This window comes from Bubalus kerabau, chromosome 13 (assembly GCF_029407905.1).
Source record: "Bubalus kerabau isolate K-KA32 ecotype Philippines breed swamp buffalo chromosome 13, PCC_UOA_SB_1v2, whole genome shotgun sequence".
Taxonomy (NCBI): domain Eukaryota; kingdom Metazoa; phylum Chordata; class Mammalia; order Artiodactyla; family Bovidae; genus Bubalus; species Bubalus kerabau.
This window is the reverse complement of record NC_073636.1, coordinates 57,939,027-58,007,263: the sequence shown is the minus strand read 5'-3', so window position 1 is coordinate 58,007,263 and position 68,237 is coordinate 57,939,027. Positions and strand designations below refer to the sequence as shown.

General features: G+C 48.7%; 5 protein-coding genes across 13 annotated transcripts; 2 read left to right on the top strand and 3 right to left on the bottom strand.

Annotated features, from left to right (window-relative positions):
* Window positions 1-3,167: 3,167 nt before the first annotated feature.
* Window positions 3,168-14,037, top strand: NELFCD (negative elongation factor complex member C/D). Its single transcript, XM_055544579.1, has 15 exons — window positions 3,168-3,320; window positions 6,479-6,591; window positions 6,815-6,924; window positions 8,299-8,408; window positions 8,786-8,893; window positions 9,388-9,540; window positions 9,749-9,879; window positions 10,507-10,672; window positions 10,958-11,092; window positions 11,499-11,638; window positions 12,290-12,404; window positions 12,729-12,824; window positions 12,898-13,038; window positions 13,295-13,424; window positions 13,513-14,037. Exons 1-15 carry the CDS (start codon window positions 3,234-3,236, stop codon window positions 13,545-13,547), a joined length of 1,770 nt encoding a protein of 589 aa, XP_055400554.1. The 5' UTR covers window positions 3,168-3,233; the 3' UTR covers window positions 13,548-14,037.
* A 1-nt stretch (window position 14,038) lies between these two features.
* CTSZ (cathepsin Z) lies at window positions 14,039-23,618 on the bottom strand. Its single transcript, XM_055544580.1, has 6 exons — window positions 23,361-23,618; window positions 22,734-22,897; window positions 18,460-18,639; window positions 16,553-16,703; window positions 15,814-15,976; window positions 14,039-14,594 (listed from the first exon to the last, which is right to left on the bottom strand). Exons 1-6 carry the CDS (start codon window positions 23,504-23,506, stop codon window positions 14,484-14,486), a joined length of 915 nt encoding a protein of 304 aa, XP_055400555.1. The 5' UTR covers window positions 23,507-23,618; the 3' UTR covers window positions 14,039-14,483.
* Window positions 23,619-34,225: 10,607 nt separating this feature from the next.
* Window positions 34,226-39,300, top strand: TUBB1 (tubulin beta 1 class VI). Of its 4 annotated transcripts, XM_055543186.1 has the most exons (5): window positions 34,226-34,282; window positions 37,101-37,209; window positions 37,871-37,981; window positions 38,118-38,209; window positions 38,816-39,300. In XM_055543186.1, the coding sequence occupies exons 1-5, from the start codon at window positions 34,226-34,228 to the stop codon at window positions 39,191-39,193; spliced, it is 747 nt and encodes a 248-aa protein (XP_055399161.1). In that variant the 3' UTR covers window positions 39,194-39,300. The 4 variants fall into 4 exon arrangements, with proteins under 4 accessions (XP_055399161.1, XP_055399158.1, XP_055399160.1 ...); XM_055543183.1 differs by having other exon boundaries at window positions 38,118-39,300; XM_055543185.1 differs by lacking the exon at window positions 37,101-37,209 and having other exon boundaries at window positions 34,226-34,259; window positions 38,118-39,300.
* A 4,158-nt stretch (window positions 39,301-43,458) lies between these two features.
* ATP5F1E (ATP synthase F1 subunit epsilon) lies at window positions 43,459-47,037 on the bottom strand. The gene is made up of 3 exons (XM_055544578.1): window positions 46,875-47,037; window positions 45,049-45,175; window positions 43,459-43,617 (listed from the first exon to the last, which is right to left on the bottom strand). The coding sequence occupies exons 1-2, from the start codon at window positions 46,904-46,906 to the stop codon at window positions 45,052-45,054; spliced, it is 156 nt and encodes a 51-aa protein (XP_055400553.1). The 5' UTR covers window positions 46,907-47,037; the 3' UTR covers window positions 43,459-43,617; window positions 45,049-45,051.
* Window positions 47,038-48,389: 1,352 nt separating this feature from the next.
* Window positions 48,390-57,459, bottom strand: PRELID3B (PRELI domain containing 3B). 6 transcript variants are annotated; one of them, XM_055544575.1, is made up of 9 exons: window positions 57,228-57,459; window positions 56,837-56,905; window positions 53,361-53,484; window positions 53,086-53,254; window positions 51,879-51,968; window positions 51,264-51,334; window positions 51,049-51,151; window positions 50,129-50,252; window positions 48,390-49,561 (listed from the first exon to the last, which is right to left on the bottom strand). In XM_055544575.1, exons 3-9 carry the CDS (start codon window positions 53,372-53,374, stop codon window positions 49,530-49,532), a joined length of 603 nt encoding a protein of 200 aa, XP_055400550.1. In that variant the 5' UTR covers window positions 53,375-53,484; window positions 56,837-56,905; window positions 57,228-57,459; the 3' UTR covers window positions 48,390-49,529. The 6 variants fall into 6 exon arrangements, 5 of the variants coding, with proteins under 5 accessions (XP_055400550.1, XP_055400549.1, XP_055400552.1 ...); XM_055544574.1 differs by lacking the exon at window positions 56,837-56,905; XM_055544577.1 differs by lacking the exons at window positions 53,361-53,484; window positions 56,837-56,905 and having other exon boundaries at window positions 53,086-53,280.
* Between the last annotated feature and the right edge of the window lie 10,778 nt (window positions 57,460-68,237).

Sequence of the window (68,237 nt, the reverse complement as noted above, 5' to 3'; positions counted from 1 at the left end):
TTGCCTGCTTTCAACTCAGGTACTATTAAAAAAAAAGTACAACAGGAGAAGTAGTGGGAGTTTAACAGCCATCTATTCTTTGTGACATTTTCAGAAAGCAAATGAAAATAATCCCTGAAACAAGCCAACCGCAGGGACACTCGTTAACTTGATATACTTTAATCTTGTGAATAGAAGCTGGAGCCGAGTCACTGAATCAAGAACTGCATACTCCCAGCTCTGGATGCCTGCAAGACATCCAGAGTGTTCCGACTGCACCTCCAATCAGCACGACCCAATCTGAACTCAGTATTGGACTTGTGAGGGTCCCCTGCAAAACCTGTCCAAACCCTGGACTCCCTACCTCTGTGGTGCTCCATGCCTGGCACAAGGCTGCAGATCTCAGCAGCATCTTCCTGGGCAGGCTCCTCGGCCATTTCCAAAGCTGCCGCAACCTCAGGACTTAACCCTGTGCTATATAGTAGGTCCTTGTCGTTTATCTATTTTTTATATATCGTTGTTGTTCGGCCACTAAGTCATGTCCAACTCTTTGTGACCTCATGGACTGCAGCATGCCAGGCTTCCCTGTCCATCACCAACTCCTGGAGCTTGCTCAAACTCACGTCCATCAAGTCGGTGATGCCATCCAACATCTCATCTTCTGTCACCCCCTTCTCCTTTTGCCCTCAATCTTTCCCAGCATCAGGGTCTTTTCTAATGAGTCAGTTCTTTGCATCAGGTGGCTGAAGTATTGGAGCTTCATATTGGAGCTATATATTTTATATATAGTAATGTGTAATTTGAATGCAGAGTTCCAAAGAATAGCAAGGAGAGATAAGAAAGACTTCCTCAGTGATCAGTGCAAAGAAATAGAGGAAAACAATAGAATGGAAAAGACTAGAGATCTCTTCAAGAAAATTAGAGATATCAAGGGAACATTTCATGTAAAGATGGGCTCAATAAAGGACAGAAATGGTATGGACCTAACAGAAGCAGAAGATATTAAGAAGAAGTGGCAAGAATACACAGAAGAACTGTACAAAAAAGGTCTTCACAACCCAGATAATCACAATGCTGTGATCACTCACCTAGAGCCAGACATCCTGGAATGTGAGGTCAAGTGGGTCTTAGGAAGCATCACTACGAACAAAGCTAGTGGAGGTGATGGAATTCCAGTTGAGCTATTTCAAATCCTAAAAGATGATGCTGTGAAAGTGCTGCACTCAATATGCCAGCAAATTTGGAAGACTCAGCAGTGGCCACAGGACTGGAAAATATCTATTTTCATTCCAATCCCAAAGAAAGGCAATGCCAAAGAATGTTAAAACTACCACACAATTTCACTCATCTCACATGCTAGCCAAGTAATGCTCAAAATTCTCCAAGCCAGGCTTCAACAATATGTGAACCGTGAACTTCCAGATGTTCAAGCTGGTTTTAGAAAAGGCAGAGGAACCAGAGATCAAATTGCCAACATCCGCTGGATCATTGAAAAAGCAAGAGAGTTCCAGAAAAACATCTATTTCTGCTTTATTGCTATGCCAAAGACTTTGACTGTGTGGATCACAACAAATAGTGGAAAATTCTGAAAGAGATGGGAATACCAGACCACCTGACCTTCCTCTTGAGAAATCTGTATGCAGGTCAGGAAGCAACAGTTAGAACTGAACATGGAACAACAGACTGGTTCCAAATAAGGGAAGGTGTACGTCAAGGCTGTATATTGTCACCCTGCTTATTTAACTTATATGCAGAGTACATCATGAGAAATGGTGGGCTGGAGGAAGCACAAGCTGGAATCAAGATTACTGGAAGAAACATCAATAACCTCAGATATTCAGATGACACCAGCCTTATGGCAGAAAGTGAAGAACTGAAGAGCCTCTTGATGAAAGTGAAAGAGGAGAGTGAAAAAGTTGGCTTAAAGCTCAACATTCAGAAAACTAGGATCATGGCATCTGATTCCATCACTTCACGGCAAATAGATGGGGAAACAATGGAAACAGTGACAGACTTTATTTTGGGGGGCTCCAAAATCACTGCAGATGGTGACTTCAGCCATGAAATTAAAAGACGCTTTCTCCTTGAAAGAAAAGCTATGACCAACCTAGACAGTATATTAAAAAGCAGAGATATTACTTTGCCAACAAAGGTCCATCTAGTCAAGGCAATGGGTTTTCCAGTAGTCATGTATGGATGTGAGAGTCGGACTATAAAGAAAGCTGAGTGCCAAAGAAGTGATGCTTTTGAACTGTGGTGTTGGAGAAGACTTTTGAGAGTCCCTTGGACTGCAAGGAGATCCAACCAGTCCATCCTAAAGGAGATCAGTCCTTGGGGTTCATTGGAAGGACTGATGTTGAAGCTGAAACTCCAATTCTTTGGCCAACTGATGCAAAGAGCTGACGCATTGGAAAAGACCCTGATACCCACCACTCTGCTGTGGGTGTGTGACTTGCAGCAAACTAATCAGATCGTTTTCCAAAGGCTCTTCAGCTTCACTCATCGGAAAAGAGCCTGATGCTGGGAAAGATTGAAGGCGGGAGGAGAAGGGGATGACGAAGGATGAGATGGTTGGATGGCATCACCGACTCGATGGACATGAGTTTGAGCAAACTCCAGGAGTTGGTGATGTACAGGGAAGCCTGGTGTGCTGGAGTCCATGGGGTTGCAGAGTCGGACATGACCGAGCGACTGAACTGAACGGAACTGAATGTGTATATGTTAATCCCAAACTCCTGATTTGTTCCCTCCCTTTCCCCATGTTTGTTTTTTATGTCTGCGAGTCTATAACTGCTTTGTAAGTAAGTCCATTTGTATCATTATTTTAGATTCCACATATAAGTGATATCATAAACCATTGTTGCCCTTCTCTTGAGCCCAGGAGTCACGTGAAGAAAGTGATGCTCAGAGGACCAAAAGTCCTGGTGAGAAAGACATGGGACCAGAAACCAGGCCCTGTGTGAATCTAGTTTGAAACTTCTACCTATCTAGAGCCAACTTCCCGGGGGCCAGCCAGGTTGCCTTGGGAGATCAACTCCAGCGGTTCCCTCTGCAACTTATAGGTCGCCCTCTGCACCCCGCCCCTTCGCTCCGACCTCGCCCCTCCACCTGGCCCCGCCTCTCCGCCGAGATCCTGCGCTTCCCTCCTGGGGACGAGGCGCGCGTCCGCAGGGGGCGGGGCCTCGGGGCTGCGCGTGCGCTCGCCGGTCCACCGTGCGCATGCTCAGTGTTCTCGCGCGCGCTCGCGAGAGAGGATGGCGGGGGCCGCGCCGGGCGCCATCATGGACGAGGACTACTTCGGGAACGCGGCCGAGTGGGGCGACGAGGCGGAAGGCGGCCAGGTGAGGGGGGGCACCGGGCACCCCCGACGAGGAATGTTGGTCCCCGACGCCGGCTGGCCGCCCCTGCCCCCGCCGCGTGATCCAAGCACAGCCCGCCCCGCCCCCTCCCGCCGCGCGCTTCGCCCTGCCTCGAGCCCGCCCCTCTTGTTGCCGCCGCGGGGACCCACCGCGCCGCCTCCGGGGCGGGGGCGCGGGTCGATGACCTGGTCCCCGCAGGGACAGGCACGGGCGCCGCCCCCCAGTCGTCACCCGAGCTGACCCTCCGACCACCGTGGGGCGGCCTCGGAGGCGGGTCCTGGGAATTCTTAGCCCCCCGGGCGGGGCGCACACAAGCTCCAAAGAGAAGGATGGGACTCAGACAGTTTAAAAAGTAGTCATACTTAAAAAAAAAAAATCCAACTCAGCATCAGGAGTGGGGAAAAGTGCAACTTTGGACTTTGTCACACGTGCTTTACTGTTTGTAAACCACACTCTCGGCGTTCTGGCTGATTCAGTCAGTCCTTGGCCTAAGTAATGACAGAAGGATTGCCCATCCTTGACCTTCAGAAGTTTGCTGTGGATGGTGAGGGGGCGGTCACAAGCTTCTCTTCTGAAGTCAGGGCTGCAGGTCCCAAACTGGGCGCTGTCGCTCGGCCAGGGGACCCCAACCTGATTCTGATCCGAAGACCCTCCCGAAGTGATGTTTGAATCCCAGCTTCTCAGGCCTCTCCCTTGGGGGCTGGAAAGCAGTTGGTTTAGAGGGCAGGAGGCGAGGAACCTGCCTTTTATTTATCTGTTTATTTAGTATTTCTTGGAGTATAGTTGCCTCCATGGTGGGTCAGCGGTAAAGAATCTGCCTTCAATGCAGGAGATGCAGATTGGATCCCTGGGTCTAGAATTCCCTGGAGGGGTATGGCTACCCAGTCCAGTATTCTTGCTTGGGTAATCCCATGAACAGAGGAGCCTGGGGACTACAGTCCATAGGGTCACAAAGAGTCAGACACAACTGAAGTGACTTTTAATGCAGGGGGTCTAGTTTTTTTAGTGTTGTGTTAGTTTCTAGGGTGAAACCTACCTTTTGAACAGGAGTCAAGGTTAGGTGTGTGTGGGACAATCGAAGTTATGTTTTAAAGGAAAAAAGCCTGCAGCGGCATGTACTCCCTTGAAAGAGGCAGGTGGGGCACAGGAAGACATCGAAGCCAGGGTGCAGGGGTGCAAAGGTGGGCACTGTTTTCCAGGACCTGAAAGGAGGCCTGTGTGCTTAGATGTCTGATGGAAGCAGTGGGTTCTAAAGGGCCTTTGAGAGCTGCTGAAAAGCATGACTTGTTCAAGAGTTGGAGCAGGGAGTGACACTCCAAGATTCAAGTGTTGGCTCATTCCATGGTGTTGGAGGCTTAGAATGGAAGGATAGAGTCAGATTTAGCTAACCTAAAATCTGGGCTGGTCAGATGATTTCATGCATTTTCTCATTCCACGGACAAAATACTGAATTGGGTATTACTCTGCTCATTTTGTAAATGAAGAAAGTGAGACAGGAGGACCTGGTCCTGCCCATAGTCAGGAAAGTAATACATGAAGGAAGGGGATCTCACCTACATCTTTTGTCTCCATTACCACTCTAGCAGATGCTGGACCACCGAGGTGATCCAGAAGAGAGACATGTAGGGTATCAGTCAGTTCAGTGGTGGGTGGTTCAAGCATTTGTTCAAAATGCCCTAGTATTTGTCACATTAAGGCTTCCAGTCATAGTGATACACCTGGGGCATGTCTGAGGGCTGTCTAGTCAGTGCCCTCATTTTATAAACTGAGGGCTTATGCTGTTTTGAATAGCAGAGCCAAGCCTAGACCCCACAGATGGGCTGACGGCGGGGTCTGGGGTGAGAAGGGACATGCACTGGTTTTGGGTCTCAAACTTTTACTCGGATGCCCACTTCACCACTAACTAGGCTGGTAGCCCCAGCCAACTCCCCACCCCCAACCCGTGACGCTTAATCTGTGAGACAGAGGAGACTGACCAGACAATCGTAAAGGCTTCTCTGAGAACATATTAGGCTCTGTTACATGTTCCTGCCAAACCCTAAAACACAGTTCTCCGTTGAAAGAGGCAGGTGGGGCCCAAGAAGATATTGAAGCCAGGGTGCAGGGGTGCAAAGGTGGGCACTGTTTTCGAGGACCTGAAAGGAGGCCTGTGTGCTTAGGTGTCTGGTGGAAGCCTCCCCAAAGTGAGGGGAGGCTTACTTTGGGGAACTTGAAGCACGATCCTGATCTGGCCCCGCTAGGCTCCCATGATGGAGGGTGGACTAGATGTTCATTTCACGTTCAGTCTAACCATGACTGTGGAGGAGGGAGAGAAAGCCAGCCAGTTTGCTGATCCCTGGCCCATCTCTTACCGCAGTGCGTAAGGGTCAGTTGCACTGATGTTGGTCTCTCCTACTAGTTTGTAAACTCCTTCAGCAGAAAAAAACTCTCCGTTGTCTTTCATTTTCTTAATTTTCCTAGTGACAAGTACAGTGCTCAGTATAGAGTGAATGTTCAAAGAGCATCTGCTTGTTGGTATAACAGTGTTAAAGCTGGACAGACCTTGGGGTCTTTGAGTCCATCGCCTCCACATCCTCATCCTGCTTTGCCCTTAGATTCAGTGACTGGCCTAAAGTAACTTCTGTGCAGAATGGGGACTAGAGTCCAAACAGCAAATGGATGGCTTGTGTCTTCAAGAACTGCTTCATCAGTTTTTGCTGGGAAGCTTTCTGTGGTACGTAAGAGAGAGTAATAGTGGAGACAGTAATTGTAGCTGAAATATGCTGATTTCTAACTGAATGTCAGGTACTAGGCATAGCTTTTCCAGAAATCAGCTTGTGGGATCTCACAGCAGCCCAGTGGGAAAGGGCGCTGCTCTTACCTTTGTTCAGGAAAAGAGAAACAGGTACTGGATGAGGTGTCCTCTATGAGATGCAGTAACTTCTGTGACCCCTGTGCACGTTACGCAAGCGTGGAGTCATGCTGCAGGCCCACTTGGTTATGATTCTCAATTCCGTTCTCTTGGTCACTTGTTACTTGAAAGTCAAATGAAATGATAAATGTGGAATGCTTGATGTGGACAGCGTTACATGGGCTTAAGGTGAAATTTCAGGGTGTCTGTGGTAATGAAAAAATAACCTGGCTCTTTCTGCCAACCACAGGAGGATGACTATGGAGAGGGAGAAGATGACGCCGAGGTCCAGCAGGAGTGCCTACATAAGTTTTCTACCCGGGATTATATAATGGAGCCCTCCATCTTTAACACTCTGAAGAGGTACGTGAGAAAGTCTGGCTGCGTTGGGAGGAGAAAGCTGCATAAGAGACCCAGAGATGACATGTAAAGTCAGAGGGACATGATGCATGAGTGGAGGGCTTCCAGGGGCCCCCACTTTAAAAGCATGAACAACCCATCTTCCTCCTCCCTCCCCTCTGTGGCTGTCTGTCCGCATGCCCTCTGCGTCCATTCGAGTGCCACAGCTTGTCTGTCACTTTTCTAGGTATTTTCAGGCAGGAGGATCTCCAGAAAACGTTATCCAGCTCCTGTCAGAGAACTACACGGCTGTGGCACAGACTGTCAACCTGCTGGCCGAGTGGCTCATCCAGACAGGTGCTTTGTGGGGGGCCTAGGGCCTGCCTGTTCCCCGCCCCCATCTTTCCAATTGGATCAGTTTTTTTTTAACTTTATTTTATATTGGAGTATAGTTGATTAACAATGTTCTCTTGTTTTCAGGTGTACAGTAGATTCAGTTATACCTATACATGTATCTTTTCTTTTTCAAATTTTTTCCCATTTAGGTTGTTACATAATATTGAGCAGAGTTCCCTGTGCTGTACAGTAGGTCCTTGTTGGTTATCCATTTTAAATATAACAGTGTGTACATGTTGATCCCAAACTCCCTAACTGTTCCTTCTCCCACCCTTCCCATTCTCTCAAGTCTGTGAGTCTGCTTTGTAAATAAATTCATTTGTATCATTTATTTTTTGATTCCCCATATAAGCTATATCATATGATACTTGTCTTTCTCTGACTTAGTTCGCTCAGTAGACAAGTGTCTAGGTCCATCCATGTTGCTGCAAATATGGATCATTATAATGCTGATAAATTGGAAAGCTTTTGTTTGTTTTTCTGGTTTTAAGACATCTGTAAGTAAGAGGGACTTCCCTGGTGGTCCAGTGGCTAAGATTCCATGCTCCCAGTGCAGAGGACCTGGGTTCAATCCTTGGTCCAGGAACTAGATCCCACATGCCTCAACAAAAGATGTCATGTGTTACAACTAAGACTCGGTGCAACAAATAAATAAATAAAGACTTCTCTAAGTAAGAATTGAACTTCTTACCCATTTTCATTTGCTTGATTCAGTAATTGAGGTTTACAGAGAGCTTGTGAATGTAATTCTCATTGAGCTGTTTCTTGCCATGTTGGAGAATTAGAGGGTGTATGTTCAGTGTGCCATTTTTAAGAAGTCTGTTATAGCGAGCAGTGGATGATGGGTAATTGAGGACCAGGTATGATTATGGCTTTTAGCTAATACGATCAAAGTAGGGCCTTACTGGAAATCGGCTCCTTTGAGTAGGGATGACATTGTGGGGTAAGTGCTGCCCAGAAGCAAGTCGACTTGCTGCTGTCATGGTGACCACACAGGAGTGCCTCTTGGCCGGCATCTGTTCTGCAGTGGGGGCTGTTCTTCTGTCATCCTCCCTATTTTGGCAATCTGTCCTTGTTCCCTGCAAGCCTCAGAAGACGTCACCGTGCTTTACACGTAAACAGGCACCCGTGTCTGTTTCGCCCTGGTCTCCTTTTGGGGTCTTACCAGTATGTTAAATATGTGTAATATTAATTTTAATAAGAAACTCCAAATCCTAAATGGTTAAAAGCAGTTTTGTAATACATGATTTGCACATGGACTTTTGATCTACTTTCTCTGAAGTAACGAACTGAGAAGTAGCCATTTTCTATCTCGTTGCTTTCATTCTCTTCCAGGTGTTGAGCCAGTGCAGGTTCAGGAAACTGTGGAAAATCACCTGAAGAGTTTACTGATCAAACATTTCGACCCCCGCAAAGCAGACTCTATCTTTACTGAAGAAGGAGAGGTGAGGAACGTCCCCCCTTTACCCCGGCTCCTGGCGCACGTTGCTGGCTCCGCATGCCCACCGGCACCTGGCATTGCCAGTCATGAGAAAGCTGGGGGCTGCAGTCAGGCTGGGAGGCCCAGCTTCTGAATCGCCTGCTAAATGCCCCTGTTTGGGGTGCGAGAGGCTGGAGCGTCTAAAAATTGGGGTGGAGGTGGGAGGGCATCCCCTGGCTCTACCACTCGGCCCCATATGACCTCACCAGCCCTGGGCCTGCTTCCTCCTGCACAGGACACCACAGCTGAAGCCAGGAGCCCAGGGACTCCTCTGTGATTGTTGGCACAATGTAATCTTAAGCCAGAGCAAGGCCTCTTACCTTGCTGTTTGTTTGTTGTCAGACCCCTGCTTGGCTTGAACAAATGATTGCACACACCACCTGGAGAGACCTTTTTTACAAGCTGGCTGAAGCCCACCCAGACTGTTTGATGCTTAACTTCACTGTTAAGGTAGGAAGGATCCTGGAGTCAGAGAAAAGATAAAAGTACTTATGAATGAGGGTTACTTTGAGTTGGTTGGTTGGTGGTCTGTTCCCTCTGAAAAGGTCCTATGTGCTTTTTTGGTAAAGATCTTCATCGTTTCACTTTAGTAAGTCTTGTTAAATGTTGAGAAAGAAAAGCACAGAATGTGTATATTTTGGGGTCGACGTGGACTATGTTTTAGGGTTTGGCAGGAATGTGTTACAGAGCCCAATGTGTTCTGAGAGGAGCCTTTACAAATGTCGGGTCAGTCTCCTCTGTCTCACAGATTAAGTGTCACGGGTTGGGGGTGGAGAGTTGGCTGGGGCTACCAGCCTAGTTAGTGGTGAAGTGGGCACCTGAGTAAAAGTTTGAGACCCAAAACCAGTGCATGTCCCTTCTCACCCCAGACCCCGCCATCAGCCACCTTCCTGTGGACCTGTGACCATGGCTCATGTGTTTGGCTTCTTCTTTCCGTGTTGTAGCTTATTTCTGACGCAGGATACCAAGGGGAGATCACCAGTGTGTCCACAGCCTGCCAGCAGCTGGAGGTGTTTTCTAGAGTGCTCCGTACTTCTCTAGCTACCATTTTGGATGGAGGAGAAGAAAACCTTGAAAAAAATCTCCCCGAGTTTGCAGTAAGTTCTTTACTTTATGTGGCTCAGATTAGAAGTAGGCCATTTGGGGTCATGTGTTTTCAAAAGCAAAATGCTCTTTACTCTGGAGAATGTCTGGGTCAGACGTCACCTCCCCAGAAGGTGCTGAACTGTTGGCATCTGACTCCCATCTGCCTTTGCTGTTGCTGTGGTCACAAAGCCCAAACACGCTCTTCTCTCCATTCTGCAGAAGATGGTGTGCCACGGGGAGCACACGTACCTGTTCGCACAGGCCCTGATGTCTGTGCTGGCTCAGGAGGAGCAGGGGGGCTCGGCTGTGCGCAGGATTGCACAAGAGGTTCAGCGCTTCGCCCAGGAGAGGTGAGAGGTGGTGTCTCTGCTCTCTCACCCCACACCATTGCCCTGTTTCCACAACTGAAAACCCTAGGTCCTCCTGTTTTGGTGTAACTTCCTCTTACCCGTAGAGCTGGGAAAGAGCTTGCGTTCTAAAGTTTTGCTTTGATGAATGTTTTGTAAAGGATTTGCTTATGGTTTAATTCACTGTATTTATGAATTTATTTATTCCCAATATATTGAGACTCATCAGTAGCAGATGACAGTAGTCTTGAAACAGTTCTTCAGTGGTCTGCTTGTTAGGTTGTGGTCCATCTTTTACAGAACAGAATGATTAGCTTTATTAGCTAATAAAAGTTTATTTTTACTAATTAGCTTTATTTTCTACTCATGGAGTCTTAAGATACTGAAAAGTGCATGGTTCCTTTTAGGAATCCTGTAAGCTGCACTGGATCCTTCTTTCCCAGTTAGCTCCAAATGTTTTCATGGGTCAGTAGGTAAAAAAATACCAGTGGATGAGAGAAATATAAAAAAACAAAGAGGTTCCAACAATTCAAAGCATAAATGTGAAAGGCGGGAGGGAGAGAAGGCAGGAGAGGGCCGGGCAGGGAGCCACCTTATCGATGACGGGATATGTTATATTGTTTCATCAAGAGGCCACGACGCCAGTCAAATCACACTGGCACTGGGCACAGCTGCCTCCTACCCCCGGGCGTGCCAGGCCCTTGGGGCCATGCTGTCCAAGGGAGCCCTGAACCCGGCCGACATCACAGTCCTGTTCAAGATGTTTACGAGCATGGACCCGCCCCCTGTTGAACTCGTGAGTGGCCTTTCATTTTAACCATAAGGTGGGACACCCTCAATGCCAACTGGAAGTATATTCTTTTGGAATGTTGGTGCTCCTCTTAGTTCTTTCAAGTTAGGGAGCGCACATGCCTGTTGAGATGTTCCTGTCCTTTCCCTGGTCCTTATCACGTCCTCGGTCCTCAACCCCCCTGGAGCACTCTCAGCGAAGGACCTGAGCTGGCACTCCTGCGTGGGTGTGTGTGGACTCTCCCCCATCTCGTTCCTGCTTTCGTTTTCACTGAATTGTGTTTCTTTTCAGATCCGGGTACCCGCTTTCCTGGACCTGTTCATGCAGTCGCTCTTTAAACCCGGGGCCAGGATCAACCAGGACCACAAGCACAAGTATATCCACATTTTGGCATATGCAGCGAGCGTGGTGGAGACCTGGAAGAAGGTGGTGTCTATGCTGAGAGCGCACGGGCTTTAGGGAGACATGAACCACCTCTGTTTGGTGTTATGTGTGAATTTTGGCTGTAGAGTCACAGGCCCAACTACTGTCTGAAATGTCTTTTCTGGTGTTTCTGCATAAAATAGCCAGCGTGCTCAGTGTCTTAAGGAAATGTGCATCGCATCTATGATACTAATTCAAACTGTAATCTGAAGTGTGACTAAAGAAATGAAACTGATTCCCTAAGACACTGACAGACACAGGTCCCCCTGGTCTGCAGTGTGTGTTCGCTGTGTGACAGGGACACTTGACTTCAGAGACGGGGGTTTGCAGAGGGAAGGGTGGAGGCTGGGTTACCCCAACTTCAAGGACACGGATGCCATCAGGATTCACCAGCTTGCTGTGTTTTCAGAACAAGCGTGTCAGCATCAATAAAGACGAGCTGAAGTCCACGTCAAAAGCTGTTGAGACTGTTCACAACCTGTGTTGCAATGAGAACAAGGGGGCGTCGGAGCTCGTGGCTGAGCTGAGCACCCTTTATCAGTGCATCCGGTGAGCAGATGAAGGTTCTAGATGCAATTATCTGGGGAGGAGCTGTTTGAATTTTCATATTAACAGCTCAAAATATATCACAAAAGATTCAGAGGTACTTATTCATTTAATTTGTTTGCTCTTCTGTAAATATATAGAGAGAATTTTGTTTTAGCAGCATGAGTAATTTTCAGGTATTTACCTGCCAGAAATCTGTTCACAAATTAGATTTAAGAAGAAGAAAGACCAACCAGAATTACAAAAATTGCTTTGAAGAAGAGGGTCTATTCAAAGTAAAAGTTAGACCAACAGAGTTTTGCCTGGATAGATGTGTGTTATGCCAGTTCTGTGAGCACTCACTAGGAAAGCTTACACACAGCTGTCCTCTTAGGCATGTGAATTTTCGTCTGTTAATTTGTACTAGAGACTAAGAGCTTGCTTCAGCCCAGTCCACCAAGCTCGCAGAGTGCTGCATTAATGGCTTTCTTCTTCTAAACCAGCGAAGTTGGTCTGAAGTCAGTAGAGCACGGGTTTCGGGTTCTGGCGCCCCCGCTCTCATCAGCCTGTTTGCACTTACGGCGTCTCCCTGGCAGAGCATGTCGAAGAGTGAAGTGATAGGCTAGACTGAGGTGTTTGGTTTTGGTGTTTGCATTCTGCCTTGCTTCCCGGTAGGTTTCCAGTGGTGGCCATGGGGGTGCTGAAGTGGGTGGACTGGACTGTGTCGGAGCCGAGGTACTTCCAGCTGCAGACTGACCACACGCCAGTGCACCTGGCGCTGCTGGATGAGGTAGGGGCTGCAAGGCGCTCGCAGCAGCTCTGCGTCCTCCCCTCCCACGTGTCTTCCCTGCCTTCAGAGGACAGTCTTTTCAAAGCTAGTTATTTCTACTCCAAATGAGGAGTTTCCTTTTAAGGAATTAGTTTCGTTGACTCTGTAGGCTTCTCAGTTTCTGTCAAGTGTTCCTGAGAGGATGAGGAACGGGACAGAAGTTGACTGGTCCCAGGAACCACTGTCTTCTGCCACGAGCCGTGTTTGGTGGCGCTTCCCTGAGGCCTATGGGGAGCCCGGAGATGCAGCCATGTGGCTCAGGGTGGCTCCCTCTGGCCTCTCTAGATCAGCACCTGCCATCAGCTCCTGCACCCCCAGGTCCTGCAGCTGCTGGTGAAGCTCTTCGAGACAGAGCACTCACAGCTGGACGTGATGGAGCAGGTGAGTGGTGGCCTGGGGTGAGCTGGGCAGCAGGGAGACGGCCCTTCTCAAACTTGTCACCCCACACCCGCAGCTTGAGTTGAAGAAGACTCTCCTGGACAGGATGGTGCACCTGCTGAGCCGGGGCTACGTGCTTCCCGTGGTCAGTTACATCCGCAAGTGTCTGGAGAAGCTGGACACTGACATTTCCCTCATTCGCCACTTTGTGACCGAGGTCAGTGCCCTGGCAGTGCCCTCTGGCTTGATGTCACCTTGCACCCAGCAATAGCCACTGTGATGACAGTGAATTGGACACTGGTCTGTCAGGCACCGCCCATCCGCAGGAGCTGTTAGACCTTTATGACCCCTGCCCGTCGTCATGCTGGAGTTTGGGAAGGTCTCCAGGAAGAAGAGGGTGGGAGTGGGGACAGGGGCAGGGGTCCCTCCACACTGCTGCCCTCTGACCAGCTCACAGGCTGTGCTCCCCACAGGTGCTGGATGTCATCGCGCCCCCCTACACCTCTGACTTTGTGCAGCTTTTCCTCCCCATCCTGGAAAACGACAGCATTGCTGGCACCATTAAAACCGAAGGTGAACATGACCCCGTGACGGAGTTCATAGGTAAGGCTGGCGTGAGCATCTCTGGGCTGCAGTTTTCATGTCATCGTTTCCCTCTTGTTTCTAACCCAGGTCCCTTCTGTTGTTACAGCTCACTGCAAGTCTAACTTCATCCTGGTGAACTGACTCAGAGCATCCCCAGAGTGGAGCCGGCCCCTCCAGGAGACCCCTGTGGAATAACCCTTTGTAGAAGCCGTTGTTGAAGAGGCCCTGCCAGCGTCTGGGAAATGGGCTCTGATGGGAGGAGGTGAAGGATTTCTGTGTAAAGGAAAATGTTAGCAGTGTAAGGGGAAAACTTGGGAGTGGGCCCTCTCCTTGTAAGTCCAGGACTGCCCCCTGGATCCCGTCTACAGTAGTCACTTCCCCTGGTAGTGGACTGGGCTCCCAAGACCCCTTAGGATGTAGCCAGCCGTCAGCCCTGGTAGAATTCAGACTGAGACACTCAGATGAACTGTTTTCAAAGTTGACTTTTGTTTTTGCACAAGATCTGATTGGTTAGTTCATATTATTGTGATTACTTTTATTTTCCAAGAACATATAAAAGCTTTTCTGTGGTGGGAAGGCGTGGATCCCGATGTCATGTCGTTCTTATGTGTAAATAAAGCATTCAGATTCAGTTCTGGTGTGAAGTGTGCATTTTATTCATCACTTGGGCAACTCGAAATTACCATCTCCCCCCCCGTGCGCCCCATTGATTTCAAGGTGACAAAGGAACTGGTGGTGTGTGTGAGCTGTTTTTCCTCCCAGACCACAGCTGCCAAGTCATCTGCTACGGAGGTCACATCGTTCACTGCCCCTCAGATCCCACTTCTCCAGGCTGTTCTCGCGGCAGGAAGCTGTCCAGTGCGGGCGCGGAGCTGGCGGCTCCCCGGTTCGCACCCATGTCAGCCTGTGTGGCATTTCCCCCGTGCCTGTCCTCGGTGCTCAGGGCCATCACTGGCTGTCACGTGAACGTCAACCCCCAGTTCCTTCAAACCACGGCAGCGCCACCCCGGTGCCTGTGACAGTGGGATCCCCTCTGGTTCCGGCTCTCGCGATCCTTTCTGTAAGAGCTGCTCTGCCTTAAACGATGGGGTCCCCAAACGTGCAGCTCTCCTCGATGGCCAGGTTGTAACGGGCGCCCTCCCCACCTTTGTAGGTGCTGGTCACGATCCGCATCCAGCCGTGCTCGCCCTGTGAGGAGTGGGACTGTGCGTGAGGACTGGGGACCCCCGCACACCTTGCATCTCCTAACTCCCCTATCTGCTCTCAGAGCACATAGACCCTCTCCTCCCTGTTCAATTCACCTCGCGCTCAGGGAACCTGCAGTGTCCAAGCCACCCACTCAGCTGCCTCTCCCCTTTCCTAGGACCCCCATTCAGATAGCGCTTTCGTGAAATATTTAAACTTGGTTAATCCTTAACACAATGGGTACATGGGTCTGTATACCAAGGGCTAATTAATGTAGCTAAAATGTTGACTCTTGCGAACCAGATGTCTGGACTACCTATTAACACCCCCATTTATGGTCGTTGAATAATAAATACTGATGTTTCATCACTTTGACATAAATCATCTTCCCTAGATTTCATCATAATGAATTAGTGTCTGAAGCTGTAATCGTTAATACGAGGTTTCAGAAATGAAAATTCTGGCAGTTGCTGTAACTTCCCTGGGTTTTTAACCCAAATCAAATAGTGTTTTGAACTTCCCTGGTGGTAGAGTGGATCCCCTGCCAATGACGAGGATGCAGGTTCGATCCCTGGTCTGGGAAGATTTCACACGCTGAAAAGCAACTAGGCGTGTGTGCCACGACTACTGAGTCAGCTCTAGAGCCTGGGAGCTACAACTACGGAGCCCACGTGCCACAACTACTCTGAAGCCCGAGTGCCTGGAACCCGGTTCCAAAAGAAAAGTCACTGCAATGAAGAGCACCCCCTGCTCACTGCAACTAGAGAAACCCCGTGCAGCAACAGAGACCCAGCACAGCCAAAATTAATTTTTTTTAAAAAAGTATTTTTGAGGAAACCCCGGTTATTACTTAGGAGACCAGAAAATATGACAAGAGAAAGAATGAGATGGTTGTAAAGGAATAAAGCAAGCTAAATGGAAACTTTTAAAGTAGGGCTCCTCAGCCAGGGTCTTCCCCACCCCCATGAGATGTCTGGGGATGTTGTGGTTGTCACAGCTGGGAAATAGGGAGAAGGAGCATCTGGCATCAAATGGTAGGGGCCAAAGAGGCTGCTGAACACACTGAGATGCCTAGGACAAGCCCCCCGCCCCCACCACGCAGGACAGAATCCCCCCAGCCCCACATCTGGAGCCTGAAGCCCCACTGCTCAGGGCTGCAGTTCTCAGCTACAAACCCCCCCAGACCATCCATGTGAGAGCTGTCCCAGAAGATCTGTCTTACCCATGGTTCTCCCCACGAGTTCCGGACAATCCAGTACTCCATGCCATCGCTGACACCCCACCCGGCCACGGAGACGATGTGGTTTATGAAGGCCTGCTCGTTGTATTCGGAGTAGATGCCACCAGTGTAGTTAGACATCTTTTCTGTTGCCATTATGCCACAGCTGAGAGCAAGCAGGGAGAGAATGCGTGCTTTCAGCAGCCACTGTTCACCACGGTTAGGAACAAATCACATAATTCACACCTGATGGTTCTGTCCAAACTTCTGTTGTTACTCACCTGGCGTCCCCGCTATGGTTGCTGTACCGGCAGCCCCGCAGCACGGGCTGCGCCCGGAAACCTTCCCACACACGTGTGCCTCCTTCCCAATAATCCTACCAGGGGCACAGTGACTGTTGAGCTTGACTTTTGATTAGCTGCTGTGACCCCGTGGACTGTAGGCTGCCAGGTTCCTCTGTCCATGGAATTTTCCATGCAAGAACACTGGAATGGGTTGCCATTTCCTTCTCCAGGGGATCCTCCCAGCCCAAGGATCAAACCCGTGTCTCCTGTATTGGCAGGCAGGCTCGTTACCATTGAGCCACTGGGAAAGTCCTGAGCTTAATTTTGAGAAAACTCATGTGGCAGCTGTTTCGAGCCTTGCGGGTCAAGTTGGCCAGAAGAAAAGGGGTGATAATGACCTGGGTCCTCTCAACCTGAAGCTTGCGTGCCCACCTAGGGCAGGGGTCTCAGCTTCATACCTGATGGGGCCATTGGTGTAGATTTCTGCCATCATCTTCTCCCTCCCCGAAAGGGAGCCGTAGTCACCGACCTTCCAGAGGGTGTAGTTCTGGATGACGTGGCACTCTTTGAATTCAGTGCATGTCCCACACTGGTTAAACTTGTCACACTCTGGGGACCACACGGAGAGGCAGCGTGAGACCTTTTCCTCGTTAAGACGCAAACAAAGCAGTGCACCCAGACCTCAATCTTCACTTTTCTAGCTGAGTGCGCCATCCACTAGCTAATAACAGAAATCACCTTGCGCTCGGGTGTTTAATTATCCTCTTCCTTCAGCTACAGGAGTCACGATAACCATTCCTTCCCCAGCTCTCAGCAAAAAGACAACACTAATTAGCACAAAGTAGGCGCTCAAAAGCTCGACTTTTCCTGAAAGCCAGGAGAAAGGCCTTTGCATAATACTCTATAGCTGAGAATAGAGGGCAATTAAATTCTTAATTTTTAATAATTTTTAGTCATTTCCTTTGATTTCCAAGGGGAGCAGCCTTTTAATAAGATTATATTGTTGGCTAGTGAATAGGTCAACACATCTGGGGGGAAAGTAAGCATTTTCTTCATTTGAGGAGGCATCAAAAATTAGGGTTCAAAACAAAGTGCAGCTGTTAGATCTGGAAGACTCCACACTGTCTCGTGTGTTCTCACCTTGTCCATCCTGCCTTGAGCCTGCAGCCCCACTCTTTACTGCTTTCATGTTACCTATTTCTGCCATGATTTTCATATCTGTCCAGATTCCTCCCCCCAGGACAGTAAACTCTTTGAGGATTAAGCTGCTGGTTTAATTCACCCCTTGGACACCAAATGCCCAGGACACCCTGAAACATGGTGGATCTGTGGCCACATTTGCTAACACAAAGACCAGACCACTTACTGCAAGCAACCAGGGGCCGGTGAATTCCATCTGGCCCTATTGTTCTAGGTGGGCTCGAGGGCCTGGCTGAGGATGGACATGACCAGTTCTGGGCAGAGCGGGGCCCCAAGACCACCTGGGTCCCCAATTCTGAGCCCTCAGGGGCCCCCCTTCTCCTTTTCACCCTGGGCACCTCTCCCTGATCCTGTGGCATAGACCCCTGTGGCATCTACCGCTTCAACAAGACTCACTCAACCAGTCTGGGGGGATGCTTTCTGGCTGGGAGTATGGCTAGGAGGCAAGGCGGAGGCACCTGTGGGCGTGGGATGGCGCCTTCAGAAGGCTCAGGAGCAGGAGCGCACGTTTTATAGATGAGGTGGGGGACGGCAGAAAAGTCATCCTCCCCTTTCCTGTCTCAGAAGGCCTTTTGAGTTGGCCCCAGCTCTGTGCTCTGGTTACGAGGGAGCCCAGACAGGAGACTTAAAACTACCCACTGTGGGTCTGGGGTTTGGACTATTTCTCTCCTTTGGTTTCCAAGGGGAGCAGGTTGAAAGGAACGTGCCAGCTCCAGGGGCTGGAGGCACAAGCAGGCCAGCTTGTGCCCACTGGTCCATACAGTGCCCTCAGCCCAGGGTCGTGACTCTCAGGCCAGGCCCTCCTGCTGCCTGCCGGCTCTCCCCACCTGGCTCCTGGAAACACTCTTCCCTGGACCCAAGTTCCCCTTACAAAGGCCATGACATCACTAAAATGCCAGATCCAAACACCAGGGCCCGGCCTGGCCACAGTGCGCGCAGGCTGGAGAACCCCGCCCCAAGTCCTTTCTCAACAAGGACGCCAGGCCCCCATTTCCTGATCCCCCAGCCCCACCCAGGGGGCTCCGTCCCATCCTCCCCTGGGGCCGGCCACAGGACCTGAGAAGTGTGTGGGCCTGGGCTCCGGACCACACCTGCCCTGGGAAGAGGGAGGCGTGAGTGTGCCCATGTGCATGTGTCTGGGGGCGGGGGGGCGAGCGATGCCTACCTTGGTCCTTGGCCTGGTAGTTGTTGCAGGTCTCGTCGGGGATGCCATGCCGGTGGGCATACTCCCACACCGGCAGGTCGTTGCCCCCCTCACAAGAGCCCGCGTCGCCGCAGTCGATCACGTGCTGCACCGACAGCAGTGTGGACGGCCACGCCCCCTTCCTCTTGATGTTGATCCGGTCTGCAGGGGCAGCAGCCACATGGGTCGGCACCTGCCCCCTTTCCTGCTCTTCTGGGGGGGCCCTGCATCCCGCTCTGCAGGGTGCTTCCCTCCTCCTGTGGGGCCTCTGCTCTCTCTCTCCTCATGCCCCTCTCAGCACTGATGCCGGCCCCTACCGCCAACGACCAGGACAGCTCCAGGGGAGTCCTGCCTGAAGGCTGCTAGTGACCAGCCCCCTCTAGGGCACTGGAGAGTCCAGACCAGGGGCCGGTGGGGTGACCCCTCTCATTCCCCACGCGCCTAGGCCCACACACCTCACAGGCAGCTGAGGGTGGCCACGCCCCTTTCCCTGCACACGCAGGGTCCTGGGGACCCTACAGCCAGTCCTACCCTAGCCGGACACCTCACTTGCCACCTCCTGAGGTGATGATCCCACAACCATCCATGCTGGCCCACATCTTGAGATCCCACCTCGAAGTAGGAACTCACCAAGCCTGTTCTTTCCCTGATTACAGTGAGCAAGCAGCCAGGTCCTCCACCCCCCAGCAGCCCCCTCCAGGTGCTTCCTTCCTTCCCTCCTACAGTCCCATGCCCCCCTACATCCCTGGGGTCACCTCCCAGGCTCTGGGCCCACAGGGCTCTACATCCGCCCCTGTGACCTGCCCTTGGCCTTCTGGAATCCACAGCCAGTCACCAGCAGTGCCCCAGCTCTTTCCCCAGTGGCGGGACCACGCTCCCCCAGGGCCCTACTGCGGACACACCTCTACAGAGCCTCGCGTGGCCAACCCCTCCCCTCGACAGGTCTCCCCAAGCCCCTTCTCAGCAGCCTCCCATAGCCGTCTGTTCTCAACCCTCACAATCCCTCCCCAGCCTTGCTGACCCTCCAGCTGACATCATTTCGCCCATTAGCCCTACCCCTTAGCCCCCTTGTTAATGGACCATCTCCTTCCCACAGTGCTGGCATAGCGTAGCTCCTAAGCTGCCTGGCACATCGTTGGTGCTCAGTAAATAAATGCATTTAGTCGTGTCCGACTCTGCGACCCTGTGGACTGTAGCCTGCCAGGCTCCTCTGTCTACAGGATTCTCCAGGCAAGAATACTGGAGTGGGTTGCCATTTCCTACTCCAGGGGATCTTCCTGACCCAGGGATCAAACCTACGTTCCTTGTGTCTGCTGCACTGGCAGGGGGGTTCTTTACCACTGCATCACCTGGGAAGCCTGCTCAGTAAATACCAGCTGCCTAAATGAACTCACTGAGGTTTTACTGATTGCAGCCTCACTCTGGAAGCTCCCTTGCCATGAACATGGAGGTTCTCCATCCTGGCCGCACGCTGGGCAAGGCCTGGAGGTGGGATGAGGGCCCCCTTCGCCCCCACTGCTGTTTCCAAACCAGTCTGCACCTGACCCACCCCCGGAGGGTTGCACTTGGCACTTCCCCTTTCCGCCCCTGGTCTTCCCCGCTCATCCATGGCCACCTCGTCACCTATTGTGCGCCAGGCCTGTTCAGTGAGCAAAATAAAGCTCCCACCCTGTGAGCTTCATGTGGTCGGGGAGATGGGCCACGGCAGCAGTAGATGCAGTGCTGCCAGGAAAAGAGGGGAGAGGATGGGGGGTACATACAGACAGTGGGGGGCACCCATGGGAGGGGGCAAGGGCCGGGCCTGAGGGCACCCTCCCATTCTTCAGCTCTTGACATCCAAACTGGGTCCCAACACCAAATAAGGAGTCAGCTAACATAGGGTCTGCAGGCAAGTCAGGGTTTTGGCTAATCTGCCTGAAGTCTTAAAACAGTTTCAAGCAGGACAGAAAGGGGCCCAGGACAGCCTGGGTCAGAGCTATTTGAGGCCTGAGGCGGGGCAGCAGGGGAGCAGCAGGTGGACCGGTCAGGCAGCTCCGGCAGCGAGGCCAGGGCCCAGTTCCAGCAGAATCCTCGATATACCTTGAAGGGAGAGCCCAGGCCTGTAGCCTGATTGTGTGAAGGTGAAAAACAGGTGGCCGGCGTGCTCCTGGGCTTCAGCCAGAGTGAGGGAAGGAAGGTGTTCTCCTGGAGCAATCAGGAGGCCGGGGAAGAACTGGTTTGGGGGTGAGGGTGGTGGTGGAAAGGAGGAGCAAGTGAGGTTTGAGGTGTCAGGCGTCCAAGCGAGAGGGAGAGCATCAGGTGGAAGTGAAGGCCAAGTTCAGCTGTAGGGTCCTGGGAACCCAACGTTCAGAAGTTAAGTTGGGAGGATGAGGAGCCGGTAAGAGGGTCTGAAGGGGCCAGGGAGGCAGAGATCAGGGGCCCACCGTGACTGAAAGCCAGGAAAGCATTGGGGTGGGGGGGTCACAGATCAAGCACAATCAGGAAGGGCGAGGCCAGGCAGCGACCACCTGGCCTGACCATGGCAGCCCCATGCTGGAGACCTTGGCAAGGAGCTGGAGGTGCGGCTGGAGGTGTTTGAGGAGGTAAGAGAGGAAGTGGGGGCTGCAGGCACCTCTGAGAGCCCAGAAATGGGGTGGTAGCTAGAGGCGGAGTGGGGTTCAGCGATGGGCAGGGGTGGGCATTGGCAGGGGTGGCCTTGGCCAGGGGCTCAGATGCTAGACACCCAGGGATGGGAGGGCAGGAGAACTATGACCAGCTGTGGTAGGCGGCAGCTGGGCCGGCACCCTGGAAGTCCCCTTTCGGGGGCTTCTGTTTTCTCAGCAAAGAGGAAAAGGATGTCTGCTGCTAGGGAGGACGTTCGAGGGTCAGGAGGGGGAAGCCATTGTTTGTCTGCCCAGGAGGATCCACTCCGGTCAGTGGAGGGTTGACCTCTGAACAGGGAAAGGTCAATGGACCAGACAGCCCTTCCAGGCACTGTGTTCCTTTACAGATGCAAACTTTGGCTTGTGACTCCCTCCTGAGATCCCTCAGGCTTCTGCCAGGCCCCTCCCCTGGCCGCAGGGCCCCTGGTGACCTTTTCAGCTTCCCCTACCACACCCTAAGGCCCCCCCCTCCCCCAAACGCTCTCTCAGTTCCTCTAGGCCAGTGAGCGCCATTCTTGCCAGGCCTTTGCCATGAGCTTTGAGCTCAAGGCCGCCCACACCCTGCCTGCTTACCCAGCCCAGACGTCTCCCAGTGGCTCCTTGGTTAAGCCTCTGGCTTCACATTCTCCAGGGGCCCTGTCCATCTCCACTGCAGTCAGCAGGGGCCTCCCCAGCTAAAAATGGGGCTCAGCCCACCAGCCCCTTCCCTCCTCCTTCCTGAAGGGTCAGAAGTACCACCCAGCCCCCAGGAGAGATGGAGCAGGGCCACCTCGGAGACCCACCAGGTGCCCCTGCTACAGTGGTGGACCCTGGGGTCCAGATCCCACCCCCTCCACCCCACTCTTCACCTTCAAGGCAGCCCAGCTTCTGGGCTCAGGTCCCGGCTGTCACTCACACTCACACAAAGGCCTAGTCCCCTGACCACTCAGCCAGGAGCCTTGGTTTCCTCATCTACAAAGTGGGAGCAATCACAGGGCAGTCAGGAACTTCAATGATACGTGGAATGTTGGCCAGCGGCAGCAGCCACACTGTGGTCGGTCTGCCTAGCACAGTGCCTCAGGGCAGGAGTTTCATAGATTCCAGTGTGGAACCCCTGGGTTGCCAGAAGACCCAGGCTGGTGTGAAGTCTGCAACCCGCCCTCCCAGGCAGGCCCAGCAGCCTGCTCAAGTGATGTGAACCTCTGACGTCCCCTTCTTCCAGGCCTCAAGCCTTCTGGCCTTCACTGTGGCCAGGTGGCTAAGGTCCAGACGAGAAGAAAGCTGGCCTTTCTCAATAGCCCCAGCGCAGGACAAGCATTCATTTCAAATATTAACTACCCTGAAAAGCAGTTTCACGTTCACAGGCCTAACTCCAGCAGGGGGTTGGGTGAGTCTGTGGTTTGGGCCCCAGTGGCCCAGGTCACAAGCTTGTAGACAAATAAGGGTCCTGGAGCCGTTTGTCACTGGGCTTCAGTTCTGTGACCGCTGGGCATGCACAAGGCCCCAGATCTGCTCCCCGAGGCCTGACACAGACACCCCCCTCCCCATCCCAGGTTGAATCCCCGCGACCCTGGGCTGCAGCCACTCATGCTGACAGGAAGGCAGCTGGACGGGCCTCGCTGGCCCTTGACCTACCCGCCATGGCACTGGTGCTGCCATGCGCCCAGCAGGAGCCACAGTACTGGGGGATGTGCTGGTTTCTGGTGACACTGGCGTAGTTGACCCCATTCACATTGCGCCAGTCCCAGCTCTTGGGGAGATCCGATGGGGACAGGTACTCATGAGGCCGGGGGTACGTCCTAGGAACAGACACCACCAACAGAATCAGCACTGGGCACCTCTCCCCTCTTCCAGGGTGGGGGTGGGGGGCCCAGACATCTTCCCCAGTGGGAGGGTGAGGGGGAATGGGGGCGACCCATCTCACCCCGGGAGATCCCCCCCCTCTCAGACTCTGAAGCTGGCAGGGCACCCCACCCCCCACCCCCACCCCCAATGCGGGAACCAGACTGCTCCGGCCAGCAACGCCCCAAATGCAGGTTGGCGAGGTTGGCCTGCTTCCAGCACGGCTGAGGCCCGTCCAACCCCGCACAAGTGAAAGAGGGCGCTCCCAAAGCCTAGGGGCTGGCCCTGACCCGCAGAGGTCAAGGGAAGCAGGGCGCCCTGGTTGCTGGCACCCCAAGGAGGCGGCAGAGTTCCCCAGGCAGCAGAGCGCGCGCAGCCCCGGGAGATGGGCAGCCACCCCCACACCCCAGCCGCCCCGACCTGCGCCCCAGTTGGGTGAGCCGGTCTCCCCGCAGAGGCCGGTAGCAGCCGCGGCCCGGGCGGAAGTGGAGGCCGGCCCGCGCCGCGCCCGCCAGCAGCACGAGCAGCAGCAGCAGCGGCGGCACCAGCGGCCCGGACGACGCCATGGCTCCCTCGCCGGTGCGATCAGACCCCGACTTAAATCCTAACTCAGATCTCGCGCTGGTCACCCCTCCGCAGGCTTCCTCCCCGGCCCGCAGGCCCTTAAGGTGTCTGCGCCCGGCGGGACACTCCCCCGGGGCGGGGCGCGCTGCTGCCCCCGGTGACCCGGCCCCGCCCCGCCCGGCCGCCCGGCCCGTCCGGGCTCGGGTCACGCGCCAGGCCTCACGCGCCAGGCCTCGGCGGACCCCGCCCCGACCCCGCCACTTGCCTCTTGCCTCTGATCTATCAGACCTCATTCATTCTTAGGGCCCCCCGCCCCCAGCCTTGGCGTCTTGGGACCCTTTGGTCGGGAGAGATGCCCCAGATCCCTGCATCCCGCCTGGGTCCAGCCTCCAGGGATGATGGGCAGGGGTCTCCCTGCAGAACTGTACCCTATTCTAGCTTCCTGATGGAGGAGGGCATGGCAACCCACTCCAGTATTTCTTCCCTGGAGAATCCCATGGACAGAGGAGCTGGTCAGGCTACAGTCCCAGGGGTTGCAAGAGTCAGACATGACTGAGCACCTGAGCACCCTAGCTTTCCCTGAGGCCGAGACTCTTTCTGGAGAGACGTTGCCCCTACATAGAGAAGGAAGACTGAATCCTTCTAGAAAAGGCCCCTCAAGGAAAATCTCACTTGGAGCCTGAATCTTCTTTCTCCCTGCCAACTTCCAAAGCTGCCTGGGGAGGTTTCTGCTAACAAAGCATTTCATTTTCAAACAACCGAAAGCAGAAGTGCGACCCCAGGGGCCTGGGTTTCATAACTCAAGAGTTCCCTCCTCCTCCAGCTCCTCGTGACTGGTGGTCACCTGAGCCGGCCACAGAATGGCTTCCCTGGTCTTGGGAGAAAAGGGTTCAGGCTTTTTTGTCCTAGGGTCCAGTGTTGGTATAGGGTGCTCTGATGTGGGGACCCTGCTCTTACCACATGGACACCTCCCCCTGGTCCCTGTCTTTTGCTCTGCTGGCACCAAGCCTGCACACAGAAATCACAGTAGCTGCCTTACGGACCTCCAGCCATTTCTGTGGCTGCCCTTGGAAGCCCTGAGGTGCCCATGGAATCCCAGTAGGGCTTGGTCCCAGTTCCCGAGAGGCTGTCTCTGAGGTGACATGTAGACACGGCCTCTATCCACTGAGGTGTCCTTTATCTTCTTGGAAAGCTGGCTCCTTGGTGCTTGCCCCAGCATGTGTCCTGGGCCTGGTCCCAAAGCCTTTCCCTTTCCCCAGGTGCAGCAGGTGTGGGAAGGGAGTTTCCAGCCGGGGTTTCCCCATCTCTCACCTCTCTCCTCCAGAGCCAAGGTGAACCAGCCAATGGGTCCTCCATCCATAGGAGGAAACAAGCCAGCAGGGTTGTCCCTGGGTGACCCTGGTGACGTCCACCATCCAGGTGGGGTCTTCCTAAGAGGTGGGTTTTGGGTCTCCTTTAAAGAAAAATATGAGCTTCTCAGGTAGTGCAGTGTTAAAGAATCTGCCTGACAATGCGGAAGACATGGGTTTGATCCCTGACCTAGGAAGATCCTGCATGCCATGGGGCAACTAAGCCCATGAGCGGCAACTACTGAGCCTGTGCTCCAGAGCCCGTGCTCCTCAACAAGAGAAGAAGTGAGAAGCTCATGTGCTGGAGAGTAGGCCCCGCTTGCCACAACTGGAGAAAAGCCTGAGCTGACACGAAGACCCAGCACAGTCAAAAATAAATAAATAAATAAACATTAAAAAAAAATCATAAAAGCTCGTAGTTGCTGAAGAATGACCACAGTGGTCCCCTATTGTAGGGTGATGAATATTGTGGGGACCACCCGAGTGCCCATAGATGGTCAGGGCCCAAGAGGTGCAACACGGGACACAGATGGCCCCTCGGCCCCACCTCAGGGGAGTGCTGTGAGGTCTGGGGCTGCATCCCTGATGCTGGGTGAAAATGTGCCAGGTTATAAGCTCTTCCGTTCCTGCAGTGTTGGGGGACCTGGATGCTTGGAAGGTGTCCTGGGCTTCTCGTAGGAGGTCCACGCGCGTCGGTATTACAATGGTCAGGGCCGGTGTCGCGGGCGTGTGACGCCTGACTTCAACAGGGCCCTGAGCACTTGGTGAGATGCTGAGTCTGTCAAGGCCCCCCATTTTCATTTTGAGCTGCACATTCTGGAGCTGGGCCTGCCTGATGACACAACCTCCATAGGCCGAAGGGTCAGAGTGGGGCAGTGGCCATGCATTGGGCCCTGGAGAAAGCAGGTTAAAGGGAGGGACAGTGACATTCTCAGGCTGACAGGTGGTGGTGTACCAGGGTTTCCCTGCCCTGGAAGCTATGCAGACTCAGAGGATGATGGGAAAATCTAGCAGGTGGAGTGGGGAGGGAGGCCAGACATTTGAAACCACAACTTTCAAGGCAAGAAGAAGCAAGTGAGTTCTCCTGTGACCCGCTCTTCCTCTTCAGCACCTGTGGTGCGTGCACCACGTGGAGTCAAGCCTCTGGGCCGTTTCTTCCACCTGAAGTTGGCTCTGGTCCACAGATATACGTCTGCCTGGCTCCCAGCTCTGAGGACAGCTGGCTGCGTCACTTTGGGAGTCCCTCAGGGCTGTGGTCTGTTGAGGGAGGGGCCCTAGCTCTGGCCACTGCTGTGAGCGGAGGGCGTTTGACTCCAGGAGCTCTCTGAAGGTGCACGGATGAAACGCAAAACCTGCTGGGACTGCGGAGAAGAAGGAGCTGCTGGACTGGCTGCCCCGCCCACCTGCTCCTCTCTCCCCAGAGTAGGTACACCTGAGTTACAGGTTTGGGGACCCTGCGGATATGAAAGCTCTGTCTCTTCCTGACACCGCCACTGCTCTGCGTGTCCGGGAGGGTGTTTTGTGGATAATGACTCGTCTTATCTGCCTGGGACAGAGGCTCAGGGAGCCGGCCTGTAACTGAGTAACTGATTCCTCCCTGCTGCTCAGCCGTGCCCGAAGGCAGATACAAAGTCAGCCTAGACAACTCCTGTCTGGGCAAGTCTTCTCTCCTTTGATCCTTGGCACAAGCCTGTGAGGTGGGAATACAATGCCGTCACCCATTTTACAGGTGGGGAGACTGAGGCTCCAGCGAGGACGAGAGACCTATACTCAGACTGAAGTTCATGGGTGGCAGGTTTGAATCTGGGATGTTCTTCTTTTTTATTGCCCCATAAAGTCTCCTGGCAAACACGTGATGCAAGGCCATGACACAAAAGCCTATTCATTTCTAAAAATAAGACTGATTTGTCCCCTCGTCCTGATAAAGAAATCTCTCACACTTTACAGCCAGGCTGGGGCCGACCCAGCCTCCCCACTTGCACAAGGAGAACACAGGTGAGTTTTCATTTACTGTAGACTCGCCTCCGAGCCCTCTCCTCCTTCTTGGCTCATGCCACGCTGCCTGCCCTCCACCGGCAGACGGCAGACACTTCCTATTCTCTCACCTCCCTGGGCTGAGCCAGGTCTTGGATACTGCCTTTATTGTGATGGGTGCTGGCGTGCTGGGAGGCATGTCTGGCTCGTGGGCAACATGGGTCCCTCGGCAGCTGCTCCTCTGTCCACACAGTCACTCGGTTAGATGTTCACGCTGACCCTGTGCTGTGAATGTGGTCCCCAAAAGCCATTGCCACCACACCCTCTGCTGGTCACACAGGCTGGCTTGGGAGGGGACTCGCCTCCTGGGGGTCACATTTGTGAGACTGGCCTGTCAGTTTCACCTTCAGAGCATGCCTCCCACCATCCACTCGGCAGGTCCCATCAGGCCCACCCAGGAGCCTGCCCAAGAGCCCTTGGAGCGTGGCCTGCCTCGTTCACTGGATCCAGTCTTCTGGGACCCGGAAGGGAAGTTGGCAAGCATGCTGAGAACCTAGGATGCGCCATGTCATTGTCCCAGCCCTGGGGACACAGGAGAGTGTCAGTCCCCACCTGCCAGGAGTGAATATTCTGGTAAGGGGCCATGTGGAAATAGAACAGTGTCCAAGTAGAAAGAGCTGGATCCAGAGACAGGGCCTCTGGGAGTTTGCTCCGGGGTGGTTCTCTTAGCCATCCTGCGAGTTGGGGTTGACTGATGAGGACGCAGCTATGGAAAGTGCTGGACTTTTCAAGCATGTGCAAGGACCTTGAAAGGCGGACACTCTGGGTAGGTGTGACCAAGTGGCCTCAGAGATGGCTGGAGAAGAAGGAGGCTGGGCGAGGTCCCTGGGTTGTAAATGCACCTCTCAGCTGCCACGCTCTGGGATCTAAGGCCAGCTTCCTGCTTCCCAAAGGCCACTGTCCTCAAGTGCAGGGCTCCTCCTCCGCCACCAGGTCCCACCCAGCCCTTCCTTGTCCCTCCCTCCCTGGGTCAGGCCTGTGTCTCCGCCTCCTTTGGCTCCCTCCCTGCTCCCCACCCACCCCAGGGGTTTCCCCATCAATCGGAACAATATATCAGCTGTGGTGAGAGGGGTGGTTTTACCCTGGTGGCCGCTGGTTTCCTGGGGAGCAGTGGTGAGGTCTTTATGCTCTATGAGCTCCCTCTGGGAGGAAGGATGGTAGGATGGAAGGCTGGGGGGTGGTGGTCAGTTAGAGGCTATTGCGGTTGTGGGCAGGAGAGCTGCTGCTGCTGCTGGTGGGTCACTGATTCTGCTGGAGAGATGCTGAGATGGGTGGCAGCGCTGGCAGGACCCAGTTATGGACCAGAGGTGAGGAGGAAGCCTGGCTCAAGGCTGTCTGGCCGACCTGCCTTTCCACACCTGGAATCATCTTTTTAGAACCATCTCTGGTTCTGCCGTGTCATCCTGGGACACGTGTCAACCTGTCAGGTCCCTCTCTGAGCTTCAGTCTCTATCGCCAAATGAAAGAACCATCCCCTGACTTGTTGTTCAGTCGCTAAGTTGTGTCTGACTCTTTGTGACCCCATGGACTGCAGCATGCCAGGCTCCTCTGTCCTTCACTATCTCCAGGAACTTGCTCAGATTCACGTCCATTGAGTCGGTGATGCCTTCTGACCATCTCATCCTCTGTCCACATCCCCCTTCCCCTCCTGCCCTCAATCTTTTCCAGCATCAGGGGTTTTTCCAATGAGTCGGCCCTTTGCATCAGGTAGCCAAAGTATTGGAGCTTCAGCATCAGTCCTTCCAACGAATATTCAGGGTTGATTTCCTTTAGGACTGACTGGTTTGATCTCCTTGCTGTCCAAGGGACTCTGAAGAGTTTTCTCCAACACCACAACTCGAAAGCATCAACTCTTTGGCACTCAGCCTTCTTTATGGTTCAACTGTGATATCCATACATGACTACTGGAAAAACCACAGGTTTGACTCTACGGACCTTTGACTGGAGGTGGGTGCAGCAAGAGAGATGGTGGCAGAGCACTTGGTAAAGGGCACAGAAGGGAGCTTTGGCACGTGAGTCTCTCCTCCCTGGAGGGCAGGAACCACATTTCCCTCATTTCTGAGGTCCTTCAAGCTCTTCTGAGTTCCTCAAAGAGTATTCAGCCAACATTTGTTGGCAAAACAAATAGATTCCTGAGTCTTGTACAGCGGAGGTTGCTTGGACAAACACTGGACTTGAGGAAATATATATTTTTGTTTGATTTCATCCGTGTTGTACTTATCTCTCTTTCTGCCACTGAACATGGCTTATCAAGAGCTGCACACCTTGGGAGATGGGAGAGATATGAACAAGAAGGTTAATGTTTCTGTACACCTCAGAATCATGGCGGCTCACGGGAAGCGTGTGTGTGTTTCCTCCTGCAAATAAGAGGTACCACAGCCCGGGATGCTGATTCTCAATGTACCTAAGAGATGGCATGTCATCCCCATTTTGGACTTGAGGCTGGAGAGGGATGGGGAGCCGTCGGCGTGGGGCACCCAAGGGAGAGAAGGTCTCAAACTCTTCCGTGGAGCTGGGCAGCCTGGCTTAAAGAAAAACAGTAACTAGTTTCTTGGTTACTTTTTCTCTTCTTGCAGTTACTTATTCATTCTCCCAGAACTTTCTTTTACAGTAGGAGAATGCACGAGGAGGAGAGTACAAGCAAGTGGAACTCAGTTCATCTGATGATCTGCCCACATCCGCTGAGTCACTCCTAATGGCCCCTCAGATGTCATTTTCTTACTAAGACATTTGGAAAAATTTCTGCCTGTGAATCAGAAGCAAACATTGTAATTCACCAGTCTTCTCTAAGTTATGCAAGGAACTTTGATGTGCTCAGAAGTGGAAGCTCAGGGCGGATGAAATCAATGAATTCTCTGAGAACTTTGTTTTTCTCCTACTTGAGGTTCGTTTGACAAGTGGAGGATGCAAAGAGCTCCGTCTGACCACTGGAGTCACCTCTGCAGGAAGTCTGGGAGCAGCTGATGTGGGGTTTCTTGATGACACTGGTTTTCCTTATCATCTTGGTCCTGTTCCCATAATAGACCCGAGTGTCATCCAGGAAGGGGCTTTCTGCCACAGCGTCGTGTCGAGGGCTGTTCCTCACAACGAAGGGCTGGCCTGAGGGTGCTTAATCATCTCCAGGGTCCTCGGGTGTGTGGGGTCGCGCCCGGCATGCAGGGGACGCCTGCCCTCTGCCCCCCCGGAGCTCAGTTCAGGCCCTATCCCTGTCACCTGCCTTTGTCACAGCCCTTCTCGGGGGAGAAGATGGCTTTGTCACTCATCATGGATGGTCGCTTTAAATCCCTTGCTGTGCTTTAGGGCAAGGAGTCACCTTCTGCCTGGCAGAAGTGCAGACCTTTGGTCACCCAGGGGGGCCTGTTCACCTGTGAGTCAGGAAGGGGGCACTCCCAGGGGCCTGAGAAAGCCACTGTGTCTTCATTGCCTCACTGGCTCTCGATGACCCGGCAGCCAGAGGGCCGCGTGTTCCCCAGGGGAGCAGGTACCTTCATAAATAAGGACAAAGGGGCAGAGATGGGCTGGTGTCAGCCCCGCTGCGTGTCCTGCCTCTTGGTGCTCCCCGACATGCTAACTCCTGCGCCCTCAGCAGCTCAGGCCAGACACACAGTAGGCGCTCAGGACCCAGGCCCGGGAGACAGTGGCGTCTACACCGTCAGTTGCATCGCTGCCTTCCATCATGTGAAGCTGACTCGAAAAACACTGCCTCTGCAATGGTTGAGGGCTGCTCAGTTCTTACCGCAGACTTGGGCCTTGGGACCACTATTGGGCTTTCCAGGTTTGAGGGAGGTAGGCCCCCAATCCCAGCCTCCCTGCCTGGCATCCGCCCCCCCAACTAGCCCCCACCCCTGACAGCTCATGCCGCCCAGGCTGAGTAAACACCGCTGGCCCCACCGGAATCAGAGCAAACAGGGTTCCTCTTCTTCCCCCTTTTTGCCACCATTAACAGAAAAACCTTTTAAGCACTCAACTGGAATTCTGACAAACTCAGGTGACCCAAGGAGGGTGCTCCAGGGTGGAGGCTGGGGGCGCCCAGCTTGCTGGACTGCATTCCTTCGGCATGGAGCGAAAACGCAGGTGGAGGACGCCCCCAGACCCTCCCAGCAGCTCTGCCCCCCACCGCCTCCTGTAACTTTCCAAAGTAGGTCTGTGCTGACTCCATGTACTGTCCCTGTTCCCCGGAACCGTTCACACGGTCAGCCTGGATCACCTCCTAGGGAAGGAGGAGAGAGTCCCGCCCCGCCCGTTAGGACACACTGCTGAATAAACACATTATTGGCTGTGGGGAAGCTTGCCCTTCTGAGTGGGGCTGCTCACCCTTGCCCAGCTGTTGGTCTGCACTCAGCAAACATTGACTGAGGCACTTTGGGGACTCGAAGGTGAAGCGATGCAGCAACTCTCAGGCTGTTGGGGAGATAAGGCAGGAATATAAGTGATGAGCAAACAAGGCTGAGTGTTGGAAACTGCCACCAAAGCTCTGGGGCCACCGGAGTGGGGGGTGTCCCTGACCCCCAGGGTCTGTCTCCTGCTCCAGCCTCAGAGACGCAGGGGCCTGCCAGGCCGGGGGAGGGTGGGGAGGGCAGGTGGGAGCACCGAGGGAAGAGGAAGGAGTAAAGGCGAGTGGGGTGACCTCCATGGGAGCTGAAAGGCTCATTCTGTGTGTGTGTGTGTGTGTGTGTATTTCTTAATATATATTAAACTATATTCTGTTAGTTTCAGGTGTTTAGCACAGTGATTCTTTATTTTTTAAATAGATATCTATTCTTTTTCAGATTATTTTCCTGTAAAGTTTATTACAAACTACTGAGTAGAGTTCCCTGTGCTGTGCAGTAGGTCCTTGTTGGTTATTTATTTTATATATAGTAGTGTTTATCTGTTAATCCCAACCCCCTGGAACTTTCCTGGTGGTCCAGTGGCTAAGACTCCACTCTCCCAGTGCAGGGGGACCTGAGTTCATTCTCTGCTCAGGGAAATAAATCTCATATGCTGCAACTAAGACACAGCACAGCCAAAAAAAAAAAAAGGAAGACTCAACTTCTGAATTTATCCCTCCCTGCTGTATATTTTTTACTTTGTGAAAAATACTGCTAAGCACATGCATATTTCTTCTCTTGGATTTACACTGTCTCCTCTCTACCTTGGGGGCAGCCAAGTCTGGAGCAGACGCAGGTGTGAATGAAGTGGTCATTCAACTTGGAGCAGGAAGAACTTTCCAAACTAAGAGACATGTCTCAAGAGTCCTCATTTCTAAGTTTGGAAAGATTCACTAACTCTTAACACGTCCCAGTTTGCTTAACCTCTCTCTCCATGTGTTACTCAGCCATTGTTGCCCTGCTGTTTCAGAGAAAGTTGCGTGGTGACCTTGAATACCTCAAAGTGTCTCCTGAAAATAAGGGCTTGCATGTGCGTAGTCCCCAGGCCAAGATCAAGTTCAGGAAATAGAAGGTGGCTGCAATGTTATTATCCTATCTACACAGTCTGTGCTCAAATGTCCACAGGTGTCTCCTTCGTGTCCCTTACAGCAACTCTTCCCTGGTCTAGGACCTGACCGAGGGTCATGGAGCTTTTAGTCTGCATGTGATGCGTGAGATCACCAGACAACAGACAGGAGTGGGCCTGTGGCGGGCACCATGGGACAAAGTCCTTCTTCCCTACCTGTGGGTTTCCCTCCCAGCGTTTGCCTCAGCTCTTCACTCTGTGGTTGAACTCCTGGGAGGACAGGAGACTATTTTCCCCAGAAAGTCCACTGGGGATAACTTCCCTGCTCATGTCACTGACCTCACATTGGGGTTTCCCAATGTGTAGGAAGGCACATGGTTTAGGAGCTGATGGTCAGGCTGGGGCTTGCAGGGTGAGAGGTGATAGGCAAGGGGCTGGTGGTGAGCCTGGTTTGCTGGGAACATGGGGCTGAGCATCTCCTGTGTGGCTGGCCCTCACTGGGTGTCAGGGAAATGTGGCTGGGACTCTGGGTCTGAGGGACTTCATCGTTTGGTAAAGGAACCAAAGTCAGTGAGACCCCCATGACGAGAGCAAAGGGGCAACAGAGCAGAGTTGGGGGTGCGGTGCAAAGGGGCAGCCAGGCTGTGTCCTGGGCAGAAAGGTGGGTGGGGCAGTCACAGGCTTTTACGTTAAAGGGGGCCTTGTCATGTCAGGGAGGGGCGAGTGATGGCCAGTATGAACAATGTGCTGGGAGAGAGCAGTCGTGGGCTGAAAACCCCATGGCCCAGTGTGGAGGAGGGAATATTCCAGAACCCTGAGCACGCAGGACCAAAGTCTCGAGGGGATGCTGAGATGGAAGCCTGGAGCCAGGTTAGCAAAGGCCTTGATGGCATGCTGGAGAGTTTAGATCTTACATCTCCACTCTGATTTCCCAAACTCCCAAGAATATGTCACCCATACAAATTTGGCCAAGTTGAAAAAGCAAACTTTCTCTTATTATCATTCTACTATTGGGCTTCCCAGGTGGCGCTAGTGGTAAAGAACCTCGGGAGACATAAGAGACTAGGTTCGATCCCTGGGTCAGGAAAATCCCCTGGAGAAGGGCATGGCAACCCACTCCAGTATTCTTGCCTGGAGAATCCTCATGGACAGAGGATCCTGGTGGCCTACAGTCCATAGGGTTGCAAAGAATTGGACACGACTGAAGGACGTAGCAAGTTTTTTTTTTTTCTATTAACATTAGAATATGCAACATAAAAATAAGAACTGTCCATCCGTGTTCCACCTCAGCGCCATCAGTGGCTTTTAGACAAAGCACAGCTGAAGACGAGGGAGCCATGGCAAGTTCTAGAGGGAGGGTGGGGCGATGTCTAATTGGTTGTATGTATGGCTGTAGTGAAGCCACTTCATACTCTGGAATTTGTGGACTCATCTGTCATGCGATGCATTTAGACAAATGGATTTCTAATAATACAACTGGCTTGGGTGGGAAAGGTCTCTGGAGGTGGCCCCGGTCGCCCCAGTGAGCTGGGAGTCTGACCATCCGGGGGCCCAGAGCCAGTGCTGGCACCCAGAGTCTACCATGCAATGCCGAGGCCGGAGCCAGTCTTGTAGGCAGCGCACACAACAGCAGCCTTTGGTCTTGAACTCTAGGAAATGATAGGGCAATATTCCGTGTTGGGAGAGGAAGAACTCCCCCTTCACAAGGATGACAGAGCAGAGAGGGGCAGGGGCTGGGCCTCCAGGCTGGACACACCCTTGGGTCACTGCGGGAGGCAGCCTGGTCAGTGGGTCCTGTCACTGCGATGACCAGAGTTGTGTAAGGCTTGTGGCGGTGACCAGCAGCTCTCCCAGACTGGGGACTCGCTCCAGGCAGGTCTGATCCTTGGGCGCAGAGCAAGGATGCGTGAGATCGTACACATCCAGATCGGCCAGTGTGGCAACCAGATTGGAGCCAAGGTAAGGAATGTCCAGTTACTAGTGTTGGCCTGTCCATGATCCACAGCATAGCCAGCTCAGAAAAGCCCCTAAGGTAGCAGGGAGGACCTGAGCCCAGCAGATCCATGCACTTGCCCAGTGTCTGACTTACTGATGTCAAATGACGCCTGTAGTGGTTAAAGAGACTGAGGGCATAGGAAAAGGCTTAAAGGGTAAATCTAACTCCTGTTAATTCTGTGGACAGTTCTGTGTGTATAAAACACCTGTCAATCGTTTTTACTTTGATCACCTCTGCATTCATATCTGAAACCAGTAATTTTGTCTCAAAATAGTTTTCCAAAGTTTCTTGGGAGAATTTTTCCACTGTATCACTAAGATAGCTTTCCCTCCCCTCCTGTATTTATGTTCCAGTTTAAAAAGATCAACTACTATTTTATTTTGAATGCAACCAAAAATCAAAGTGGTAAACCTAAAATTTTTGGGGTTCAGCAGCAGAAATAATTAAAATATATCCTTTGTGATATAAATAAGTTTTTCTCCTCCTCCATCACATTTTTCTAAAAAGTACTTGGTTCTATTGACCAATGCTAAAAAACAGATACCAGAGCCCAATACCTCCAAGTCTAAGTTTTAAAAATTTATTTTTTTAAAGATTTATTTATTTATTTTTGGCCGTGGTGGGTCTTTGCTGCTGCACATGGGTTTTCTCTAGTTGTGTCCAGCAGTGGCCACTCTTCATTGCAGTAGGGCTGGATGGGGGAAGCTTCTCACTGCAGTGGCTTCTCTCGTTTCAGAGGATGGGCTCTTGGGAGCCTGGGCTTCCGTAGTTGCGGCTCACAGGCTTAGTTGCTCCATGGGATGTGGGATCCTCTCAGACTAGGGATCAAGTCGGTGTTCCTTGCATTGCAAGGTAGATTCTTAACCACTGGACCGCCAGGGCAGCCCTCTTCAACTCTAATTTTAAAGTGATCAGTTCTACTATGAAACAGCTGTCTGATTATTCTCTTTACTATTTTTAAATTATTCTACTAGTATGAATTACACTAAAAACTTTATTGCATTACAACTTGAAAGTTTATATGTGATAAGATGATGTAAAATTTACCATCTGTAACCATGTTTAAGTATCTACTTCAGTAGTGTTAAGTACATTCACACTGTCATGCCTCCAATCTCCAAAATGCTTTTCTTGATAAACTGAATTTAAAATGCTTTTTTCTTGCAAAACTGAAACTTGGTGCACACCATTAAACACTGCCTCCCCATTCCTCTCCCCTGCTCCTGGCACCTGCTATTATACTTTCTGTCTCTATGAATTTCATGAACATATAACAGTATTTGGCCTTTTGTGAGTGGCCTGTTTCACTTAGCATAGTGTCCTCAGGGTCCATCCCTGTTGTAGCACGTGTCAGAATTTCCTTCCTTTTTAAGGCTGAATAACAATCCAGCTGTTTAGATAGATCACGTTTGTTTATTCAGTCATCTGTCCATGGGCAGCTGGATTGTTTCCAAATTTTGGCTACTGTAACTAACGCAGCTATGGAAAAAATGAAAGTCTTTTAATACAGGTGTTTAAAACCCGGGGCAAAGAAAATGACCGCTTACAAGGAAGATGTCATCCTTCCTTGATGGAGTGATAAGACGTTCAAAATTAAAACACACAGAGAAGGGAGGCATGGGCCCCTACTGCTCTGAAGTTGGAAGATAAGGTGAAGATAGGATCCAGGCAGGGAGTGCAGGGTCTAGGCAGGGTCTCAGCTCTGGGTTCAGAAATGTGCTGCCTAATGGTTAAAGACCCAGCAAAAACTTATTATTTGGGGCCATAAGAACTTTTAAGACATATTTTTTTTTAGTCTCACTCCTGATTTTATTTTTTGGTATTTTAAAAAACTTTTAATTGGAGGATAATTGCTTTACAGTGTTGTGTTGGTTTCTGCCATACAGCAATGTGAATCATCCAAAAGTATAAACAAGACATTTAATTTGTGGTTTCAGAGAACTTTCTTTTTTTTCTGCTGATAATTTACTATAAAACAGAGTCTTATATTAATAAGATCAAGGCCAAGCAGAGCTATCATTCATAAATGTGGTTGGAAAAACAGCCTTGGGGATTAAATATAAACGAATACATTTTCATGTATATTTGTGCTTCTCCAGGGTAATGAAAAGGGGCCATTTCAGTAACTATATCCATAAAAGCCTGGCACATACTATATGAATAATATGTGTATGTGACTGAAGGTATAATATGTTTCAAATAGTTACCAGAAAATGGCTATGCATAATTTTGAATTGAGCTCATATCTGATCATCCAAAATGCGCACTGTTTAAAAGCATGCATAGGTGTCCTCGTGATGGGCTTTTGGGAAAAACTGCATGAAAATAAATCCACAAAGTGGAATGAGATGTTATCGTGCAGTCAGATAAGAATTCAGTTTATTTTCACTTAATGGGATCTATACTCTGCTATCTGGATGCATTGTAAGGCCAAACTAGAGATACACTGTCTGAGGTGAAATTCTAAAAGAACAGCATTAATGTATAGAGGGCCTGAATTTCACAGTAACAAAATCCAATTTGACATTTTATGTGTTGACATTGTATTGAAGCAGTTCAGGTGGATATAAAATGCAGTCTTCATCTTCATGGCTAGCAGCAGGGACAAAGCATAAATTTAGGAAGGGGCGGGCAGGTGGGAAAAGGGCCCCAAAGATAAATCTCAGGGAGGAAAGCAGACCCAGAGCCCTTGCTTCCTGTCTTTCTGCTCAATCTGCCAGCTCCAACCTGGCCTTCAGCAGGATCCCTCTGCACACTGACCTTCTCTCCTTCTGCTTTCAGTTCTGGGAGGTGATTGGAGAGGAGCATGGGATAGACTGGGCCGGGAGCTACTGCGGGGACAGCGCTCTGCAGCTGGAGAGGATCAGCGTGTACTACAATGAGGCCCATGGTAGGACGCTGCGCTGTTGGCCTCGGTCACCAGCCCCGGGGACACAGCAGAGACAGGAGGGCCTGCGAGACCAGAGGGACAGGCGGGTGATGTTCTGAGAGCTACAGAGGGTAGACCTGGAAAGGCTGTCTCTGGTCACTGGAGGGCCACGCTGCCAACACAGACTGTTTAGACCCCGACCTTCCTTTCTGGTTTTTATTATTTTATTTTTTCCCTTATCTTCCTTTTCTGGTTTTTATTTTTTTAATTAATTATTATTATTATTTTTTGCCATGCTATGTGGCTTGTGGGATCTCAGTTTCCAGACCAGGGATTGAACCTGGGCCCTGGGCAGTGAGACTGCAGAGTCCTAACCACTGCACAGCCAGGGAACTTTCCCTTTCTGGTTTTTAAATACAAAGTAGAGTCAGTTCCAATAGGAACAAAATCCTCATCACTGGCAAGAGAACAAACAAAATGGACAATGGTGGAAGAAGTGATTTCTGAAGCTTTTTACAGATTTCTGTGACTGTTGTCGGGGTCCAAGCTATCATTGCCAGTCTATCTACCCAAGACACTTTCTAGAAGGACTTTCCCCCCTCACCCAGGTTCTACTTTGATGAAACATTAACCTTCAGAAAAATAACTTAGAAGTTTGCTAACTTCATATCTTTCTATGCAGGTAAGAAGTATGTGCCCCGAGCAGTCTTGGTGGATCTGGAACCCGGGACCATGGACAGCATCCGATCCAGCCGAGTGGGGGCCCTCTTCCAACCGGACAGCTTTGTCCACGGTAGGTTTTTCCGGAAGGTTCCACCGGGGAGAGAGCAAGAGTGCCTCCTGGAGGTGTGCATCCTTCCCAGCCCCCACGCCCGGTCCTGGGGGGGTGGGGGTGGGGAGGGGTGTGACCGAGTCCCCTGTGCCCACAGGTAACTCTGGGGCCGGTAACAACTGGGCGAAGGGCTACTACACAGAGGGCGCCGAGCTGGTGGACAGCGTGCTGGACGCGGTGCGCACCGAGGCCGAGGGCTGCGACTGCCTGCAGGGCTTCCAGCTAGTGCATTCGCTGGGTGGGGGCACGGGGTCGGGGATGGGTACACTGCTGCTGGGCAAGATCCGCGAGGAGTACCCCGACCGCATCCTGAACTCGTTCAGCGTGATGCCCTCACCAAAGGTGTCGGACACTGTGGTGGAGCCCTACAATGCCGTGCTGGCGCTGCACCAGCTTGTGCTCAACTCCGACGCCTGCTTCTGCATCGACAACGAGGCGCTCTACGACATCTGCTTCCGCACGCTGCGGCTCAACACGCCCACCTACGGGGACCTCAACCACCTGGTGTCCCTCACCATGAGCGGCATCACTACCTCTCTGCGCTTCCCGGGCCAGCTCAATGCTGACCTGCGTAAGCTGGCTGTGAACATGGTGCCCTTCCCTCGCCTGCACTTCTTCATGCCCGGCTTCGCGCCGCTCACGGCCCAGGGCAGCCAGCAGTACCGCGCACTGACCGTGGCCGAGCTCACCCAGCAGATGTTTGATGCCCGCAACACCATGGCCGCCTGCGACCCCCGCCGCGGCCGCTACCTCACCGTGGCCTGCATCTTCCGGGGCCGGATGTCCACGAAGGAGGTGGACGAGCAGCTGCTCAACGTGCAGACCAGAAACAGCAGCTGCTTCGTGGAGTGGATCCCCAACAACGTCAAGGTGGCCGTGTGCGACATCCCGCCCCGGGGGCTGAGCATGGCGGCCACCTTCATCGGCAACAACACAGCCATCCAGGAGCTGTTCGGCAGGATTTCCGAGCATTTCTCGGCCATGTTCAAGAGGAAGGCCTTCGTGCACTGGTACACCGGTGAGGGGATGGACATCAACGAGTTTACTGAAGCTGAGAGTAACATCCAGGATTTGGTGTCCGAATACCAACAGTTTCAAGATGCCAGAGCGGATGTGGAAGAGGAGGAGGTCGCAGGGGAAGCAGAAGTGGAACCGGCAGATAAAGAACATTAACTGCGAGAGGCCCTGCCTGAGGCTGGCTCTTCCGGAGCGCTATTAGGATGAGCAAGTCACCCCCGGGAAGGCAGGCCGATTCTGTACTGCGACACAGAGACCCACCTGCAGCCACTCAGCCTTAGCTTTGATGGGGGATTTCGGGGGCGGGGTGGGGGGTGGGGGGCGGGTGGAGGTGGGGGGCAGGGAAGTACTGACAGGCACTAGGGTCTTGAAGAGTGTGGTATTCTGTGCACAAGCTTGATTTTATTCTTTTAAATAGGCAGGTGAATTAACTGTAAAGTGCTCCCTTTGTTTCAAGATTTGATTTGGCTGTTTGCTGTGTGTGGAGATGGACTGTGTGGATGGGGTGGGGGAACCCCTGCAGGCGAGGTTAAGTTGTATAGGCATCAGCTACCCTGGTAAGTGCCTGGGGATCTGTACTTGTTGGGATCTCAGGACTGTTAAGGCTCTCACTGTAGGTTCTCTCTTAATGCATGGCCTGCTGCCCACTTTTCACATCTGCTGACCTCCAGGAAAGTCAGGTGACTGCTTGGTGTTTGGGAGCCACACAGGAAAACAGGAGTCAGTGACCACTAGTAAATTGTGGAGATTGTGTGTACACTTCAGTATACCAACTGCAAAAGGGACAAGGGAGGAAAGGAAAGTGGCAGTCCTTCCTGAAAAAATACCCAGGCAAAAAGCCCCACAAAATGACAACCCATCTTCTGATCTTTATGTCTGAATAGCCACCTTTTAAAAATATTTTTAAATTGGCTGTGCTGTGCAGCATGTGGGCTCTTTAATTCCCAGTCCAGGAACTGAACCTGCATGCCTTGCACTGAGAGCTCAGAGTCTTAACCACTGGTCCACCAGGGAAGTGCCCTGAATAACTAGCTCTTAACATATATGTAGATACTTTAAAGTTTCTTATTAATGTTTGATTCTGGGAATTCATTCATCATCTTTGGTTCTTCTTGTAAAGGCTATTTTGAAATGCCCTTTTCACTTGAATGCAGAAACCCTCCTGAAAGGGCTCTGCAGCCGCCCTGCTCTTTAGAAAGGGCACATGCAGGCCCAGCAACCACTGAAACGGAGGAATTAAGCAGCGGTGGCTGTAGTGTCCTTCGAGGTTATGAAGGACACTGTCTCATTTGGGAACTTTTACAGTTCAAATTAATTTGCAGAAGTTGCCATAAATGTTTGCATGATGACACAGCTTTAGCCATTACACGATTTTAATCTGTTCACATTACAATGGACCAAATACACAAGAGCGTAATCAAATCATCCATAACTTCTTAATTACAGTTTACCTATTTCTGACATATTGCACTGCCATCCCATCCACGAAAGGTTTTAATGGCTTTCTAGAATTACCAGAGAGTTATCCAATTGGATCCATGGGCAGCCAGTGATGGGAGGAACTATTTACTTGCAGGCAACTGGGTTTTCATCTCCTATTTGCTTTGTAACCTGCAGTTATAGGGCAGCCAGTGGGTGGGTGATAGTAGCTCATTTTGAGAAACTTCACTCTTTTCACGTGCGTATCACGAGGAAATAACCAAAATATGCACCAAGAGAAAAATTCTCTCGATGTTTGTATCATGACATGCCTTTTATCTACAGAATTAAAAAAAATAAAGTTTTAAACACTTTCTACTTGTGGTTCAAAAAGCACTAAAACCGAAAGCAGATTTAATAAGAAACTGCACCTGAATTACTTAGAGTTCGTAACTTCTTTAGATGCTAAAAAGAAACATAACCTGTGATTACATAAGAATTTATACACATGCTTCCTCTGGCACTTTTTTCACTTTCTCAAATCTAAAAAGGCAATTAAATAGATGCAGGAAAGGATACAGATCTAAAGTTTAAAAAAAAAAAAAAACAACAAAAACCCTGCTGATTTATATTACTGTAAAGATTTTTGTTTGCTCAATAGTAATCATTAAAGTACAAAGAAATTCAATTTTAAATGGCTAAATTGCTTTATTTCAGACTAAATAAATTCCTTTTCTGGGAGCATAACTACCCAGACTTATTAATGTTGAGTAGTTAAAAATATTTCAAAATGCATCCCACTATCCTACTCTTGTATGGTGAAGTGAAAGTTGCTCACTTTCACTTCTGACTCTTTGCGACCCCATGTCTATGGAATTTTCCAGGCCAGAATACTGGAGTGGGTAGCTGTTCCCTTCTCCAGGGGATCTTCCCAACCCAGGGATCAAGCCCAGGTCTCTCCTATTGCAGGCAGATTCTTTACCAGCTGAGCCACCAGGGAAGCCTAAGAATACTGCAGAGCAATAGCCTATCTATTCTCCAGGGGATCTTCTCATCCCAGGAATTGAACTGGGGTCTCCTGCATTGCAGGCAGATTCTTTATCAGCTGAGCTAAGTAGATATAGATTAAAAAAAAAAAAAGGCAACACACACTAAAACCAAAAGAAATCTGTCCCAATTTTGAAGGGCCTCTTCCTTTAGCTGTACAGTGGTTACAGCAACATTGGTCTCTCCGAGACTGAGATGGTAGACTCAGGATTTTAGAGCATGTTTGATTCCTTCACTTCACACACAAGAACCTTGTTTGAATGAGGAGACTGAATCCCTCACAAGTCACGCAGGTGGTTAGTAAAATACCCACAACTTGATCTGACCAGGCCCCCTGGTATTCTGGACACAGTGGTCCTGCCAGCTACCCAGTGGGGCGTGACGCAGGGCCTCATGGTAACAGTTCAGGATTTTTTTAATCATGGAGAAAGAACCGCACAGAATCTCTACTGAGCAGTGAATCTGTCCTTTACTCAGTTAACTTTAATCCTTTCCTTATCACAAGGCCTGTCCCTAAGTCTCGACTCTAATTATTCCATCTGCCTCCTGAATAAAATGACTTATCTCTAATTAACTTGGCTGGAAATGATTCAGCCCTTTGCCTATCAGTTACTTTATTCGTCTGGTATCAGAGGCCCCATGGCCTCGTGAGTCATTTGTTTCTGTCCCAGTAATGAAAGATGCCTCCTGGTACCTTAATTGTGGGGACTGAAGCATGACAACTGAGGGGCCCTGACTTCAAAAGCTCAGGACAAAAGCCTCAGGCACAGGGCTCAAGGGGCTCCTAAGCTGCTTCTGTTCAGCACCCCCGCTCCTCTTTGTGTGCCCTGTGCCGAGAACGAGATAAAACTTACATACAGGTCAAGAGTCTAGGGCAGGAAGTCCTCTCCAGAAGCCAAGAACAAAAACGTTCTCTTGGGCTCGTCCTCAGCGTGGATGAGTGGCCCTGATAACTTATTTAGTGAGCTTAAGCATCAAGGTGAGAGCCGTTCCTGGGGCAGAAGCTGAAGTGTTTCAAAATTTCCTGTCCAGCTGTATTTCTCCATCCTCCAGAAGTGGTTAACAATCAAGCAGTTCTAGCTCTGCAGTGGGATTTTATTTAGCCAAGTGCTCTCAAGTTTCAAAGAAAGAGAAACACTGCACTTGCAAAAATTCTTATCTCTAAGTATTTAAAGGGTAAATGAATTACCCCAAAAAGTATACTGGACGGCTGTCATGAGCACGCCTGAGACCTGCAGTCCAGAGCCTTAGATTTTCATGTCAGCTCAGCCATCAACTCGGTAAGCAAGTTAATGAGTGGTTTTGTCTAGTTTCCTATGAGAAACACTCCCAGGATATAGAAGTTCATTTATAAGACAAAGTAAAAGATATTTTGTGCTTGATAATTTCAACATTAAAAGTACTCCCCTATAGGTTTGAAGTGCATGATAAGAAATGAATACTACAATTTAGTATTTTGTTTCCTAATCTATACTTTTAATAATCATTCTCACTTAGTCTACTGGCTAAGTGGCACCAAGTGGATACGACGGGTGCCTGCAAAGGAGGATGAGGCCAGCAGACAACCCACCTCCCCTCCCCCACCCCTGGCCACTAGCTCTGACATGATGTCTGCAATTTGAAGATAAGGAGTAAGACAGCTTTGATGACAGAGCCCAATTCTGTCAATTAATGTCATGAAAAAGAGCACTATTTTGAGACATTTTCAAAATGTCTCCTGGATCCCTTTGGTCACTAGATATGACATCTCTTCTTCCTTTAACTTTTTGGGTTTTTTTTTTTTGGCGGCTGTGGGATCTTTGTTCCCCAACCAGGGATCGAACCCATGCCCCCTGCAGCTTGGAGTGCTAACCACTGGACGGACAGAAGTCTCTGTTCTCCCTTTATCATATTCCTGCAGCCGTGCAGATGGCTCCCATAAAGAAGAAGTCTGACAGAAATCAAAAACCAACAGCTAGAGTGAACTGTACTTTAATTTACTGGCATTGTCAATCTATGAACAAGACAGGTATTATTTTGTTTTTTTTTCCATGAAGGGAGATGGTTTCCAATCTGCTATAATACGTGCCCACAGCTTCACCTTGTACATGCAGCATTCAGGCTGTACTCAGGGTCTAGAAGGAAAAGAGAAAATCCAAGTTGCTGGTCCTTTTATGTTTTCTTAAAAACCCAACACAAATAGGGGAAATAACTTCCTTACAACGAGCTGTATAATATGATTGTGGCTTCAGTTCACTCGGCTGGTGATAAACCTTGGCTCTCAGATGTAAAAAGTGTGGGTTCACGTGAGAGGCCCTAGCCAAAGAGGCACTTCCCTGCTAAGTAAAGCCAAACACTCTCCCCACAGTTAAGAAACACTCTGCCTTTAGAAGACGTTGAGGCAGTGGGGACTCATTCCCTGTACGAGGTACAGACAATGGTCACTGTGCTGTTTACTGGAGCCAAACCCTACTTCCTGGCCCCAAGGACATCGCAAGGTTGAGGGCATTCGATGCAGGGTTTGGATCAACCATGCTGCAGGCAGAAGTGGGGTGATTTTTCTCAGTTATCTCACTGTTAAAACAAAAACAACCCAACCTAAAGGTCTCATTCCTCAGAATGATGAGATTAGACAGAGAGCCCCAACAGAAACAGGGCTCAATTCAAAACACTGCATCTCCAGACTTGTAATAAAATATTTACTAATTTAAAATGAAAATGAAGAATGCTTAGGGGAGGCAGTTCCAATAAGTAAAATTGCTCATAACCACAAGCTGCCAAAGGATTAATATTTATCACATTTCCTGGCTACTGCTGATCTGAAGCTTTTTTTTTTTTAAGCAAAACAAGAAAATTAAATCTGAAAAACATCCCTCTGGTAATTTGCCTCACTTTATCTTTGAAATAATAATGTCAAGAAAGTGGTTTAGAGATCAAATCACTTTAGTAGTTTGAACTTATCAACTGTACGAAACTGTCTTACTTTGCAATGCCAGCATCAGAGGTGAAATGAACCAAACTCTGAAAGCATAATAAATTTAGCAAAACAGTATTCACTGCAGGGTCTTGATGATTTTAATGCTTGATAAGAAATCAGGACCCTTGCCTGTACTGGCAGCCCTTATGCTTGAGAACACTAGCAGATGTGGGGAAAATAAACTCTTAAAGAAGAGTAATTTTTCAAGCTTCTGAAGTAGTTACATAACTCCAATAACAATTATAAAAGTTGGGAGTTTATCCTCCGAATATTTGATTTTGTGTAGACAAATGAAACAGGTTTAATTAAAATAAGATGGCCGATGGCTCTTTACCTAAGCTTCGCTAAATGAACTAAAAATCAATGTGGCAATTACTTCTGCTTGTCAGGGCCTCCCACTGACATTCTTTGATTAAGCCATGGGACTTCTACAACCTGTGTGTCTCAAATTATCATCCCACTAACTCTAAATGTACCAACTCTAAATGACCAAACATGGACAGTTATTTCTGAGAGCTGAAATTTGATTTTTTAAAGCTTTCTAAAAATTTATGGTGCAACTCTTTTTCTAAATGTATCAGTAACTTACAGATTATTCTTTTTTCACTTTCACAATTTTTATGGTGCTCCCAGAAGTCTTCATGGCGTTTGCTTTGAATTCAGTCTTCAGTGCATCTCTGACTGCTTTTGCACAGATCTGGGAGTATCGGATGTAGCTGGAAGGAAATGAGACAGCAAGAAAGCTAATAATCAATGATCCAGCCAGACTGGTTGTGTGACTGTGCTTTTGTTTTCCTGCCTATACTTTTGGTTTCGTTGTACATTATTGTAGAACTGAACTTTAAAATAAATGACTGATGCAAAAGGAATATATACAAAGAGAAATAAGACCAGAAAGAAATGTATCGAAGCCTTCATTGGTATTAGAATGGGAGATTTATTTTTCTTTGCACTGTTTTCTCTTCAATACATATGAATTTGAACTAAAAGATGCATCGATTTATTAGAGGGAAAAACCCACAGCACAGTCCTAAATGTTAACAAAGGGTATAACATGACTGTACTTTTTCCCATTTGATTCAACATTTTGTTTTTTATTATTCTTACAAGATAAAGCATACATAATTAAAAGAGGAAAAAAACACACCTATTTTGAATGAAAAGAGCTCTACTTCTGATTATTTAAAGGTTTTCCTCAGAATACTGGATTTTGATTCACAGGTCTGCCATTGAAAATAACTTCCCAATCAAAGTTTCTAAGTTAAACTGAGAAGCCCTTAGAGAACATCATCAATTCGAGCAAAATATCTGACAGCCTGCTTCCTGTTTGCTACGTGGGACTCCCATCAACACCTTATTTTCCAGGAGATGTAAGCTCACTTTTAACACTCTTTGAAAACAGGAAGGGGAGTTTGCTGCTGACTATTTTCTCATATTTTCAGGTTTGTTTTTTGGGGGTCCAGAGATAGGAGTTCAGATTCTTGCTTCCACTCCTAGGAATTGGTGACCTTTGCATCTTTTTGTCTAATTTGCTCACCTGTAAAAACAACAGCACAAAGCAGAAGGATAACAGAATTTGTCCCATTGGTGGCTGGGAGGATGAAAGACCAAGTGAGGTGAGCAGGTCTGCCCCACCTATCGCATGGTAGGTGCTGCCTCTGAGGGGGACCATCATGCCTCCAATCCTACAGAACTCTGCCTCGACCCTGAAAATCAGCACAGTCTTGGGTTGCCCAGTCACATACCCACAGGTCACCATTAGGAGGTGCTACTTAATCTAGTCAAGTAACAAGGTGTGTTAACCTGAGCCAGGTGAGCAGCTCAATCGGGTGTATGGGCAAAGAAACCAGGTGTGACACCTAGATCCATGGTTTCTCCATCTCACCAGAAGCCGTGGCCTCCAGTGTGTTCCATAGTCTGGCTTCCCAGGAGCCACCACTCACCTGTGGCAGAGCTATTTACACCTTATCAAGGGCTTTCACCCGTTTTACCGATAAACCTGACATCAGGAGTTAATTTTTAATGATGCTAGAAAGAAACGCCAGCTACGGTGACCGTGGTTACACCCAGAGAACCCCTCCGCTCTCTCGAGCTCTGTTACTTCCAGAACCTCAACTGAGTCCAATTCAAAGGCCAAAGGCCGCGCGGGTGAGAAGCGCCGTCCTTGAGAAGACATGGCACTTGTCGAGGGCGCTCCTGGGAGCACGCAGGTGCTCGGTGACACTCGGCAGGTGCCGGCAAGTGCTCGGGCCCCGGCGGCCGTGACCCTGGCCCAGCGTCTGCAGGCCGCCATCTTGGGACCTCACTCGCCGTGCCGACCCCCATCCGCGAAGCGCCCGGCGTGACCTCCGACCCCGGGCCGCCCCGTACCTCCCCGTGCCCCAGAGGTCCGCCCTTCCCGAGGCCTGGGCCTACCTGAGTCCAGCCTGTCGCCAGTACGCCACCATGATGTCGCGAGAGGGGGCGCGTCGGGCCGAATCGCGAGGACCTGTCAATGTCGGTTCGGCGCGCGGCCCGGCTGCCGGAAGGTCAGGTCTGAGAAGCGGAAGGGGCGGGGCTCTGAGGCTGCCAGTCCCGCCCCGCCTTCCCGGACGGCCGTTCACCGCCTCGTCGCAGAATGCTCCCCGCGCCGTGAGCCAATAGGGGCGCGCGACCCGTGCCGCGGTTGCCAGTGCAGGTGTGTCCTGCGGGTTTCCGTAGTAGCCTTGGCGGGGCTAGAGGGGAGGCGTGACCGCGTGGCTCCGGTAGCGCGGGACTCTGAATCGCGTCGAGGCCCGTGTTCTGGGCGCGCCACCCCTTTCCCTCCCCGGGACCCGACGGCCGGGTCCGGACCTTGACGACGCGCCAGCACTACCGTCCCGAGTTAACAGTTAACCATGGCGAGCCGACTCTCGGCAGTTCTGGGGTTTCAGGCCGGCCCAGGGTGGGTAACTAGACCGGGCAGCAGAGCCCGGCCAGGGGAGCGGACCGGACATCGGAGGAAGGGAGGGCCGAGGCGCTGCGCGTCCAACCTAGAATCTAAACCTTGGGCGCTGAGCCGGCTCCAGCACGTGGCATTAGGCGAATTCTTACAAGGATAAAACACTTTTACTCCTTGCAGTTATTAGAAAGAAATTATAATCAGGAAAAACATCATAGTTAAAAGGAAGTTTTTATTAACAGGAAGTTTTTTCTTAATTCATATAAGATCCACCTTTAATATTAAAAAATATGCTACACAGTCTTAGAGCCTTAATTCTAACCCATGAAAACCAGTATTCCAGTCCTCTCAAATGCTTAACAGGTAAAAGCCATTAACTACCAGCTACTTTACTAAAAGTAACTACACTGGAAAATGAAAATTTATAGATTAGAATAAAAAAGTCAGGATAACATTTTGTTTAGAAATCTTTTTATCATTAGGCTATTCTGACACTTTCCAGAACAAGTATAATTTTCAGAAATTATACAAGGTAATTATTAAATATCAATATTCAGCAATGTTTTGTTTAGTTGAAATGCTATTCTAATTGTAAAAAATGTTATAAAAATAAAAAAACCTTATTGGCTTTAATGTGCTTTTACAAATGTTCTAAGAAGCCTCAAGCTAAACAGTATTTTAAGTAGAAAAACACTAATTTTTAAATTGGTATATGATTTTTGTGGTTTATGTACCTATATTAACTGGTTTCTTTTGTAGGAAAACTGACTAGAAGTTTATAGCATTAAGTACTGGGAAATAAATGCAAGAGCTCATCATCTTTTAATAACAGTACTCTGTATGCAACAATTCCAAGGATCATAGATATTCTTACTTAGTGGTTGATAATTAATTGCCTGCTACAAAATACACATATTGGACTGTTCATCCAAAGCAAGGATTTCCTATAAATAAAAGCTGCAAAACAGTTCACAGGGTGCTTTAGGCCAATGCCTTTTTTTTTCACCCTATTATTTTTTTCTTCTCCACCACCCCCATCCCCCGCAGTGACACAGTGTTATTAAAAACATTAAGTCCCTGGGATTTATGCTTCAGATCAAGACATCATTTGAGTAATTTCAAATGATGTACAGCTCTTCATGTAACAAAGATGTTTTGTGGTCATAATTACTTCACAAAGTAATTATATTCAAATAACCTGACATATCATGCTTTAGCAATTACAGAACCGTGATTTTGACACATGGCAATTTATGTTAGGCAAATGTGAAATGCTAAAAGATGTGAGCAGCTGTTCTTCTGTTTTAAGTTTAGAGTGCTGCAAAACTCTGGTAATGACTTTATTTCTTCAGTTAACATAACCAGCCCACGATACAGCATACTAAATCATAAAGTACAAATCCAAGGAAGGTAATATCTTTACTAAGTTACAAAACTTTGGCAAATCAGTACAGTACTCTTTATAACACAATAAAATGTACTTTTGTTGGAGTCATTTATTACTTTTGTGATAATTTTTACTCCAAAAAATGCTGAGTATGAAATTAAAGCATTGTGATTTTTAATGGTGGTTTATAGCAAATTATTTCATACAATTTGTCTTTTTAAAATGATAGTTTCTCCTTTAACAGTGAGTTCCCTCATGGAAGCTCTCCAAGTTTACCGCAGCAGGGCAGTCTTGCGTATGCAGAAAGGGCTCTGCTTGGTTCTGGGGTTGGTCCAAAGCCAGGTAGAGTTCCAGTGCATGAAAAGCTTTAAAATTCTACCTTAAGGAGGTTTCATCAGCCAATACCAATTTCCAAGCATACTTTTCAAAAAGCTTAAAATTTTGCATAAATACTGGAATCCTCAAAATCAGTCATTTCAGACAATACTAATTTCAGCTGATCCCTTTTATTTAGAAACCCTGCACCTCTGTTTGATCAAGTCACATAGCTTTTCTTCAGCTTATTTAAAAAAAAAATTCTACCTAAAATAGAGTTGTATTTTTTAAATAACAAATAAATATACTGCCAGCTTGTAGAGACCTGGGGAACTGGGTGCCATCTATCAACCTCCATTATCATTTCTCCACAAATGCTGCTGCTGCCATGGGTGTCCGTATGCTTCCTCTTGCTGAAGCTGTCAGTTCCTCAAGTTCAGCATTTAATTTATGTATTACCCACTCCATTGCTTCTCGGCCCTTAAAAAAAAAAAATCCAGTATGTTTACTGATACCAAGTGAGGGCAAAGGCATGCACGAATAGCACGTAAGGAAGTCACAATGGGCGGAACAAGCGTAACTAAACCTCACTAGGACAGTTTTTCTTTGTATTTTCTTCTTTAATGTTATTTACCAAATATCAAATGCTTTGAGAAACTGGCTTGATCTAAAACTGGTTTTTGTTTGCAAAAGATGTTCTAAAAAGAATCTACAATTAAATGATAGTGATGTTTTACTTTATGATTAGAATGGTCCCCCTTCTGATGGCGAGGTCAAACTCCGTTTCTCTTTTAATGTCCATATTTACACCAAAATGCTGTCCGAGGCTCTGGTCTAACTTGCTCTCCAACCCCTCTCTCCTGGGACTCTGTGTACTTCCCTGAGGGACAGAATGAGGAGCACTGACTGCTTCTGGCCTTGGAGCCTTTGCACATGTAGCTGATCCACCTGGACCACTCCCTAGCAGACCCCTCACGGCCTACCCACCCCTCGCTCAGAACTCAGCAGCAACACCACTTACTCAGCACTCATGAAGCACTCTCGTACCTTTCTGTACTTTTCCTTTCCTAATGCCGTGTTGTATGATTAATGTCGCCTTCCTCTTAGTTCCACGAGGGCAGGCACCACGTTTGTTTTGCTCCCCGCTGTCTCCCCAGTCTAGCCTAGCACTCTGCCTGACATAGAGAAGGCATCTATGAATATCTTTTGACTGCTGAATGATATTACACGTTATAAAACAGTGCATTAGACATCTCTTTCTCTAAACTTACTTTATTTTAAATCATATATTTTCAATGGGGCAAAAATTAGTTGGGGGGTAGCAGGGAAAAATCTCATTCTTTTAATGTATAAAGCACAGACGCAGACCCATATATCTCTGAATCTGTAGACATAATGTTTGGCATTAAATAATTTCTCAGGGTGGGGATAGTTAGGAGAAAATATCTACAGTGGATCTGGGGGTGAAGGGAGATGATAATGAGAAACAGGCTGAGAATCTATGCTTTCAACAGTGACACACATCTTCACCTCCCCCTGCCCCCAAGTGCTGGGCCCCCAGCCACAGATTTCCCATGATACCTCATTTACTCTTCACACCCAACCCTGTAAGGTGGGTAATTAATCTTCACTTCACAGATAGGAAACTGAGGCAGAGAAAGACTCACTTAGTTAACTGCCCAAGATGAAAGGCTGGTCAGAGTTACAGGTGGAAATTACAGGTGGAATGTGAACTCAGACACATTAGACCCCAGTAACAGCCCACATGGCATCACGTTGCCGGGGCTCAGACAGCTCACAAGGACAGCTCTTCTAAGAAATGACCCAGGAAGACGAGCAAGCAGGACGGACTTCCCACGTGACCCAGCGGTTAAGACTCCGTGCTTCCATTGCAGGGGACCTGGGGAACTAAGATCCTACAAGCCTGCACCCCACCCCCCACGTTGAGTGAGAGCAGCCTTACTTACTTTATTAGCATTTGATGATATCGTACTTGCCATCAGCCCTTCAAGGTAACTGCCGAGACTGACTCCTTTCACAGTAATTATGGCTTCTTGAGTCAAAATAGTTCTAGAACAAAACACATTCGCACAGCTTCAGGATGACCTAATTTTCATTTTTCATACTTAAGAAAAATTAAAATATATTGTAAAATAAGCTTGTTAAAATACTTTTCACTTACTTTTCTGGGTCTTGAGGATGTGGTTTGTATATAAGTCTCTCATCTACCGAAACCATATTTGTAAATGAAATCTACAGAATTAAAAAAAGTCAAATAATGTCGGGAATCAAGATTAAAAACATTTCCCAAATTAACTCACAAACCAAAATCTTGCTGGGTAAATATGCAAAACAGCATATAACCACTTTTATATTACCATGTAAATAGAACTTTTCAATATTCATTGCTTACTTTTTATTAAAAAAGTAATAAATTTTACAAAAGCACCATGATAGTAATAATATACACTGATTCCAAATTCATTTTATTGAATGCTATCTTCTAGAAGTAACAGGCAGGCTCATTAGAGCACTGAGGCTGCAAACAGGCAGAGACGGTCCAGCATCTGAGTACGAATTTCTTAGACCAAGCTGAAGAGTGTATGTCCACTTTTGTATCAACTACAAGAGGGAATGGAGAAGGAAATGGCAACCCACTCCAGTATTCTTGCCTGGAGAATCCCATGGACAGAGGAGCCGGCAGGCTACAGTCCATGGGGTCGCAAGAGTTGGACACGACTTAGTGACTACACCACGACCACAAAAGAAGAAAAAACTAAGCCAGGTAGTTACTTACATTTGTAGATTTAAGTTCCATTGTTTTCTCTACAGGATCCACTACAGAATGTTCTTGCACATATGTTTTGGTTCTTGCCGCACCAATAATCTAAGTAAAACACTTGGAATTAGTGATCAGAGGAGGATTTCTTAACTAGTGTTATCAATATTTTATTTGTAGGTAAAGATGTGTTAGTATTTTGAACCAAAAATGTGTTTTCATAAAAAACACAAGGAATGAGACAAAGATCAGAAAGGAGGCCCACTTAAGGGAGAAGAGGAGACTCCCAGACACAAAAACCTTCCGCAGAGACAATTTAGCCACCAGCCAGCTGAGAACGTATGCAGGACAAGGTAGGATGCGGAAACTGCCAAGGTTGACGTGAAGCAGTGAGCCTGACATTCGGGAAACATAGATGGAGAGAAAGGAGAGCTTCAGAGTGTCTGTCAGGGTTTCCCTGGTGCAGTCCAAGGGGAACGATGTGGTGGCTCTGCTCTCCAGGCAGAAGACCAGCCACTTCACAGGGAGGTAACACAGCACATCCAGGGGCACGCCCACGCTCTGACCCCAAGCCCATCCCAACCCTGCTCACTTCTTTGTCCTCATCATCTAGTGCAGCAGTTAGAACAAAGGAAGCAGTTAGCACATTGCTGGTGAAAAACATGTACTTTCATTTTCTGCGTGGGCCCACCTTCTATGAAGAGAGTTTCTACAGATAACTTGGTCCACTTATACTAGGATTCTCTCCCATCATGATAGACTGGATCCCTAAAACCTGCTCCCTTGAAAGAGCACAGAATTACATTTTCCATTGTACAGGCAGAAGCACCAGATCTTGGAACAAACATGGCCACGGCAAACTGAGATTATGCCTCACTTAACGTCGCAGCACCACTGACCCCAGCAGCTGCCCACTAACCACCAGCACCAAATCCCAGCTGCCATAGCTCAAGCTGTTGGCAAGGTAGGAAAAGCAGAATAAAACTTTCAGATCACAGAGCATTAGCTGGCTTCCTTCAGAAGGTTTTATCAGGTGACTTCATGAAGACTGTAATAATATTTCCAATTCATTATACACTCATAACTCAAGTTTATTATAATACAATTTGAACTGATGCAAAAATGACATTCCAAATCGGCTCCCACCACCTATTTGAAATTATAATGTGGTCTAGAAAACTTCTCTCCAGCAGTCACGCTGCTTCAGGAACAAAGGCACACTTACAGACTTCACAATGGAAGGCAGTCCCCACTCTGTGCTGAGAAGTCTATGGCTGTGCAACTTTCCAGAGGGATCTATGTGTCTGTCCAGTACATCAACTCCAACCACACTTGGATTCATAGGATTTGGGTATTTCTGCATTGCAGCTGTTGTAACGGTTTCCCATGGATGGCTGCAGACACGAATCAAAAATCAAACCTTTAACAACATGCATATAAATTCAACCATTTATATAACTCATCAAATTATTCTTTACAATTAAAGTTTACTTAATTTACCTAGGGAAAATCATTTTCTGAAATGTTGACCGGAAGATGATTTCAGGGGGCTCAGTCTACATTATGAAGGTGTACAGATTTCAGTCTTTTTTTCAGTACACAGGCTATGTGTCACAGCTGATGCCTGCAAGGTTAAAATAACCTATAGAACACTCCAGTAGTTTCCTGAGTCATATTTTCCACTCACCAGTATCCTCTCACACATAAATTTTGTTTCTAAGAATCACTGATTCATATTAAACATGTACTTGCCTCTAATAATGTAATAAATAATCGTGACCCCTCCAGCCAATCTTTTTATTCTTTACTTTCCTCCAAGGAGTGGTTCTGACATCTGTTTTGAAAAGGTCACTCAATATACTGGTTTTTTTTTTTTAAGGTACTCCTAATGTGCCATTTTGGAGACGGCAATGGCACCCCACTCCAGTACTTTTGCCTGGAAATCCCATGGACGGAGGAGCCTGTTGGGCTACAGTCCATGGGGTCGCTAAGAGTTGGACACGACTGAGCGACTTCACTTTCACTTTTCACTTTCATGCATTGGAGAAGGAACTGGCAACCCACTCCAGTGTTCTTGCCTGGAGAATCCCAGGGACGGGGGAGCCTGGTGGGCTGCTGTCTATGGAGTTGCACAGAGTCGGACATGACTAAAGCAACTTAGCAGCAGCAGCAATGTGCCATTTTCTAATAGTCTCTCTTCATCAGCCTTTGCTTATGAAGGATTAAGATGGCAACAGCATCAGGGAACCTGCAGCATCTTTATATTTCTGGAAAAACACATGTACTTGGGTGATTTACAACATAATGTACATTTGTTCTCTTCACAGTTTACCTGAACAATATACTTATACAAAAGATACCCCTTTCTAGTGAACCTCTGACTAATTACAATGAGCATTAAAAGTGACTGATTCTACATCTTCACTGAAAGGAAAGACAAGATCTGGAGATGGTGTTTCAAACTTCACTTACTGATAAACGACACAGCATGGCTTTTTATTTTTCTAAAAGCAAAACAAGTAGGTACTAATCTATTTTAACTTTTCAGAGCAACTAAGCCTAATAACTTTTTGTGGACAGAAGAAAAATCTCAACCCCACTTGCTTCGCAAAACCCTGGACAACCATTTTTTTTTTTAAATTTACTTTTAATTGAAGGATAACTGCTTTACAATATTGTGCTGGTTTCTGCCATCCATCAGCCATAGGTATAAATATGTCTCCTCTCTCTTGAACCTCCCTCCCATTCCACCATTACTCTTAATGCTTTCATTTTTGCTATACTATTCAGAAATGAATCCCATTGTATTTTTAATCTCAAGCCTTATTCAGCATTAAGTGCAGGCATACAAGCAAATCTATTTCACAAATCTAAACAGTCCCCACAAAAAGAAGTGATAGGGGACAAGCACTCTGACTGTTACCAAGGAAACTATCTAAAATGACAATCAGATGAGTGAGCCCATCCCTGTCTCCATCTAGTCAGAGACTCTGGATAGCTGGCTTCCTGGAACTTATTCTCTTCCCCACCTCCTCTAAAAAATTAGCAATTGCAAGGTTTCAGGATGGTTGTATGTTATTTGTAATTCAGTACTTCTCTCCTCTCTGGGCCAACCTGAAAACACTGATGTTGACTTAGCTTTATAAAACACGTCTAGCTCAAAAATCACAAAGGATATATATGACAATAAACAATCTTCCAGAAATTCATTTTAACTGAATTAATGTAATCATGTGAAAAGACTTCACACTGCAAGACATTCAAAAGATAGTGCCAAAGGGCAGTCAATCAGTGGAACTGGTGCTGGCTTGGTGAACTGTCCAATTGTTTCACCTATAAAACGTGGGAACACTTCACTGAGGCAGCAATAATGTCTTGATTATTTACCAAAGTGGAATCGATCCAAGGAACAGCGCCTGGTGCCTAGTGGGCTTTCATATTTGGTGTAAGAATCAATGAATGACTTCAACTAGTTACCAACTACATGCTAGACCTCAGAAGGAAGTCTGGCAACTCAAAGATGGGAAATACACAGAAAGTCTTCTAAGATGACTTAGATGTTGGTTAGTAACATCCTTAAGATGGGAAACATAGGCAAAGTGTAAAATTTGAGAGCAGAGATAAACAACTTCACTTTCAGGGATGCTGAGTTTGAAAAGCCCGCAGAACACTGGAGCAGAGACACACTGCTGAAACCTGAAAATAAGGATTTGAAGGTCAAGAGAGGCTGGAGCCTTAGGTACAGATTTGGCTGCTGGGAATGTGTATGTATCAGCTGGGACCTTGATCAAGAAGTCAGATTATCTGGGGAGAATCAGGGCTTCTCCCAGAACATGCAGAGCATTTATGTGAGTATGTCTATGTTCTGGGAGCAGAGTCTCAGAGCCTTCATCAAATTTCAGAGATGAAATGCAAGAAGGCCAATAGCAGAATTTCACTGAGCATTTACACTGAAGGGGAAAAAGAGAGGGAAACATTAAAGAAAAGGGCAGAATGAGTGAAGAGGAGGGGTGGGGAACAACCTAGGGAGAAGAGTGTTAAGGAAGAAAGTTATAAGACACAGTGGAAAGAACTTAAGCATTTAAACCCAGAAGAAAACTGCAAAGAAGAAACCACCCATGATCCTAATGGTTCAAACAGAGTAGAAGAATTTGACCTGGTTAAAGAATATAAAAAAGACTACATATTTAGGGTCTCCCCCCTAAAAAATAGTAAACATTAGGGAGAAAAGAAACCTTCCCTCTGCTTCTAACATTCTCTGCTTTCTAGGATCTAGCAAACTCCTGCATGCGTCTGATTTGATAAGAATGTAAACAGTCTACAACATGTTTTAACACTGCCTTCAGAAACGTCGTTTTGTTTTTGTTTTTAAACCAAATGGTTACACTAAAACATACTACCAAAGCTATAAAAATTAAAACAGTGTGGCAACAATAGCAAGATCAGTCAAATAGGGCAGACAGCTCAGAAATGGATTAAAATATAAATCACAGCAGTGTTTTAGGATGAAGGCGGCATTTCAAACCGGTGAGAGGAAAAATTATTAGTCAATAAACAGTGATGAGATAATCGATCAACAATTTGTTCAGGCAAAAACGATACAGGGGATTCAAGGCATGGTTCTTCTGCACAATGAATCATGGAAGCAGCCAAGAATTTAATTCTCAACATCCAACTGGCTTAAGACCTTTTTCCTTAGTAAACATTTCCCCCTAACCAGGAGTTGTTAATGAACATGGCCTCAAAGACATCTCAGTGCTGTCAGGCCCTGACAACACCGTCATCTTCCGTGTCTCAGACGACGGAAATGGGTAACCCAAGGTCACACAGCTTGTCAGAGTCAGGGCTGTACCTTGGACTCCAATTCCAAGGCCATAAATTGCAACTCCTCAAGGCACGAAGCTGCTGGAAAAAGTTCCACTTCCTGGTCGCCTGAGCTCACCCTAAATCCACATTCCGAGGTTAAGAAACTCTACCTGAAGGTGGCGGGGCGACCAGAATCTCGACAGTCCACGCCTTTCTCCAGGATCCTCGGGCCTACCGGGCTGTCACGGACCTCGTGTTCGGCGCCGCCCCTGCCACCCGAGGGGGCGTCCCCCAGAGGAAGGCCGCAAAGGCCCCATCCCCAGTCCCCTCCCGTCCGGCCGTGTCCCCTGGGAGCCCACTTCTGGGGTGTCCCCAGGGTCGTGACCTTGGACCCCAAGCCCCGGGCTCCGAGGCGCTCGGGCCCAGCTCCCCACACTAGGCCCGACGCCCAGAAGCTTCCTGAAGTGCGCCGGGGCCTCGCCGCGACTCCGGGCCCAACCTACCCTCCTACCCCCAGTTGCCCCGTGACCCCCGCCGACCTGCTCCTACCCCCAAACTTACTCAAAGACGTGCTCCGAAGTCCAGATCTTCATGGTGTCGGCGGCCAGCACGGTGTCCGGGCGGCGCTAGGGCACAAATGAGGCAAAGAGGCCACTCTTGCCCCCGCCCCGCCCCTCAGCCGCCGAGCCGGCCACCCAATGCGCACGCGCCGTCGGGCCCGACGCGAGGGACGTCCCGACGCGCTGCCCCACGCCCTATCCCGGCCCGGGTTTTGCCCCAGCCTTGCGCGCGGCGCAACGGAGCCCCGCCCCTTAGCGCCTGGCGCACCGCGCCGGCGCAGTTCGAGGGCAGCGCTCCGGGCCGCAGGCGCGGGCGTTGTATTGCGCAGGCGCGGCACACGGTTTACGGCCCGCCCCCTCGAGGGCGTAGGCAGGAGCGCGGTCGTCAGGGCAGAGTTGGGCCTGGCCCAGCCGGTTCTTCGGCGCGCAGGCAGGTCGCCTCACCTCTTTCCATCCCAGCCCGTGCTTGCCTGGGGTTCTGAGGCCTGTTGACTGGTTCAGTCTGGCCGCTTACGCCGACTGCGCCTGTGTGTTTGAGCAAATGTTCATGGTGACCTATTAAGAGCTTCCTCCTATCTCCTGTCCCATTTCACCTGCCTTCCGGAGATTTTGCCCCTGGGCGGGGAGCAGATACGCAAGGTAGACCCGGAGACGCTAACATCAGGCAGCACATTTAGTGTCCAGTGGAAGGAGGGTGTTAGGTTAGGAGATTAGGAAGCTCGAGTGCTCATGGAAGAGATGGAAAGCCTCCTGGCCTTGGCTTAAAGGATGGATCTCAGCTCAAGTGTCACCCCATCCCCCCGCCCAGAGAGCCCTTATACTTCATCACCCTCCATCAGCTTGGCAGTTCTCTAGCCTTAGATCCTCTGTTACATAGCCTGTTGTATTTTTCTTAGCACTTCTCACTCTTTGAGATCATCGTTTGTTTAACTTCCACGCAAACATAAGCCCTTGAGGGCAAGGATCTTGCCTGTCTTGCTCAATAATGATTCTTGGTAAAGACTCAATGGTTATTTATTAAAAAATGAAAATTCTTCGTGGAATGAATGAATTACTGGAATCGTCTAGTTTACCTGTTTGGCTTCCACTAGACTGTGAGCTCCTAATGGGGAGGGCCTTGCCAGACTTGTCCAGCAATCCCACTGCACTTACATAATCATTGTTTGGTGTATAAATGATTGAGTAAGTCGTGAGCTGGTGGGAAGGAATGCCATGCGGTTTCATCCATAGAGGAGCCTCCTTCAGTGGCTTGTCCTCTCTTCTGGCCTCAACCACACTCTACAACCTGTACCCCCTAATAGAACAATTTGCCGTTTTAAATGATGGCTCTGTAGGAAAATTTTTACATCTAGTTTCTTAGAAGCTAGAAGCACTGCCTCATTCTTGTTCTTAGCTCATTCGATTGTTGAAAACAAAAGTCAGGTTAATTTAGGAGTGAGGATAATTTTTTAAAATAGCCGAGGTCCTTTATATAAAGAAACAGAAAAATTACATTAGACAGGAAGGAAATAATATGGTTGGGTAGTTGCTAAGTGTAATTTGTGGTACCCAGGACTTTAAAAACAAAACCTACAGTACTTAGAGGGAAGTCTTGGTGAGGTAATACTTTATTGACTGCTCAGAGTGCCTCAGCCTCCATTAAGATGCAAAGTTAATGTCGCTGGGTGTTTAAAATACTGGTTTGGGACCCATCAGCACAGAACAGTCTGTCTCTGCTATTCCTGGAGATCCCTGAAGCTGTTCACCATCCAGGATCCCTATTCTGTTTATTTTAGAGAAGGTTATTCTACCCCTTAGTTCTAAGATTTCTGTTTTTTTTTGAGTCGTGAAAATTAAATGATGCCTACCCTCCTATCCCTCTATCAGTCTATCGATTTTACTCACTAAAGCTGGAGTGATGGGGGTGGGAGTGCGAAAGGAAGACTAGAAGTCTAGGTCCAAGTGTCTCTTCTGTGTGGAAGAAACACTGCCTTGGACTTGGACTTGGAGAGCTGGACCTTTACATAGGTTATCTGCTGGAGACTCACTCAGAAACACACAGAAGAAACCGACTCAATGGACATGATGAATTTGACCCAACTCTGGGAGACAGTGGACAGAGGAGCCTGGTGTGCTGCAGTCCATGGGGTCACAAAGAGTTGGACATGTCGTGATGACTGAACAACGAGAAAGCCTTGTGTCACTTACCATGCCTCTCACAAAAACAGGGAAGTCATTAGTAGGTCATTAATTTGACTGGAGGTTCAGTAGGTGACTTGCTCTTATGGCACTTCATTACTGGAGTGACAGTGCCCAGAGCCTCGTGCCCTTCCCTGTGCCCGGGGTGGGGTGGGGGATTCCTTCCAACCAGAAGCTTCACACCTGGCTGAGCCAAAACACAAGTCAGAAAATAGCTAGAAGATCAACAACAAGGTGCTTTTGTATAGCACAGGAACTATATAATAAACTATATAATAAACCCTCTTATAATAAACTATAATGGGAAAAAAATCTGAAAAAGAATATATGTACAGCTGAATCCCTGCTGTATGCCAGAAACTAACACAACATTGTAAATCAGTTATATTTCAATAATTTTTTTAAAAAGTAGAGGACATTTAAAGCGGGGGTGCAGGGCTTAGGTGTTCAGAACAGCGGCCCGTGGTTGTGAAGATAGCTCTTCTTGTGAGATGGTGGGTGGAGCCTTGTCATCCTGGGCTCAGATCAGGGGCTGGGAAGTGAGGCAGCCGGCAGCCAGCCCCGGTGGCAGCAGAGCCCTCTTCGTTCTTTTGTAGGTAGGGCTCAGAGACAGACCTCGCAGGAAAAGTGGGTGGAGTCACGTGCCTCAACTTCAGCTGGGCACCAGCGCCTTTTATTCCCAAACTTCAGTCATTCTCATGCCATCTTCACAACGTGCCCTGTCTTGGTACCATCTGTTCCATTATTAAGTTTCTTATATCAGCATTCTTACAAATACACTTTAAATGAAACTTTATGTAACTACCATCACTAGAAAATTGTTTTCTTTTTTCTCCTGGTTTTCACGTAACACATAACTATTAAAGCCAAACAGTAAGTCTGTGGGCTCCCCACCATCTTTCACAGAGTCCAGGAGTGGGTGTGTCTCACATTGGGGTCAGTTTCCAAGCTGCTTTTTTTTAAAAGAATTTTTTTTTTTTGATGTGGACATTGTTACAACATTGTTTCTGTTTTACATACTAGTTGTTTGGCCCAGAGGCACATGGGATCTTAGCTCCCCAACCAGTGATTAAACCTACACCCCCTGTGCTGGATGGCGAAGTCCCCACTACTGGAAGGCAGGGAAGTCCCCCTAACTTCTTAACTGCTCTTCAACTCTCACCGGTTCTCCTCAAACTCCAAACCCACCTTGACCTCTGACCCTCTCAGCCGTGATGTCTGTCTCTGAATTTACTGAGAGCTTCTTCAACTTGTGCCCCCTCCTCTTGAAAATGTCCTGTCATCTCATTGCAGTCTCGTGTCTGACTCTTTGTGACCCATGGACTGTAGCCTGCCAGGCTCCTCTGGTCATGGGATTTTTCCAGGCAAGAGTACTGGATTGGATTGCCATGCCTTCCTCCAGGGGATCTTCCTGACCCAGAGACTGAACCTGCGTCTCTATGTATCTCCTGCATTGGCAGGCAGGTTCTTTAGCACTAGCGCCATGATAATCTCATTAATACTCTTTATTTCTCTGCATTCAGACATTTTCTTCCCAACCTTTTGCCTCTGCTCCTTTTATTTTTTTATTCAACGAATAGCCACAGGTCGCCTATTCTAGGTCCTCCCTGTACTCATGGAGCTGATGCTACAGCAGCTGTTCATGGTCAGGGGTGATTTTCTCCAGGAGACATGTAACAATGTCCGGAGACCTTTTTGGTTGTTACAGCGAGGGAGGAGGGTGCTCCTGGCATCTGGGATGCTGCTAACACCCTGCAGGACACAGGGCAGAGATAGTACTCCCCCCCAAGTCTAAAAAGTGCCAGCCTAAGTGTCAGTAGTGTCCTGCTGAGCTGCATCTAACAGACTCTTAGTCTACTTCCCTGGACTCCATCCATCTGTGTCCTTCCAGCCGCCAGGTCTCCTGAGCCCCATAGCGATTACTAGCTGTCCCTCAATAGGCCACACAGGGCACACCCTTGAACTCTGTACATGGTGTTCTCTGCTCAGAAAGCACTTTTCCCTTATTTGCTCTAAAGAGTCTTGCTTCCGTCTTGATGCTGCAAATGCTCTCCGTCCACACCCCGTCTGCCTCTCCTCTGTACCACCCAATGCTTTGTTTCTTCTTCTGTGCTGTTGGCATTTAATCTAGACTTTAAGATCATGGGATGTGTGTGTGTGTGTGTCCACAACTGCAATGTAAAGTACAAGGTGGTGTATATTAGTTCAGGCTGATATAACAAAATACCATAGGCTGCTTGGCTTATAAACCACAGAAATGTATTTCTCGCAGCTCTGGAGGCTCCATGGAAGTCTAAGATCAGGATGCCTGCAAGGTTGGGTTGCTGAGTTCTTGTTGCAGCCTCTTGGCATATACTGGGGCAAGGGTGCTCTCTCGTGCCTCTTTTGTATCAATCTCATTCATTTGGGGACCTCCTAAAGGCTCTACCTTCTAATGTCAGCACATTGGGGTTTCAACATGAATTTTTTTGGGGGGCGGTGGAGGGATGGGACACAAACATTCAGACCATAGCAACCTCTGTGTTAGAGGGACGAGAGGGCCTCCTTGTCCAGCTTTTCATTTTTCAAGTCCTTACTTTAATGTGGCCATACTGGGTAGCGAGAATCATCCAAACATGAATTTGCTCCTGAGCCAAACACTTAGAAACTTAGCACCATCTGAAAACACTAGCCTAGACTCTGTTGACCCCAGCTGTCTTCTGCTTAGTCTCTCAGTACTTGTCCATGGCTGAAAGCACACCACCCATGGAAAGTGAAGTGGCAATTCTGAGGAAAGATGCAGGATTTTATCAGGTTTGTGCAGGTGACCCTCAAGACCTCCTCCATCACAGGTGAATCCACTGGTAGATGACTTCCTGTGGAATCAAGGCAGCTAACAACTAAGAAGAGAAAATTGATGAGAGATGGTTCCTAAAGTAAAAGTGTGTCATAAGGCAATGCTTTGAATAGCTAAGGAGTAGGAGGGACCCATGGGAAAACTAATCAAGTCTTTGAATATTTCTGCAAACATCTTCATCCCTGTAATTGGGCTGTGAAATTCAACATATTGTGTAGCACTTTTTCCAGTTTGGTGGGGAAAATGATGACAAAAACCAGCCCTTGATTCATCTTATGTAGAAGAATTTGCATAGAGTTACAATTTTAACCTAAATCATGCATGTAAGTGTCTCATACAATATATAAACATGTGTTAAATATATATGTATCACTTCATATATGCATATGTATACATGTGCCTGTGTGTGTCTGTCTCATTTTCCAGGATGAAGTCCTAGCCACACTTTTTTGCTGTTCATTCTTTACTATGAAGCATTGGTGTTGACTGTAAGTGGACTCAGTGGGTTGACTGGATACCAGATGGATGCTGAGAATGAGGGCTTCCTTAAACCTCAAGAGCTGAGACTTCTCGGGGTCACTCAGGGAGATGGTTTAGGAGGAAAATGCAGAAGCATTCAATAGTTTGGGTGAGAAAGAGTAGGAGCAGAGATAGAAGGAAGGGAAGGGGTTTGAGGCATAGACATGGTCTAGGCCATACTCTTACCTTTCCACCACCTTTACAAATGGAGAGGAAGGGTCTGTGTGGCCAGGGAATAAGCGGGAGAGAAGCAACCTGCACAACAAGCCCAGGACTTCACCATCCCATGGCCTCTGCTCTCTGGGGATTTCACTGGCTAGGAAGGAAAGGCCAGAAAGTGGGAGGGACCCAGAGGCCTGTGGGGACCCCAGAGACCACCTGCTTGACTCTACAAAGGGCACTTCCTCATCTCAGGAATCTGTCATTACTTTTCATTCAACAAGTATCTTGAGTCCAATTCAATTTTGCTCCCATTAGTGATTGCAGATTTTGGGTCCAGAGCTTCCTATCTATATGATTCTCCCTCCCCCTGGGCCCCCACTCTCTGTTTACCTAAGTACCTAACCAAGTTATCCCTAAATTCCTATCGTAAGAAATGAATCCCTTCTCCTGGGAGGACTTCGACTATTCCAGTAATTCCTCATCCTGAGAAATTAAGGATAATTTCTTCAAGCTAAATCAATTTGTCTTATGAGCCATCTTCCCATAACTGGGCAGTCCATGTCGAAATTAGCTTCACTCCCTTTCTATGCTGAAAGCTTTAACTCTGAAAAGACTCCCTTACACTCTCACACAAAGACATATAGACCTGGCCAGAAATCCTTCCTGTGATAATAAAAATGTCACCATCATATATGTCTCTGAGATGAACAGTTGTAACAACCTTTCTTTCATGGTCATTTAATGGACTTTGGTTCCTGCGACCATATCAGGAGATGGAGAGGTGGAAGGAGGTGCCCTAACTGATTGCCAAGTGTCTGAAGACCAGAGAAGTTTCATAGCAGTGTCTACCTCCATGTAGGTAGGGTCTGTGTTATCCATTTTTCTTGTCTCTTATAAAGGACATTTTTATTTGAAGTCACCCAGACCATGACCTGCTGTTTGGTGATCACGGTCAACATGGCAAGACCATGGCCAGCATAACTCAGCTCTGTGCCATCAAGAGATGGGGGTGGGACTTTCCTGGTGGTCCAGTGGTTAAGAACCTGCCTGCCAGTATAGGGGACACAGGTTCGATCCCTGCTTCAGGAAGATCTCAAATGCTGCAGAGCAACTAAGGCCATGCACCACAGCTACTGAGCCTGCGTGCCCTGGAGCCCAAAGTCTGCAGCAAGAGAAGCCACTGCAATGAGAAACCTGAGCACTGCAACTAGAGAGTAGCCCACGCTTGCCACAACTAGAGGAAGCCTGTGAGAAGCAATGAAGATCCAGTGCAGCCAAAAATAAATAAATAAATAAATAATTTCAAAGGGTGGGGGGTGACAGTCTGCACTGAGATCCAACCTCTTAGTGAGAAGAGTCACTAGATTTACAAAAGAGGGGTCAGCTATACCCCAATTAAAAAAAAATAAAAAGAGGACTGAGCGTTTTCTTTGCTGGCTGTCGAACTTGGCAGTCTCTTCCATTTTGCTGGAGGCAAATTAGTTCTTCCTCTTTGCTGGTGGGCTTCCCTGGTGGCTCAGACAGTAAAGAATTCCCCTGCAATGTGGAAGACCTGGGTTCGATCCTTGGATTGGGAAGGGAATGGCGATCCACTCCAGTACCCTTGCCTGGAGAATTCCATGGACAGAGGAGCCTGGCAGGGTACAGAGTCGGACACCACTGAACGACTAACACTTCACTTCACCTTTGCTGGAGGCATATGGACCAAGCAAGTCAGAAGCAGAGGGTCCTTGTTCAGGACTCCCTTTCCTCATCCACAGGGGACCTTGGAAATGGAATTACAAATGCAGCCACATACTGGCCCCGGGATTCAGAGAGCTTCTTTTTGTGTGGCCTATTCTCTCTTGACTTTATCTGGATGACCTTTTGGATCTAACATTTCAGTGGTTGACAGCATGAACACCGAGGGAGCAAGCAATTACTGCCACGATACTCTTCCTGAAAGAGATCCAGCTGACTACAGTTTCAAAGGATCAAGCTGGCACCTCTTTCAACCCTTTGGGGTCCAACCCATTCAGTAACGAGTGTTTGGGCAGAATTCTAGGTTGAATAAATACTTTGCCTTTCTCCAGGCAGCTCGAGCCATCCCATACATCCTCTCATTGGTTAGTGTGGCATCTTATAAAGAAAGGAAGTAGGGACTTTTCCCGCTTTACAGCCAGAAAAGAGTTGGCAGTGCCTTTTCCATCACACGTGCCTTCCACTGGCCAGCCTTGTCCTCTCATCACCGGATTGTGTTGTGGGGACCAAGGGGGCAGGGCAAGGGGGCCACTCAACACAGAACTTGTGCAACGTACTTGCCTTGTTTCCCAGGTTGGAGGTGGCAAGATCAGCCACCCAGAGCTGGATGGTGTGAAATCCCAGAATCTGACTGGCTTTGTGACTGCTGTTCATTTGGTGAGGAGGTGGGTGTGTTATAATGTTCTGAACATAAGTGGAAGTCCAATAAATATTGGCTGGATTCTGTTCACAGAATTTTGGGTAGAGCCAGCTCTTATGGTCTTCCTGAGAGGTCCCTTCTGCAGAAAGGTGACATCTTATGTATGCTCAAGAAATTGTGTGAAAAACAAGCACAGAAGTATGGAAGGAAAGTCAGTGGATTGTCATGAAACATCTTGAAATGACTGATGTGGATCTTTTTTTTTTAAGATTTATTTATTTGACTGTGTTGGGTCCTAATTGTGGCATATGAGATCTTCATCATGTCATGTGGCATCTTTTGTTGTCTCACGCGGACTCTCTAGTTGTGGTGTGCAGGCTCAGTCGCCCTATAGCATGTGGGATCTTAGTTCCCTGACCAGGGATTGAACCTGCATCCTCTGCATTGCAAGTTGGATTCTTAACCACTGGACCACTAGGGAAGTCCCTGGGTCTTTTGAAAAAAAAAACAAAAAACAAAAAACATAACTTTATCATCAAGACTCAACTCCCTAGTACAGAAGGACCACATGATACTGTCGGCCACACTGAGGTGCTTCACAGCATGTGGGTAGAAGGTTCTGGAATATGGGTCCAGGAGGAGTATTTGATGATTCTTTTCCAAGGCCCTGAATCAGGAATACTAACAGGTACCTGTGGGAGTCAGTTGCTTTCATGTTGACGCGATCCCTAAACTAGGTGATTCAATTGGTTAGTGAAAGGAAAACAAAGTTGGATTATTGGCAGCCAAGATGGAAACCAGGATACTGGGTGGTCATCCTCCCTGGCAGTGTGTGGGCTCAGCCTGCTGCCCCCGGCATCAGGTTGGAAAACCTGTAGGAAGAGACAGTGCACCGAGATGTCAGCTTCCCTTCCCACACTGTGTTCTCATGCCTCCTCCCAAACAAAGCAAAACAGTGTATCCTTCCTATCTTCATGTGAGCTTCTCCACTGAGAAAATGGGTCTATTCACATCTGGATGCTCCGGCATGATGTGGGAAATTTGCCAAGAGATCTTTCTAATGAGGATAAACTCATAGTATTCTAGATTATGAGGCAAACCAGACCTCAGCATTTAGGCTCAGAGGGACTTGGCAGCCTATAAGAACCAGGGTTTTGATCTTCTTAGTTCCAAGGGACCCACTTGGACAGATGGAACAGTCCAGAGAGGTGGTCTGTCTTGTTGACAGCCAAGTCCCCAGTGCTTACCCACGACCTAGCACAGTGCTAGGCACACAGTAGCTGCTGAATAAGCGTTGGTTGAATGAATAGAAGAATTAATGGAAAGCAAGCCAAGCCCTTGCCTTGGTGACACTATGCCTCATGTATTAATGTCTCCCCTGTCCTTGGAATTTTCCAGGCAAGAGTACTGGAGTGGGTTGCCATTTCCTTCCTGGGGAATTGAACTTGGGTCTCCCACATTGCTTTACTCCCTGAGCCACCAGGGAAGCCCCTTGTATTAATGGATGTCAGTAACAGTGTTGACAGCTTTATGAAGTTGGGTAATTACAAGAATTTGGAACTTGCAAGGCACAGTATGAAGGCAGAAAGCTAGAAAGAACACAAGGGAACTAACTGGGAGAGAACCAGCAGGTGCCTGAGTCTGAGCAGTGCTCCCCAGTGCTCTATGATGGGTCAGTTGGGGGAGCATGATCTTGGAGGCTGGAGCAGGGAGGAGCAGGGGCAGTGCTCAAAGCAGGCCTGGAGGGAAGCATGTGCCTGGAGCCCAATCTGCTGTCTTTTGAGAACAGATGTTGGTGAAAAATGCTGAGCCATGTGTCCTTATTAAGTCAGTGCCAGCCCACTTAGAAAAAGTGCCCAAATGATTGATTAGAAAATAATCAGCTGGCCCTTGTGAATTACTTTACTCGTGTGCTGTGAGGTAGTTTAATGTCAAACTGCACCAAAACCTACTCAACTCCATCCACTTCCAGTTTTCATCAAAGAAATGTCTGACAAATGCACATACTGTAACCACCAGGGAAGAGAGGAAACTCAGTTTCTGAAGGGCTGGGTGGGGTGCAGGAGGGAACCATCAACTCCAGCAGAAAACATGCCCTTTTACGGACTGTGTCTTGACGTTAAGATTAAAATGCTTATGAGTGCCTGCAGACTGATAAATCATGATGGAATCTTACATTTACATAGATCTTCCTTCCAGATGCATCAGACACCTAACAGACGGGGAAACAGAGGCACCATAGCCCCTGTGTTGAGAATCTTTGGAATGCACTCGAGTAAGACCATATCGGCATTTCCAGGCTTCTTCCTTTCCTGACGTGTCTGTTCACTAAAGAATAATGCAGAAAAAGCCTGCTGTAAGAAGTCATTTCAGTGATTTCTCATTTCTTTATTGACTAACTCTGAATAAGGCAATAAAGCTATATGATCCTCATATAGCTTTAGTTATTCCCATCAGCCGACCTGATGCTCAGTACAAATACATACAGATGTTTACATTTTTAACAGTGTCAATCGGCACATAGAATTGGTTGTAGATCCCCTAAAATTATACTTTAGGTAACTGTGATTTATTTGAAAAGCTAATATGAAATTGTTTACATTTAACTTATAACTAATCAAAAAAATAGAAAAATTAATAGCTTTCTTTTATACCAGTAATGATTACTTATAAGGAATAATGAAAAATTTCCATTCAAAATAACACCAAATATGAAATACCTAGGAAGAAATCCTAATGAGATGTATAGGATTTATATAGAGAGAATCATGAAGTTTTTCAGAATAATATAATAGGAAACTTGAATAGAGGAAGAGCTACCATGCTTCTGGGCAGGAAGATTGAATGTTTTGATACAGTCAATTCTCCCAAAATTAGTTTAATGAAATTCCAATCAAAAGCCCAACAGGAAGCTTTTGAAACCTGACAGAGTGATT

Coding starts and splice junctions, on each gene's coding strand:
- TUBB1 (XM_055543183.1), top strand. CDS start 34,226: ATGCGTGAGATCGTACACATCCAGATCGGCCAGTGTGGCAACCAGATT. Junction 34,283..37,100: donor GCAACCAGATTGGAGCCAAG/GTAAGGAATGTC, acceptor TTCTGCTTTCAG/TTCTGGGAGGTGATTGGAGA. Junction 37,982..38,117: donor ACCGGACAGCTTTGTCCACG/GTAGGTTTTTCC, acceptor CTGTGCCCACAG/GTAACTCTGGGGCCGGTAAC.
- NELFCD (XM_055544579.1), top strand. CDS start 3,234: ATGGCGGGGGCCGCGCCGGGCGCCATCATGGACGAGGACTACTTCGGG. Junction 9,880..10,506: donor CAGCGCTTCGCCCAGGAGAG/GTGAGAGGTGGT, acceptor TGTTTCATCAAG/AGGCCACGACGCCAGTCAAA. Junction 13,039..13,294: donor TTCGCCACTTTGTGACCGAG/GTCAGTGCCCTG, acceptor TGCTCCCCACAG/GTGCTGGATGTCATCGCGCC.
- PRELID3B (XM_055544573.1), bottom strand. CDS start 57,259: ATGAAGATCTGGACTTCGGAGCACGTCTTTGA. Junction 51,335..51,878: donor TGGAACTTAAATCTACAAAT/GTAAGTAACTAC, acceptor TTAATTCTGTAG/ATTTCATTTACAAATATGGT. Junction 51,152..51,263: donor CATCCTCAAGACCCAGAAAA/GTAAGTGAAAAG, acceptor GTTTTGTTCTAG/AACTATTTTGACTCAAGAAG.
- ATP5F1E (XM_055544578.1), bottom strand. CDS start 46,906: ATGGTGGCGTACTGGCGACAGGCTGGACTCAG. Junction 45,176..46,874: donor TGGCGACAGGCTGGACTCAG/GTAGGCCCAGGC, acceptor ATTTCCTTCCAG/CTACATCCGATACTCCCAGA.
- CTSZ (XM_055544580.1), bottom strand. CDS start 23,506: ATGGCGTCGTCCGGGCCGCTGGTGCCGCCGCTGCTGCTGCTGCTCGTG. Junction 15,977..16,552: donor TACACCAATGGCCCCATCAG/GTATGAAGCTGA, acceptor GCTTGCTCTCAG/CTGTGGCATAATGGCAACAG. Junction 14,595..15,813: donor ACTCGTGGGGAGAACCATGG/GTAAGACAGATC, acceptor CACTCCTCACAG/GGCGAGCACGGCTGGATGCG.